We start from the raw sequence: 72,089 nt of genomic DNA, 5'->3' as shown, positions 1-72,089 counted from the left end.
GGAGCTCGAGCCTAAGCTTAACTAGGTAAATCCGAATCCCATTTCAATCAATCATGCTATTTTGATTTTAAATGATTAGCAAGTTGGTGTTTTTTTGTCATAAAAAAAACCACTTGCAACAATCATACATGCTTTTTCAAAAATACAAACTTTTTCAAAATACAAAATACAAACTTTCAAGATTCAAGGATGTTCAAAGTTGCTTGCATTCATCTCTTTGAATTAAAATAACCTTCAAGCATGGAATAATCAAAGATGACACCTTTTAGCATTTAAAGGTTTAATCTTTTGAGATTCAAAACTCCATTTTTCAATATACAAGTTCAAGTCTTCAAGTTTCAACATACAAGTTCAAGTTTTCAAATTTCAATCATTTCAAGTTCAAAGTTTCAATCTTTTCAAGTTCAAACCTTTCAATATTTAAGCTTTCAATTTCAAGTTCAATATGCAAAATCTAGGACATTTGGGTTTAGCAACATCTCCCAAGTTGAGATTTTTGGCTTTGAATTCGTGTCGGGCGCACTTATTTTTAAGGAGCTGCTTGGCGTTCGAATCTCATGTGCCCAAGTACAAATTTCAATATCGCAATTTCAACATCGCACTTTCAATATCGCACTTTCAATATCGCACTTTCAATATCGCACTTTCAATAGCGCAATTTCAATACTGCAATTTCAATTTCGCAATTTCAATTCCGCACCTTTACTTGCCTAGTCCATTTCTAGGCAATGTGGACCTACTCCCTAGTCCTTTTCTAGGTGGTCTTGTATTTACTAATTCCGCACTTTATTTAGTATTGTGATGTTGCTTTATGTGCTTTATCGCTTTCATCACCAACATGCTAAATACAACAAAATACAAAGGTTACATCACGCTTAACGAAGATATTTTTTGACAAACCAGCCTTAGGTTCCTTAAATCAATCTTTAAAGCAAAGTGACCACCGTACAATTAGAAATTCTATTTTGTTCTAATCTTAGGGTTTATTTTCGAAACAATGTTGTGCCTACGTACTTGAATATTTCTAAATCTCGTCGAATAAGCATTTTCGTTCCCGGGCCCGGATCTCACCCATCCGTTTCAAGGATTCAAGGCCTTATCCAAAAATAGAGTCATTGTGCGGTCTTCCCAAACGAGACCTAAAATAAGTTTGGTGGCGACTCCTTCGAGGTGCAAAAACAATTCAACGGTTCTCTAAACGAACCGCCGCGTGCCAAACCCCCCATTGTAGGAAACGGGTAAAAGATCAAAAAAAAAACCCTACAGTTTCTGGCGACTCCACTGGGGATTTTTCTAATTTCAATTTCGAAAATGAGAGCAGATTTCGAGCAACCAGCCACTGATCTGCCGAAGTACTGGATGCCAGCATTGGCGCCAGGCGCAATCCCTGCGCCCAACGCCGCTGCTTGCAACCAGGACAGTGGCTCACAGTGGCTTGTTGCCCACTTTTTCTCAACTTTTCTTGTTGGGAGTTAGTCTGTTTTTGCATCTAGAAGGAAGCTCCCAAGCCTCATGAACGAGTGCCGAAAAAAGGGCTTTACAAATACAAATTCAAGTACGATTTCAATTTCAATTTCTAGGCATTTCATGCATTTTTCGAAAACCATATTGTGCAAAATGAATTTCTACCTTTGCCCAAACGGATGTGTTGTACATTTGGGCTAGCCCCGGGGGCAACGAAATGGTGACTCTCCATACGGTTCGCGACCAAAGTGTGTGACCATTTCCGCGCCTACCGAAACTTGGCATTTGCTTGACATTCCCGATGTAAAGTATGGAGGACGTTTGCCGACACACACTTCCCTTAGGCGGAACGTGAAAGCTTGTCGCCGGATCCATCTCTTAGCCGAGTACCTTTTGACACCCAAAGTCGACCACTTGCATCATACAAAAACTTAGACCGACCTTAGGGTGAGAACTTTACATGTCGCATTCATATTCATGATTAGTGTGACAACGTGCTACTTGTGCATTGTGTGGCCGTCTTTGCACGCGTTAATGGCTAACCTCGAGTTCTAGCTTGCCAAAACCAATTAGCCTCCAACTAGGAAACCAAACCCCTAGGAGCATCATTCAAACCTCATGCATCTAAATCGCCGATTTTAGGGTCTTTAGGAGTGTCACTCCATTTGATTCAAAACCCTTAAACACGCCTCACGCACAAATGCCAAACTCAAAATTCAATCCAACGGCGTCATAATGCCGAATTTTCGAGTCCAAATTCCAAGCTAGAAATTCAAAATCAATCCAACGGCGTCATAATGCCGGATTTTCGAGTCCAAATTCCAAGTTCCAAGTTCAAAATGCAATCCAACGGCGTCATAATGCCGTATTTTCTATTTTCAAAACCTCAAATCTTCAAGTCAAGTCCGAATCCGACGGCTTCATAATGCCGGATTTTCTAGTCCAAATTCCAAGTTTCAAAGTGCAATCCAAATTTTCTAGTTCAAAACCTCAATTTTCAAGTCCAAATCCAACGGCGTCATAATGCCGGATTTCCTAGTCTTCAAGCTTCAAGTTCAAATTCAAACTTTCTAGTCCAAAAACACAACCCAACGGCGCCATAATACCAGATTTTCTAGTCCAAATTTCGAGTTTCAAGTTCCAAGTCAAGACCTAATCCAACGGCGCCTTAATGCCGGATTTTCTAGTCCAAATTTCAAACTTCAAACTTCAAAGTCAAAAACCACAAATCCAACGGCGTCATGCCGAATTTTCTATTTCAAACATTCAAGTCTTCAAGCATCGAAGTCAAGTTGCCAATTCCAAGTCTCAAAACCTCAAAGTTCAAATGCCAAAGTTCATGACCGGCGTAATGCCAACTTTTCAACTCCAATTTTCAATCCTCAAATTCCATGTCAATCTTTCGAATTTCAAGTCCTATGCTCAAAACTTCAAATTCCAAATACATGCCGTCGTAATGTTGACCTCAAGCTCGAAGTTCAAAAGTTCCAAACCTTCAAATTCCAAATTCTACACTCCAAGTCCACGGCGGCATAATGCCGGACTGTCAAGTTCCCAAATTCAATATCCACGGCAACATAATGCCGGATTTTCCAAATACGAAGCTTCATGTTCTACATACAAAATGCATCCCTTTCCATTTCAAAATTCAAACTTCGAGTCAAACTCAAAATTCAATCGGGTTGAAAATCCCCTGAAATAATACAAGTTCAAATCCACGGGTTGAAAATCCCCTGAAATAATACAAGTTCAAATCCACGGGTTGAAAATCCCCTGAAATAATACGAGTTCCAATTCGACGGGTTGAGAATCCCCTGAAATAATACAAGTTCAAATCCACGGGTTGAAAATCCCCTGAAATAATACAAGTTCAAATGCTACGGGTTGAAACTCCCCTAAAATAATACAAGTCCAATCTTCCGACGGGTTGAAAATCACCTGAAATAATACAAATTCCAATGGGTTGAAATTCCCTTCAAATACTCCAATTCCAATAGGTTGAGATTCCCCTAAAATACTGACGGGTTGAAAATCCCCTAAAATAATACAAACCCCATTCCAAATATTTCCAACGGGTTGAAACTCCCCTAAAATAATACAAGTCCAATCTTCCAACGGGTTGAAACTCCCCTAAAAATCATACAAATTCCAATTCTCCTGCGAGTTGAAATTCCCTTCAAATATTCCAGATCCAATGGGTTGAAACTCCCCAAAAATATAGACGGGTTGAAATTCCCTTGAAATAATACAAAGTCAATTCCCCTTTCAATCGGGTTGAAACTCCCTTCAAATACTCCAAGTCCAATGGGTTGAAATCCCCCTAAAATATTGACGGGTTGAAATTCCCTTGAAATAATACAAAATTCAATTTTCTAGTACAAGTCCAATTTCCAAATTCTTGAGCGGGTTGAAATTCCCTTGAAATAATACAAAGTCAATTCCCCTTTCAATCGGGTTGAAACTCCCTTCAAATACTCCAAGTCCAATGGGTTGAAATCCCCCTAAAATATTGACGGGTTGAAATTCCCTTGAAATAATACAAAATTCAATTTCCTAGTACAAGTCCAATTTCCAAATTCTTGAGCGGGTTGAAATTCCCTTCAACTAAGTCCAATTTCCAGTAGGTCAAAATATTCTTTTTCGACATTCCAAGTTACAAGAGCCAACTTTCACAAAAGAATGGAAGCTCCTCTCAAAAATTTCCAACGGGTTGCAAATCCCGAATACAAGTACAAAATCCAAAATACCGAATTTTCAGAGTGGCACTTAGAGTCAAAGTGTAGGTCTCATTCATTACATGCATATTATATCATGTGTCGGGAGTCCAAGTTCTAAAATTATCTGGTGTGTCCTAACAAGGAGTCCAAAGATCCTGTGGGTTCGCCGAAGAGGAGAGAGGTTGAAAAGAACTCTATCAGCCCTAGCCTCACTCATAGCCGACATCAAACGAGCAGTCAGCTCACCCTCTACAAATCAAGCTTCAAATCCCTTTCAAGAATCAATTCAAATGGCAAAATGTTCAAGATTACTGTGGGCGAAGGATCTATGATAAGCGAGTCCGAGTCAGAGGATGAGTCTGGATCTAAGTCTAGCAATGAGTCTAAGTGTCTAGGGCTAGAGTCTTTCATCAATCAAGTGCCTCTAAAGGTCGAGCTTCAAGTCAAAACAGTCGATGTAATGATTGCTGATTTCAATAACACTTCAATTTCTACTTACTCTTCGAGTCCTAATTCAAAATCAAATCCTAATCCACACAACTTTGCTTCACAAGAAACTGACTTTGAATTTCTAAAAGCTATCGAAAATCATGAAAACAGGACGCCCATAATTGAGGAAACAGAAAAAATCAACCTTTCTAACAGCAGTGATTCAAAACTAGTTCAGATTGGTTTAACTCTTTCCCCATCAGAGCGGGACGACCTTATCAAACTACTTTCAGAGTATGTAGACGTCTTCGCATGGTCCTATCATGATATGCCAGGGGTTGATCCAAGCATCGGTCAGCATACAATTCCTCTTATTCCAGGGTAAAATCCCATCAAGCAGAATCTCCGTCGCATGAAACCGGATGTTTCCCTCAAAATTCAAGAAGAAGTCTCTAAGCAGCTAGAGACCGGGTTTATTCAAAAGTCCAATTATCCTGATCATTCAAGGTATTGGGTTCCAAGCAAGTGTCCCAGTTCATTCAAGAAAACAATATATGCAGATACAGTGTTCCTCACAAGTTCATCAGTGATCAGGGAACCCATTTTCAAGGAGAGCGTGAAGATCTATTCACCGAATGCAAGATTCAACATCATCGCTCTTCACCTTATCGCCCACAAACCAATGGGGCAGTCGAAGCAGCCCACAAGAATGTCAAGACCATCATCATGAAAATGACTACCAATTACAAGGACTGGCCCCAGAAGCTGCATTTCGCATTGTGGGGATATCGAACTTCAATTCGCACTTCAACTGGTGCAACTTCGTTCTCATTGGTCTACGGAATGGAAGCAGTACAACCTGTCGAACTGGAGATACCTTCTCTAAGGATAGTCCTAGAAAGCGAAATCCCTGAAGCTGCATGGGTACAAGCAAGATATGACGAGCTAGTCATGCTCGATGAGCGACGGCTTCAAGCCTCTCACCATGTACAAGTCTATCAGCGCCGAGTGGCCAGACATTTCAACAATAAGGTCAGAACCTGAAACATCAAGGAAGGCGAGCTTGTCCTAAAAGCCCTTCGCAAAAGCTTCATGGACCCAAGGGGAAAATTCAAACCCAACTGGGCAGGCCCATACATCGTCAAGAAGATCCTCTCCGGGGGAGCAGTCGAACTAACAGACATCGACGGAACATAATTCAGATCTCTTACCAACCTCGATCAACTCAAGAAGTTCTATGTCTAAGTTCCATGTTCAAATTCAAGAATCCAAATTCAGGTCTTGTAAGGTAGTCAGAACTACGTCAGGCCTGATTCCCTAATGGGACACGTAGGCAACCTCATTTCGAGGCCCGGCCACTTTAATACAAAAAAAATTCAAAATTTCCTCAATTAAGGGCATCCTAAAAATGAAATCAAATTTCAAAACTTAGATTGTTGTTGTTGTCATTCCAAATGTGCCAATTCAAAGCAAAGCATGTTCAAGCGGAATTTAACACAATATCTCTTTATTTGGCCCTAAGGCCTTCAAAGGTAATTCAAATACAAAGTCAGGATCAAGTGAAGCAAAGTTCAAAGGCCTTTTCACTTCCTAAACACATGTTCTAAACACATTTCCAAACACATTCTAAACACAATTCCTTCAAATACAATTTCAAACACATTTAGCCTACAAAGATCTAGGGTCGGGCGACTATGCTCTTGAGTCTTGACACCTTGAGTACTATCCCCTGGCTCCTCCCGCAATCAATCATCAATCTTTCCCTTGCCCAAGCGGCGGGAGAAGGAACTTGCAAGCCTTCCAAGACGGGAGGACAACGAACCTTCTTTGGATTCCGAATGGTCAAGCACCAAATGGGCCACACTCCCGTCACCTTCCTCATAGTCAGTTGATGCAGGACGTCTAGCTCTAGAACCTCGAACTCTAGCTGGTCCGGAGAAAGAAAATGTCCCTCTAGCTTAGGCCACTCATCCATACAATGTACCCCGCAGACAGAGCAACTGGCTCAGGTGGGAACTGGATACTAAAGAATGGTTTGGCGATCCAATACCGCCTCCAAACTTCAAGTCGATTTGCATTCAGCGCAACAGGTTTCGGGTTCTCTTCAGTACAGTCCGGGATCTCCTTTTTCAAGCCATATTGTGTCATCACTCGAGTAGGCGAGTAGAAGACTAGCATTGTGAGGCTTGGCACCCTCAAAGCAGTAGAACCAGGGGCATGTTTCATAGCAGTAATTCCCCACCAAGGAACTACCCTCATACAAGATTCAACCCCAGAGAGTGCGCATCTCCACTCATCCAATGAAAGCCGGCCATACACCATGGGCCGCACAGTGAATCCTTTTTTATTATAGCTCGCCATGTTCTCCGGTGGTGCCACCAACATGAGCCTCTCCATAAGCCAAACCTTGGGGAGTATACAAGAAGCACATTTCAAAATTCAACATTCAAAATTCAAGTACAAGTACAAGTTCAACAATACAAAGAAGGCTCCAGATCCTTACTTGGAGTAATACCGGACTTCCCGACGGCAATAAAGAGGGGTCCGACTTCAGCATATCAAGGCCCATCAATGTTTCGCCAATCACGAGCGGCATTGGGTCCCGACCATTAGCAAACTGCTCTACAATCTCAATTAGGGAGGCATCACCATTGCCAAACCCCTGCTTCGAAAATAGAAAGCGAGTAAATATACAAAAACTCAAGGCTCTCAAGCGGAAAACTTTGGGAACATCAAGCCCAGCAAAGTAGGTGACAAAGAGGGACAAATCCACCCCTCTGCCATATACAACAACACTCAAAAGTGGGGGCTTCAGGCCCAAATACCTTTCAAAGTTCAAGAAAAAGTGTTCTTCAACACTAGGCATGCATGGCTCCAGCATCAAGGGCCACCCCAAAATGGCACTAAATTCCTCAGGGAGGGGACATACCTCATTATTTCCAAAGCGGAAGACATGATGATTCGTGTCCGAAGCCTCCTGAGCAGCAAGAATGAAGTGCAAATCCAATTTTACAAACCGGAAAGAGACGGGCACCCCAAGATGCATGCCATCAAGCTCCCTTTTCTCCAACTTGCCTAGCGAACCAAGCCACGAGTTCAAGGCACTTTCAAAAGACACAACCATATCTTCTTTTCTTTTCGAGAGGAAGCAGTATGCAATGATAGCAGAGAGTGATTGATGCAAGAAATGATCCAACAAGCTCCCTATTTATACAAAAGTCGGCTTGCACGACAGCTCACAGGCGCCAGGCGCCAAGCCAGCGCCAGGCGCAGGGGCCTGCATCTAAGGACGAGGCCACCGTCCTCTCTTATGACTCCGAGTACACACTCTTTAGTGTTTCGGACAGCAGATTACAACCTCCATTATTCAAGATTCCAAAGCCGCAAGCCGCGTAATTTCAAGCAGTCAAGATCAACGCTTCGCGCAGATTTCGGGTCGATTTTTCAAAATTCAAGCATTCTAGTCCTAGATCGGCGTCCTAAGTCGAGTCTGCATATGCATAAGCAAGAGTTGAATATACTTTGACTTGCGCTTTTCCTAACCAAAAAACCTCAGTCAAAGTGGGGGCTTATAGAGGGTATATACACCCGAAAAAAATGGGCAAATTGTTTCCAAATTTTTTTGCAAAATTGTAATGCATGCATATAGCTAAAAAATTTCAAGACACACACTACGCATACAATTTCAAACATACAAAAGCAATTCTTCAAATTTTACAAACCCATTCAAGTTCAAAAGCATACAAACCATACAAACCACACAAAAATTCAAGTTTCAATCCATACAAATACAATACATCTAGCCTATACAAAATCAACCCAGGCAAGCTGGAACTCGCTACCATGCAGGGTCAGTCTGAGTCATCATCAGCAGTGACGTCAACCACAGGTGCCTTGTCCCTATTACGCCTCCTAAGGCGCTCCAGCTCCTGATCCATCTCCGTCCCAGGGGTATTAGGATCCTGCTCCGAGATACGAAGTGTGCCAGTGGAGGGATGAACTCCCTGCTGAGGGGAGGAATACTGATACGGCGGTGGCATCGGCGTATACGGATACGACCCATACATCTGATCTTGGCGCATCCTATCCATCTCCGCGTAGCAAGCCCATGAACCTGCACCCCAAGGCTGAGGACCACTTCCTCTGAAGTAGTAGCCGCAAGGAGGAACAAAGGGCCATGAACCGCTAGCACCTCCGAATGAATGCCTGGGGGGGTCAACATGTACAAAAGGGAAAGCTCCCCACTCAGCACCAGAATGCCTCTGATGAGGACCAGCATTGGACCCCTGTCCCAGCTCAAAGCTTGGTCCCTTCTGTCTCGAGGACGTCTCCGCCTGAGGCTCCCTGTCAACAGAGTCCCTGGAAGCAAAACCCGCCGCCCAGACATGAATTCAGCACGAGCAGTTGAGGCAGGTACAACTGCATTGGTAAAAGGACGCCATACCACCTATAAAGCAGACAACTCAGGCAACAATACAAATACAAATACAAGAAAGAAAAATAGTACAAAAGACTATCCTATCAGCAGGCAAAACTCTTCAAGCTCTGCGAGAAGCCGCCAAGGACGCACGACGCGCACCGCTCCTATCCAAGAGGCAACATACAGGTAAGCCGCATCTCCAGTACGCTCCGGCCCCAAAGTCGGGAAGTGCTTATAGATCCAAATCTTTCAAGGAACAAACAAAACATCAATCAAGTTCAAGATACAAGGGTACAAATACAAAGTACAAAGTACAAGGAGTCTCGAATACCTCCAGCACGCTCCACAGAGCAGCCATGCACGGGACCACTTCCTCTGAAGTAGTAGCCGGAAGGAGGAACAAGGGGCCATGAACCGCTAGCACCTCCGAATGAATGCCTGGTGGGGTCAACGTGTATAAAAGGGAAAACTCCCCACTCAGTATCAGAATGCCTCTGATGAGGACCAGCATTGGACCCCTGTCCCAGCTCAAAGCTTGGTCCCTCCTGTCTCGAGGACGTCTCCGCCTGAGGCTCCCTGTCAACAGAGTCCTTACGGTCTTGACGGCGCCCCTATACAAGATACAATTTCAAGAATCAATTTCCCAAGTTGGAATTTCCATTATACAAGTTTCAAAATCAAGTGAGGTACCTCTCTGTTCTGGCCAGAAAGCTTCTGGGTCAACTTGGCGCACTGCCTCTTCCAAGAATCAAGCAAGAGCATCCAGCGACGCACTCTCGCCCGAGGCGCCTGCATACAAAATTCAAGATCAATTTCCAAATACAAGTTACAAACAGTTTCTAAAATGCAACAGTACTTACAGGGGCGTAATGCTCAGGTACAACATCATATGATTTTCGGTGCGGAGGAGAACCCCAAGGAATGGTCTCCACCACCTCTTCCCCGTCCGAGTTCTCATAGCGGAGGATCCTATCAGGATGAGGAATGTCCTCAGGATCAACCCCCTCCTCTTACATACAATCATACAATCATGCAATCAATACAAGAATACAAGAATACAAGAATGCAAGAATACAAGAATACAAGGTTCAAAAGCTCACCGGCAGTACGAAGCGTACTGGTGGAGCCAGCCTCCTCAGGAAGTCGTCATAGCTCCCCTTCCTGTGTACAAACTCCCTCCAAGAGCGGCAAACAGCCTCGCCCCTAGCCTCCGCATATAGCCGGGCCAACTCTTCATCCAACGCCAGCATGGACTCCGGCGGATCCTTGGGGACAAGTCTATCCCCTGAACTGTGGTGAAGGGGCACTCGCTCCCCTAGATATCACATATGGCGGTACAACCCTGGAAGCAAAACCCGCCGCCCAGACATGAATTCAGCACGAGCAGTTGAGGCAGGTACAACTGCATTGGTAAAAGGACGCCATACCACCTATAAAGCAGACAACTCAGGCAACAATACAAATACAAATACAAGAAAGAAAAATAGTACAAAAGAGTACCCTATCAGCAGGCAAAACTCTCCAAGCTCTGCGAGAAGCCGCCAAGGACGCACCGACGCGCACCGCTCCTATCCAAGAGGCAGCATACGGGTAAGCCGCATCTCTAGTACGCTCCGGCCCCAAAGTCGGGAAGTGCTCATAGATCCAAATCTTTCAAGGAACAAACAAAACATCAATCAAGTTCAAGATACAAGCGTACAAATACAAAGTACAAAGTACAAGGAGTCTCGAATACCTCCAGCACGCTCCACAGAGCAGCCATGCACGGGACACTCCCCAGTGCAGTCCGGGAGGCCCGCCCCATTTCATACAAGAGGTGGCTATAGGCCAAACCACCCCAGTTATAACTCGGAACAGCTCTCAAGTCCCCCAGAGCGGACAATAAGCTAATATGCACCTGACTGTTCCTACTCGGGGCAATCACTCTGCTAACCAAAACAAGGAGGAAGAGCCTAACCCTCTCCTCCGCGGACACACCCTCACCACAGATAGCCTCCACAAGCACCGTCACAGAAGCGTGAGAGTCTTCCTCTTACAAATCAACAACAGGGCCGAGCAAGTCCCTGGCAACGGCCGAGCGCCAAGTCAGCTCAGAGTCAAAGGTCACATTCCTCTCAGTAAAAGGAAGACTTGTAATCATAGAAAACTCAAGAGGGGTAATAGTAATCTCCCCCTATGCCATGTGGAAAGTGTTGGTGGTATCCCACCACAGCTCCAACAAAGCCCACAAACGGTTTTTATTCCCCGTTCTCCTCGAGGAACCTCCCATGGTGCGCCAGAAATCTGGCCAGGCCCATCTGCGACCAAATCCCCATAGCCTCCTCATCGGCACGGAGAGCCTTAAAGGCCCTCTAAACCTCCGCCAAGGACTAGTAAGTACGGAACGACTTTCCGTCAGCCTACAGGTGAACGAGTTAGCTCATACAAATACAAAGTACAAATTCGAAACACAGTACAAGACTCACCATGCCAGCGCGAGGCCGCTGAGACAAGTGCCAATCCGGCCGAAACACCAGGTCGGAAGGGGTCGAACCAGCACCAGGGAAAGCGGGCGCATCCCGGGGAACCATACCCCCACCTGGTGCATTTATTGCAGCCGCTTCATCATCCGAAGAATCTTCCTCAGCAACTCGAACCGCAGACGACTCAGCGAGCTTTCTCCGAGTGTGACGAGGCATACTAAATCAAGTAGCATACAAAGAGTCAAAATTCTAAACTGGGGGCTATCCTATACTAGCTTAAACAAAGTAAAAAAAAAAAAATTTCAAAAAAAAATCCCTAGTGGACCTCTAGTTCAAGGTACGAGTTCTACACCAACGCCTAGGCTACCCACGCCGAAGCAGGTATTCAAAGTTCTACACCAACGCCTAGCCTATCCACGCCGAAGTAGGTATTCAAGTTCTACATCAAAGCCTAGGCTATCCGTGCCGAAGCAGATACAAGTTCAAAGATTCAAAAGTACAAGTTCCAACAGTTCAAGTTCAAGTGGCTATCAAACAGTTTTCTACAAGATTCAAGAAACTTAAGCATACAAGCATCATTTCAAAGTACGAGAAAATCAAACTACATGCAATCCTAGAGTTATTTCATAAGTAAAAACATGAAAAACTTACATGGACAAGGCAAGAACAAGACCAAGGGGAGAAGCTAGTCGACCTTTGAGAGAAAAGAAGAAAAAATTTCAAGTGAATGTGCCTCAAAATGGCACGGCAAGGGGGCACTTATATAGTGCAACCCAGCGCCAGGCACCGCACCAGCGCCCAGCGCTGACCTGCTGCATGCGCAGGTCTGCAGCGCGCGCGGTCTCTCGTGCTGATTGCACGCCCTTTGCTGCTACGGTCTTCCGCACCAGGCATCAAACGTCGCATCGAACCATCCATCGAAAATACGGGTATACACCTGTATCTCCAAGTACAAACAGATGAATATTTCAAGAATACAAAGTCCAAAAAATACAACGACTCAGGCGCCCAATTCCCAACGGATCCAAGCTCCGGGAAAGTTCAAATTTTAAGGGCCAGTAAAAAGCTCTTATCCCCAGCAAAGCACATCCCAACGGATTAACTCCGGGCGTCAAAGTTCAAAATTCAAGATTCAAAAATTCAAATTTTCGATGCCAAGCTCCGTCCTGAACTGAAGGCGGAAAAGTACAAGTACAAATCGGAGTCATCACAAACCGCACCGAGGTAGACTCTATCCTTTTTCTAACGCCTGTTTTGTGCAGGTACCGGCGTACAAAGAGTGTTCTCGATTGTAGAACATCTTGACCATTCTCCATCCCTTTCGAAATACTTTAACTTGCGCTTTCCTAACCGAACGCTCGGTCAAAATGGGGGCTTCTATAGACACCTAATTTGTGTCTCCCCTTTGGGATGATGACGAAACCATTATCCTTGTTAGGCGATTGGAGTAACTCCAGGCGGAAATCCCAATTGCTAAGAATACCTCCGAAATCCAAAGTCCAAAATCCAATCCCCGAGGCCGTTCCCCTCTCGGAACTCGGTACAAAATACAACTTCCAAAATCCAATTTCAAAATTCAAGTTCAATCTCAACTAGTGGACCATCCTATTGGTCTTACTAGGCCATTTCCACTCAAAATCATATAAGGCAAGACAAATCCGGGTGCCGACCCAAAAAACCGAGCATGCCGGGCCCCACCCCGTAAAACCGGAATTGAAAAACCCGAGAAAGGTTTGTTTTTAGACCCAAATTCAAGCCTTAACCTCCAAGCAAACACTACGTGCCAAACATCATACTATTCGTACGAAGGTACACCCATTCAAGACAAATAAAGGACGGCATCTTTCCGTCCTTTTTGGCGGCATTCAGCCCACGTCAGCAGCGCCCAACGCTGGCCTGGCGCCAGGCGCTGGCGTGTGCTGGCGTTTTGCACCATTTCCCTCCTATAAATACCCCTCATTTCCTTCGAAAAAGGGAGAGCACAACAGATATAACGTCGTAATTTCGACATCACTCCTCACAATACAAACTTCTAAGCTCTTCAAAACACAAACAAAAAGTCCTAAATTCAAGAGCAATTGGGAGCTCGAGCCTAAGCTTAACTAGGTAAATCCGAATCCCATTTTAATTAATCATGCTATTTTGATTTCAAATGATTAGCAAGTTGGTGTTTTTTTGTCATAAAAAACACCACTTGCAACAATCATACAAGTTTTTTCAAAAATACAAACTTTTACAAAATACTAATTACAAACTTTCAAGATTCAAGGATGTTCAAAGTTGCTTGCATTCATCTCTTTGAACTATAATCACCTTCAAATATGGAGTAATCAAAGATGACACCTTTTAGCATTTAAAGGTTTAATCTTTTGAGATTCAAAACTCCATTTTTCAATATACAAGTTCAAGTCTTCAAATTTCAACATACAAGTTCAAGTTTTCAAATTTCAATCATTTCAAGTTCAAAGTTTCAATATTTTCAAGTTCAAACCTTTCAATATTCAAGCTTTCAATTTCAAGTTCAATATGCAAAATCTAGGACATTTGGGTTCAGCAACCTCTCCGAAGTTGAGATTTTTGGCTTTGAATTCGTGTCGGGCGCACTTATTTTTAAGGAGCCGCTTGGCGTTAGAATCTCATGTTCCCAAGAACAAATTTCAATATCGCAATTTCAATATCGCACTTTCAATATCGCACTTTCAATATCGCACTTTCAATACTGCAATTTCAATACCGCAATTTCAATACCGCAATTTTAATTTCGCAATTTCAATTCCGCACCTTTACTTGCCTAGTCCATTTCTAGGCAATGTGGATCTACTCCCTAGTCCTTTTCTAGGGGGTCTTGTATTTACTAATTCCGCACTTTATTTAGTATTGTGATGTTGCTTTATGTGTTTTATCGCTTTCATCACCAACATGCTAAATACAACAAAATACAAAGGTTACATCACGCTTAACGAAGATATTTTTGGACAAACCGGCCCTAGGTTCCTTAAATCAATCTTTAAAGCAAAGTGACCACCGTACAATTTGAAATTCTATTTTGTTCTAATTTGCAAACCCACATAGTCTAATCTTAGGGTTTATTTTCGAAACAATGTTGTGCCAACGTAATTGAATATTTCTAAAGCTCGCCGAATAAGCATTTTCGTTCCCGAGCCCGGATCTCACCCATCCGTTTCAAGGATTCAAGGCCTTATCAAAAAATAGAGTCATTGTGCGATCTTCCCAAACGAGACCTAAAATAAGTTTGGTGGCGACTCCTTCGAGGTGCAAAAATAATTCAACGGTTCTCTAAACGAACCGCCGCGTGCCAAACCCCCCATTGTAGGAAACGGGAAAAAGATAAAAAAAAACCCCCTACAATGTCAAAATAATTTAATTAGGGTTTTGAGTATCTTCAACTTTGGTTGCTAAACCTTACTTGAGGCCCAAGTAAAGATAATATAAATAAACTAAGGGTGCAAGGGACATTAAACCCTAAAGTAATTTTCTCCTCTCTATTCATTCACTCCCTCCCTCCCCTTTAACGCACAGAACAACAAGGGCAGCAGCAGCAACCGGACGTTGCCGCCCCTCCTTGCCGCCTTCGCCGCCGCATCGCCACCACAACACCAATCCGTTGTCGCGCGTGTGAGTGTGCGTGCGCGCGGGCGCACCCACATGTTCTCTTCTCTCCTACCCTCTTTGTTTTCGGTTGGTTTTATAAAAAAAATAAAATCAAGATTTGTTAATTTTATTAATTTCATATTATTGATGTTAATTAAATTTAATTTGTAGATTTCATGCACAAAATTTCGATTTATAAATTAATTGGGTTGTGCATGTTTTAAACCCTAAAACATGGATTTTTAATGTTTTAATTGCATGAAATGCCTAGGGTTTTTCTCATGGTGGCTAATTAAGATTAAAATTGGTTTATTAGGGTTTTAATGGCTTTTAAATTATTAAATAGTTGCTGGAAATTTATTAAGGGATGAATAATAATTATTTATTTGTTTACTTTAGGAGGAAGCTTTCATTGAGTGATTATTTGAGCAAAGTGGCACCTTTGAGAACCTACTCATGGTACATATATGTTTATATTATGATTATGTGTGTATTATCATGCATATGTAATATTTTAATCATGTAGCATCATGTCATATGTGAATGTGGGGGTTACTTGATTCAAGAGAAGTTTGTGATTCATATTTTACTATGCAGTCATTATTTTATTATACAAGCATGTAGTATGAATTGTACAGGAGTCTCATTCATGCTAAAGTCAAGAAAAGTTATGTATTGCATGTGTGTCTTAGTACCCATATGTGTGTCAAGAAAAGTTATTTAATGCATGTGTGTTAAGGTACTCATGTAAAGTAGAGAAGTTTGATGTTACATGTGTGTCTTTGTACCCTTGTGATATGACAAGATACTTTGTGGCGGTCAAGGTCTTGGCTACTTAGTAAGTAATTGTCTAGCAGTAGTAGTTATTTATTGGATAAGCACTAAAAGCTCTTGGATCGTATATCTAGAGTGAACATATATGGGAGGTCATAGGCGCATCCATTTGGACATCCGTTGTGGTACATGACGTTGTTCCATTTATTATTATTTAAGGCGTTGAAATTCCATCATAGAATTGTGACATAGTTTGATAGCATTGGAATCTCTCGTGCTACCGTCCCTTTGTAGACATAGTAAAAGTAAAACCCGGTTAGTTGTATTTCTATTTAATATATGTACTTAGCTTTACTGATTCGTGTTTTCTTTATATCTTGGTCATGGCTTGTGCCTTAATGACCATATGATGATCCATAATTTACAATTGTGATTATGGTGAGCAGTTCACAGGTGTTCTAAGTGAAGAGGCATTCCAATTATTAATTTTCATTCGGGATTATGCTTCGAACGCTTTTTATTTTCAGTATTATATTTCAAGTATTTAAAAAATTTAAAGGTTGTTAATTAATGATTTGTGGGACTTAAATGGTTCCAAGTTGTATAGACTTTAATTATATATTAGACTTTGCAAAGCATGTTAAGGAGTAGTAGTTATGTTACATTGCAAAATTATGATAATAGCCGTAACCATTTTCATGGTGGCGATAATGCCTTTGTAATTCATTTTATTTATTAAATAAAATAGTTTTAAAAAGAAAGAAATTATTGGGGTATTACAAATTCCAACAGCACGAGAGACCATGGATGACTTGGGTGCCAAGGTAGCTTGCCAAGCAAGTTACTTTGGCCACAAGTTATTCTACACGACCGAATGGTTGTGATTAGGGCTCTAATGTCTGTTTCCTAAATCTACCTAAATGCTACTTTCCTAAATCTAATGGAATTAGGTTTCATGGATTTCTAGAATATTCCAATGCATTATAAATATAGGCCTTGGCCATATTATTTAGTGTATATTAATTGTATGATTCAAGAGTGAATTATATACCTTGCTGTTAGTTTAGATGAACAACACAAGAGGGGGGGGGGGTGAATTAGTGTTTGTAGATGTTGGATGTACTTTTTCGCGGAATTAAAAATATTAAGAGATTGCAAGAGAGATTTTAGCGTGGAAACTTCTCTACCCTAACAGAGAGGAAAAACCACGGCCCCTTGGGCACTTAAACCCTTTTACTAGTTAGGCAAAACACAGTTCCCTAAACACAGTTCCTTAGGAACAGTCCCTCAACTGTTCCTTCTCACTGATCTCTCTACAGATCTTCTCTCTGATCTCTCTAGAGATCTTCTCTCTCAACTCTTCAGCCTGACTCAAGCTGATTCTCTCAAGGTTCACTCAATCCCCTTCCCAACTCTCTAGTATAAAAGATAGAATAACAAATAGAATCTGAAATTCTGCTGGAACAAGAACTACGTATGTGGAACAGGAACTGACGGTACTGACGTGGGTTATAATGTAGATTTAACTTAAGCAATTAACACCACTAAGTCAGACAATTTTCCTAGACTTATGAATGCAATATATATAGTGATGCATGTTACCTATTGACCCTAGAAGATATATTTTATGTTTATCTTTTATTTAGGAATCCTAGACCTAATAGAACTCTATCATGATAGACTTTTTGAAGGAAATAGTGCCCTTGGTCCAAGTATGCATATAATGTTAAGTCTAATAAATGCGGTTCAGTATTAATTAACAAGTTAATAATTCAGTGAGATCAAGTGAGCTGAATGCCTAGCTAGAGGCCGCTTCAGTTCAAGTGGAATTAATGATATTAATCCACATCTTACTCTTGACTGGACCCGTAGGGTCACACAAATAGTACGTAAACGGATCAAGTATTTAATGGCATTAAATACTCCATCTATGGATATTCGGAATCGACGGATCTTGGTTTCAGTGGGAGCTGAGATCGTCACAAGCAAGAAATGAATACTCCGGAAACGATGATATTGCCGGAAACGGAAATATGGATCGTATCGGAAATATAAATATTATCCAAGTCGTAGTTGCCGGAAACGGAAACATGGTATGTATCGGAAAATATTACCGCAATCGGAAATATTGCCGGAAACGGAAATATTGTCAGAATCGGAAATATTAACGGAATCGGAAAATAATTCCGGAAACGGAAATATTAAATATTTGTTCGAAACGAAAATTAATTCCGGAATCGGAAATATTAAATATTGTTCGTATCGGAAATGAATTCCGGAACCGGGAATTTAATCGGAAGCGCATCGTACGAATTAGCATCGGACGAGGCTTGCTAGAGGAAGGCCCAGCAAGAAACCAGGCCCACGCCAAGCAAGCCGAGCGCCCAATACGAAGGCCACAAGCCTCGCCAGGCCCAGCGCAAGGCCAGGCCAAGCAAGGCTGCTGGCGCGCGCGCTGAGCGTGCTCGTGGGCTGCGAGGCAGCGCTCATGCGTGTGGGCCGCAAGGCCTGCGCAGTGCGTGCTTCCCTCGTGGTCGTGCGACGCTCGTGTTCGTAACGAATCCTAATCCTATCGGAATTCGTGCATTGATTAAATCCTAATCCTAAAAGATTAAATTTATTATTTAGAGTTCTAATAGGATTCTAATTAATAAATCCATATCCTAGTAGGATTATAATTCCTTTCCATAAACTCTATAAATAGGTGCCTAGGATCACATATTTACATCGAGATTTGAAGTATTCAAAACGTAAGATTTTCAAGCAAAAATCTGCCAAACACTTGCAACCCAAATAGCCGAAATTCCTAGTAACCTTAAGGGCGATTCTAGTTGGCAAGCTTAAGGCGGATCCAGACGTGCTGTGGACTATCTACGGAGGGACGACACTTGGAGTCCTAAAGACTTGTTCTTGTTCGGTTCGAGCGCAGCTAGGGAGGGCACGCTACAAAGTGTATGCATCTGAATTATGCTAAATGATTATGTGTAAATAATATGTTTCCTGGCTTTATGGTTTTTTCGCATGATTTATGTTTATTCATATGTATCATAACCTAACAATGGTATCAGAGCCTCTTATTTTTTTCATAATCTAAATTGCATAAACATGGTTAAATATTACAAATTTGCAAGGAATTAAAAGGAGTGATTAATTTTCGTAATTGTTAATTAATTGCAAATTGCGTTTATCTAATTATATGTACGCAGTTTTTCGGCAGAATGTTCGTTACTCAACCAAATCGAGTGATTTTTGTGTCAATTCCGCATGTAAAAGGCATTCTAAAATTTTGACAAAATTATTTTTTTTTGCCGAAACCCAGAATTCCCAAATTCGAAGCCTAACTATGACTTTTCGGAGGTTTTAGTTTTTCGAACGCAAAAGTTTGTAAATTTAAGATGTTAAATTAAATATTTGCGATTCTAGTTGATAAATCTTGAATCTTTGATTGACCTACTGTATATGTTTAACAAGTTTGAATGCCTAGCCTTGTTAATTATACAACCTAATTTGTAATTATGATTAATTTGTTGAAATTCGAATAATTTAGAATTGATTTGATTTTTATAGTTAATTATTAATTTAATTAGGTACCAATGATTAAAAACCACCATAAAAATTGTTAATTGGTGTTAAATTTTAAATTTTTATGACCTAGATTTGAATCCATGTTAATCGGAAGTTAATTGATTAATAAATTTTCGATATTTTGCCCTAAAATTATGAAATTAATATGATTTATTAATTTGTCATTAATTTTGGAAATAAAAGTTTTAATTTTTATGCAATTCGCTCATAAAACTTGCACGCACAAAGTAATGGACGCTACGTGTTACCCTTAAGGGGTGTTGTATAGTGCGGGCATGCGACAACGAGCAAGGGAGCTTGTCGCCCATGCGGTACGAATGCAGCGAGCAAGGCGAGTGGCACGCAAGCACAAGGTAGTAGCCCTGCCTTGCGTCGAGTGCTGTGATGATGCATGGGCGGATGGGCGAAGAAGCAAGGCGAGCGAGTAATGGCAGGCGCGCGCGCGCGGGCAGCGAGGGGTGCCTCGCAGCAACGAGCGCTGCCTCGCCCAGCCTCGCCAAGCAGCTGCTGCGCTACGAAGCCAGCGAGCGATGCTGCGCGCAAGCGTGGCTTGGCTTGCTGCGTTTGCGCGTGGCTGCTCCTCGTGCCTTGCTGTCCAATCACTCGTGAGGGGCGATGCTGCCTCGTGGACTCGACGGGGCATGGGCGCGAGCCCATGGCCTCGTCTTGACCCGATTGACGCGCTTTGAATTTAATTTTAATTTTCAGTTCGGAAACGATTTTAATTAATTTTAAAAATTCGTAACTTAAATTGTTTCTTGGATTTTAATTTTGAATATTATAATTATAATAAATTTTATTTATACCAATTATTTTACTAAAATTAAATCTTGAATTAATTTAAATTCGTTTAATTCAACTGAAATAAATTAAATTAATGGATTCGATTATAAATTTATAAGAGCTTTAAATTTTAATTAAATTTGTATGTTTCCGGTTAGACTAGAAATACATTTTTATGTTTAAAATTAGTAAAGCATATGAATTCATTGGTTTAAGTGGGAGCATTTTAGTCATAAACTCTTGATTAGGTCTACAAATCCGTTAAGTTTAAACAACGTGATTAGAATTAATAAGGACTGAATAATTGGTAGATTGTTGGTGCCCTTGATTAATTGCTGCAAATATTTATGTGATGCATAACGTGTTTTACAACCAGCTATGTGGGTCATTCATGATAATGAATGGGTGATTGGTATATATTGTATATGTACTGTTTTGCAGGTTATGAAGTGACTAGTATGGCCCAAATAGGATAGAAAATTTGGTCTGCGTACCATTAATTTGAATGTAATTGGTCTAAAGCACCAAGTTTGTTTTTCAATTAAAATATGGTCTGCGTACCATCAAATAGTTGTAATTAGTTTAATTATAGGTTATCCTATTTGAAGAAAATGGCGCTTCCCATGGAGATTTTCAAGACGGACTTTGAAGTTGAAGCTTCAAGATGAAGTCGGGCCATACTAGATCACATTTATCTCGTGCATGCTTTAAGTTATTTATTGCTTTTAAATATGTCTTAAATATGCATGAGATCGAAGCTTGATTACGTTGCATGATTAAGGATTTTAGTTCACTTAAAATCTAACCAACATAGTAAGAGTCTTAAGTTCCAAATTTAAAAATTGAGTTAAAAGGTGCCATGCCAAAATAAACACTTACTTGGATATCCTTTACATCAATCTAGTAATAATTTTCGCTCAGCGAGGTGTTACTTATTGGTCCTAAAGGGGTAAGGTACACAAATAATTGTGAGTACATGTTAGTTTTGGTGAAACTCAACGATATAAGTAAGGAGTCCTTTTATGTCGTGGCAAAATCGATAGGTTTAACTAATAAGTTCTTAGACGTACCTATCAACCAAGAGTAGTTTCTAGACTATTAGCAAAAGGCTTTTGCTTACCTAAAATATTTTAGAATTAAGTCAAAATACATAATGTGCTTAATTCTTTAATGATTTTAGGGTCTTGGAATCATTTTATTCACACCTGCCGGAACAATAAATTCGAATAAAATGCCAATAACTTGTTCAAATTGCATGATTGCTTTAATTTTCAAGTTATTATTCATTATAAATGTTTAGACATTGCATGCTTCAATGTATGTTTTAATTATTGTTTATAATTAAATATATTTTACTGCAATAAATCCTTTTAGAAGGGTAACAGTAAATTTCCTCGATTGGTAGTGAATCCAAGAACGATTCACGGAAATGAGAGAAAATGAGCAATTTAAAATGTACGTTTCTTTTAGCGACTTTTATGGTTGTTTTCGAATATCAAAGTCGAATGGAAAACCCATTGGTGCTTGTGAATTCAAAATACAATGTAGTTTTGAGATCATAAAGCATTGAGTTTAAACGCTCAGCTTTACCAATGGTTAACAACCTAATATCTTTGTCCATTTAATTCTCGAATGAATCTAGTCCTTAGACATTCGAATAGATCGAGGCTTAGAGAACTTTAGAAGCTTCTGGTAAGATCATCTAGTTGAAACAGAATATTCAACATAAATGGTAAGAACTTTGTTGAAGTTACATTGGACATGTCTAAACAAAGTATAAAAGTCAACACTAAAGAATTCAATTCTTTAGACTATAAGAAATGGTACAAGAAATAGGAAAACAAAGGAACAAATGAAAGGAATTTACAATTCCGTTTCTACCTAGCTATAAGTTAATGTTTAAAGAGCAGTGACCTAGCAATCAAACTTCCTTGGTATCATATACTCCTTGAGGTTCTTACTTCGGTAATAGCTCAAACAATGGAAGCTAGGATACACTAACGACCTACAAGTGGGACATGAAGCATGGCAATGCTACAATAGTTGTAGGGTCATCTAGTTTGTTTTTGTAATCCCCCGTAATTTTATACATTTTGTTTATATATTTTAACGTATATTTAATATATATATTTAAATATAATTTACGGATTTTAGAAATGAATATGTAATTGGAATGTAATTATTTTATTTCATTTGGAATACTTTTAATCAAAATACATTTTCGGATTTTACGTCAAAACGAATTCGAATTACGAAATCACGCTCGATTGAAATTAGAAATTTGGATTCTAACAACTTAAATCCTACTCCTAGCCCAATTGGGAAAAGCCCAAACCAAAAATAAAAACAAAACCCAAACCAATACTCCCTCTCTCTTTTCAAATTCACGTGCAAACAAGGCAAACCAAAACCCCTCCATCCTCCTTCAACCTCACGCACAACACCAGCAACTCCTCTCCTCTCCCTTGTCAGCCGCCGCACCACGCTCACTGCCGGACCACCACCTGCACCGACGACCACTGTCGACCCTCGTGGTAACTCCTTCTTCCTCTCTCTTCTTTCGGTTGTCTTGCCCTGCTCCTCCTCTCCTGTTTTCCTCCTTATCCTTACTTGTTTCTCTTTTTGTTCACGTGCGGCAGTCACCGCCGCCACGTTGCCGCCCAGCCTGCGTAGCTGCGCCGCCGCGTTCCTGGCCCACACCGACCAATGTCTTCCTTCTTTTTTGTATTTCGTTTTCTTTTTTTTTTCTGTTTTCGTTCATGGCTCATTCTTTTTTTGTTTGTGCCGGCAGCCACCTCGGGTCGCAGCCACCTCGCCTAGCCGCGCAACCCTGTCCGTCGGCAAGCACTCCCCTCTCCCTCTTGAATTGGTTATTTCTTAAACCCTAAGTAACTAATTATTTTAATTAATTATAATTGTTAATTTAAATTATGTTCTTGATAATAAATTTATAATTTTTATGGTTTGAACATGATTTTCAGATTTGGGTTGAGATTATAAACGAATTCATATTCAGTTTTGATTAATTAAAAATAAGTTAGGGCTTAATCATGTTTTATTAATTCGAATTATGTTTTCATGAATTAAAGTTATGGTTTTTGATTAAATTATAAATTTCAGATTATGCAAATTATATAATAAAGTTATTAATTTTCAGATTATCAAATTACTTTGAAATATTAATTTTGATGGTTTAAAGTATGAAATTCAAGGTTTTTATGATTATTAATCATGGTAGGTTGAGTATGGATTATTGAATTTGTTGTTTTGAAATACTAGGAACGTAGACTGACCTTGGTGAAGCTTTTAAATGAATTTATATTGCTGAAAATTTAAAGTACGATGTTTGCAAAAAGTTTTCAACGAATTTCAATCACTAATTCAATAAATATGATGCTAGGAAATCAAATGTTTATGTTTTGATATTGGGGAAAGTTCTAAATATGTTTAGGATGCATTTAGAATGCTTTATTATGGTTGTCAATGATTAGAAATTGATTGGGATTACTTGTTGGTTGTTTTAGGCGGAGAATTCTCTTTAGGCGACTTTTGAAAGTGTTAAAGTGGCCTTGATAATTCTCTACGTTTTATATTAAAAGGTTATTTTAGAAAAGAGAGAATAGTCGGGGTGTTACAGTTTTAAGTCCTTTCAAAGGCTGGAACTTAATGGCTATTTTGTTCCATAATCATGGTACCTAAATTTCTGCTTCAAACACAGAAAGACTCACATTCAGAAGAACGAAAACAATGCTTGTTTGTTTGTTTATTTGAATGAAATGGTCATTTACGGTTTGAGGCAATATGCTTGATTAAAAACAAACAACTCTTTAACAATAAAAACTTTACTAGGTTCAAATCAACCCCTTGATTTGAGTTCCACTAATCTTTGGCATTGTTGCTTTGACCATATCAACAAGTTAAAATTCATAAGCTCTATTTCGATAGAATTTTGAAAGTTGGTTGATTTCTAGATCAATTCAAGACAAGCCAGTCTTACTTGTTGAATGTAACAAAAGATATGAACTGTTGTTAGAATACCTAGACAATAGAGTTCAAAGCTAAAGAAAGATTTTATGACTTTATTATTTCACATAGATTTGAGTGAATATAAGTTTATTTACTCAAAGTGATATAAATTTGAATCGGTTTGGCTAGTTCAAAGATTCAGAAGTATAAAATCCACATGGCAAGAAATCATAAAGATCTAGGTTAGATCATGTTGTTGATTACTTATACCAAGAATGATCATCGATGATTGTGCGTTGTAATTTCACGATCTAGCTCCATAAGATATGGCATATCTAAGTTGGAATGATCCAAGTCAATTAATACTTGATTCGATCAAATGATGAATCATAATGAATTTTCCTATAATTTCTAAAACAAAATGCTCAACTACCACCAAACTAAAACCAAATTCGTCAAAGCTATTGAAAAGTAATTTCAGAATATCTTTTCATAATATATCTAAAGAGTTCCTAAACTCAGTGGGAGCTTAGTGTTTGTTATTCAACAAACTAAGGCCCAAGTATAGATATATGTTTCATTGTGATTTATTCAAATGAGACACAAGGGTATTGTTTCTACCACGAATTTTTGAGAACATAATGTTTGTTTGCTCGAAATAATGTCCTTTTGGAGATTCGTTTCCAAAATGACAAGTGGGAGAAAATAGACCTTGAAAGTCTTCGAGGCGAACAACAAACATAAACGGACATTCCGGAGGCTTTTCGAAGTGCTTCAGAAAATCCGAACTTATTCTTTAAGGACTTTAGAAGTGGCTTTAAAGAATAGACATCTCTTAGAAGACTTTACAAGTGCTTCAAGGAGAACAGAATATTCAAAGGACTCTCAAAATGCCTGTTGATATTCTATTGTTTGATGTTCTATACCCAAGTAGGCATAGAGTTCAAGTCACTGAAACTATGAGATTCTTCTATTAAATAGTGAAGAAACATGGAGTTCAGGTCACTATGCAATTCTTCTATTAGATAGTGAAGAAACCTACAACTTACAGTCAAACTATTATCATGTAGATTAATGAGTTTGTGACTTGTAAGAAAGCTATGACGAAACCCAGATTCCCTAAAATGGTTAGAGGCCATATATAGACTCAAATGTTTTAAATGGTTAGAGGCCATAAAACATACTCAATGTTTTGATGAAAAAATTGAAATTTTGTTGATTTGCAAGAATAGTTTCACACCTATTGGTTGCAAGTTTGTTTTAAGGAATAAAAACCATCAAACATGAAATTGTGTTCACACACAAAGCTAGATTAGTTGCTAAAGGTTACAAGAAAATTCACGGTGTGGATTGTGTTGATACCTCATGAAAAATCGTAATGCTTAAGTTTATAAATCAAGCAATGATTACACATTGGTACATATGGCAATTGGATGACAAAACGTAATCCTCAATCAAATGTTGGAAGAAACTATGTACATGGCATGTCATAGGATTTGTGGATCCAAATAATGCTTGAAATGAATGCTAGCTTATGAAATCTGAGTACAGATTTAAGCAAGCAATTGGGAATTGGAATTGTATTTTAGTGAAGCTAATAAGTATTTTAGTTTCATAAAATATACATGATTCTTATAGATATATAAGAAGTTTAGTGGGAGTACATAAAAACTTAATTGGTCCTATGTGTATCACACACATATCTCTCTATTGTGAAATAACATTCAAATGCTAAATAACTTAGGTTTGAAATTATTCATCAATGATGGACCAAGGAGAAACTTAGTACATACTGGGTATTAAGATCTATTTACAAAGATCTTATGATATTGTTTTGGATTAAGTAATGGCATTTACTAAATCAAACACGAAAGACTCCATTGGAGATATTCGACCCATATGAATAAATCTAAGTAAAGGATGTTTGAACTATGTATAAGCATTTACTAAATTAAACATCAATGAGTCTAAATGAGATTCTTAACCTGTATTATATGTCAAAGAATTTAGCTGGAATTAGTATCTACTGAAACTAGATGAGCTAAAGTTACATGAATAGAATTCAATTGGGAATTATTCTGCGAAAGAATTTATCATGTATGATATATTATGAGGATCGCCAAAAACGTATTGTATGACTTTGGGCATGACGAACATATACCAATCTCTATTGATCTAAGTGAAGATCAACTAGATTAAGATCAAGAATACTTATGGTACTTGAAAAGGTACATAGGAATAGTTCTTGATTCAAGGAAATAAAGATATGCTAAATATTGATGCTACACGCATAAACACTGGCAAAGGATCAAGCAAGATTCCTTTGGAGTTAACCATTGGCAAGGACGAGCTATAGAGCATCGTGTTTTGAAATGGCAACATGGATTGGAGACCATGATTTGTTGCGTGAGAAATTAAAATATTAATTTCTATGTGCTGAGATACAGATGGAAAGTCTTCCATATATCTATGAACTGTTTGGATAAGTAAATCCAAACAAAGCATCACTAGCAACCTATACAGTTGAAGTAAAAGTACTTATTGCCTAAGAAAGCAATAAAACAGGGTTGTTTATGTTAAAGAGTTCTTCACTGAACTTGGGAAGATCACATGTCTGTTGACTTAATGGTTCTTCATTGCAAAATGCGTAGAACCACTAATGTAGCAAGAAAGACTAGATCACAAAATAAACATACTCAAAAGATCTTATCATCATATCTCGAAGAACATTCGAGGAAAAGGATATTAAGATTGGCAAAGCATGATAAGTAAACCTATGCAACAAGTGAGAAAAAACACTCACATTGTGGCACTGGAAATCAAGCATAGCTTTGAATTCCACTAATTGTTTTAAAGATGGGTTCGAGGCCCATGGTTGTAAAACATTTGGGTTGAACATTTATCATATATGAAATGTATTTTCATATTCCATTTTATCTTGGTTTAGTATTAAATGATGAGTCCCTTCAATTTGACGAAATATTCAAGATAGACCGTCAGGACCAATCCTGTGACTAAGAAATGTCTATCAAGTGAACTTGAATGTTAAAAGTCAAAAATGGTCCCTGGTCGGAGTTTTCTATAAAATCGGACGCATAGAAAATGTTAGACGACTAGAATGCAAGATGACTAGTAGTTCTGTTTCTTGAACTATGTGGACATGACAATGTCATAATCATTTGCATAGATACTTACTTTGGGAAGACTAGTATCGGACAGACCTATGAAACTTTACTGTAAGAGATGAAAATCTGTCATAAGTAAATTTCATTAAAATGATTAGACATAAAATCCTCAATACCTGAGTGATTTGAGATTACTTGTTTGAGAACTGGTTACTTTGACGTTGACCAACCGTCGCACCGTAAAAGGAGGCTATAAATGCAACGCTCAGGTAATCACCTATCAAACGAAGTCTAATCTCAAGATCACAAGATTGGGATTGTCCTCCCATAAATCGGGATGAGATGCTTAAAAGTTGTACAAGGCCACTCGGAGAGCTAGAAACTGTAAAATGCATGGCCGTGCTCGGATGAATCATAAGCTATGATTATCTGTTTATTTGATCAGTTGAACTCTAAAACCGAGAAACACCTCTGGACATAATAAGGATGACAACTCTTACCTTATGTTCAAGAGCAAGCATCGAGCGACAAAGGAATTAGGTAATGCACACTTGTCCCTAAGGACAAGTGGGAGACTGAAGGAAATAGTGCCCTTGGTCCAAGTATGCATATAATGTTAATAAATGTGGTTTAGTATTAATTAACAAGTTAATAATTCAGTGAGATCAAGTGAGCTGAATGCCTAGCTAGAGGCCGCTTCAGTTCAAGTGGAATTAATGATATTAATCCACCGCTTACTCTTGACTGAACCCGTAGGGTCACACAAATAGTACGTAAACGGATCAAGTATTTAATGGCATTAAATACTCCATCTATGGATATTCGGAATCGACGGATCTTGGTTTCAGTGGGAGCTGAGATCGTCATAAGCAAGAAATGAATACTCCGGAAACGATGATATTGCCGGAAACGGAAATATGGATCGTATCGGAAATATAAATATTATCCAAGTCGTAGATGTTGCCGGAAACGGAAACATGGTACGTATCGGAAAATATTATTGGAAATGGAAATATTACCGGAATCGGAAATATTGCCGGAAACAGGAATATTGTCAGAATCGGAAATATTAACGGAATCGGAAAATAATTCCGGAAAAGGAAATATTAAATATTTGTTCGAAACGGAAATTAATTCCGGAATCGAAAATATTAAATATTGTTCGTATCGGAAATGAATTCCGGAACCGGGAATTTAGTCGGAAGCGCATCGTACGAATTAGCATCGGACGAGGCTTGCTAGACGACGGCCCAACACGAAGCCATGCCCACGCCTAGCAAGCCGAGCGCCCAACACGAAGGCCACAAGCCTCGCCAGGCCCAGCGCAAGGCCAGGCCCAGCGCTGAGCGTGCTCGTGGGCTGCGAGGCAGCGCTCATGCGTGTGGGCCGCAAGGCCTGCGCAGTGCGTGCTTCCCTCGTGGTCGTGCGATGCTCGTGTTCGTAATGAATCCTAATCCTATCGGAATTCGTGCATTGATTAAATCCTAATCCTAAAAGATTAAATTTATTATTTAGATTTCTAATAGGATTCTAATTAATAAATCCATATCCTAGTAGGATTATAATTCCTTTCCATAAACTCTATAAATCGGTGCCTAGGGTCACATATTTACATCGAGATTTGAAGTATTCAAAAGGTAAGATTTTCAATCAAAAATCAGCCAAACACTTGCAACCCAAATAGCCGAAATTCCTAGTAACCTTAAGGGCGATTCTAGTTGGTCAAGCTTAAGGCGGATCCGGACGTGCTGTGGACTTTCTACGGAGGGACGACACTTGGAGTCCTAAAGACTTGTTCTTGTTCGGTTCGGGCGCAGCTAGGGAGGGCACGCTACAAAGTGTATGCATCTGAATTATGCTAAATGATTATGTGTAAATAATATGTTTCCTGGCTTTATGGTTTATCCGCATGATTTATGTTTATTCTTCGTTACTCATCCAAATCGAGTGATTTTTGTGTCAATTCCGCATGTAAAAGGCATTCTAGAATTTTGACAAAAATTTTTCGGCCGAACCCAGAATTTCCAAATTCGAAGCCTAACTATGACTTTTCGGAGGTTTTAGTTTTTCGAACGCAAAAGTTTGTAAATTTAAGATGTTAAATTGAATATTTGCGATTCTTGTTGATAAATCTTGAGTTTTTGATTGGCCTATAGTATATGTTTAACAATTATGAATGCCTAGACTTGTTAATGATACAACCTAATTTGTAATTATGATTAATTTGTTGAAATTCGAATAATTTAGAATTGGTTTAATTTTCATGATTAATTAATAATTTAATTAGGTACCAATGATTAAAAACCACCATAAAAATTGTTAATTTGTGTTAAATTTTAAATTTTTTATGACCTAGATTTGAATCCATGTTAATCAAAAATTAATTGATTAATAAATTTTCGATTTTTTGCCCTAAAATTATGAAATTAATATGATTTTTTAATTTCTCATTAATTTTGGAAATAAAAGTTTTAATTTTTTTGCAATTCGCTCATAAAATTTGCTCGCACAAAGCAATGGACGCTACGTGTTACCCTTAAGGGGTGTTGTATAGTGCGGGCATGCGACGACGAGCAAGGGAGATCGTCTCCCATGCGGTACGATGCAACGAGCAAGGGCCATGGCACACGAGCACAAGGCAGCACGCTGCCCTGTGTCGAGTGCTGTGCGCATGTGGGCGAGTGGGCAAGGGCGAAGGGCAAGGCGCAAGCCAGTGGCAGACGCGTTTGGGCAGCAAGCGTGCTGCGCCACAGCGCGCGCGCCACGCCCAGCAAGCAAGCAGACGCAAGGCGACGAGCAAGCGGGCGCGAGCAGCGTGGCCTGCAGTGCTGCATTGCGTGTGGTTGCTTGCGTGTTGTTGTACGAACAATCAAGGGGCGCCAAGCCTCGTGCACTCGATGGGGCTTGGGGCACAAGCCCAAGTGCCTCGTCGTGTCTCGTTTGAGTCGTTTCAAATTTAATTTTGAATTTTCAGTTCGGAAATAATTTTAATTAATTTTAAAATTAATAATTTAAATTGTTTTCTCGGATTATAATTTTGAATATTATAAATATTATAAATTTTATTTATACTAATTATTTTACTAAAATTACACCTTGAATTAATTTAAATTCGTTTAATTGAACTGAAATAAATTAAATTAATGGATTCGATTATAAATTTTATATGAGCTTTAAATTTTAATTAAATTTGTATGTTTCCGGTTAGACTAGAAATACATTTTTATGTTTAAAATTAGTAAAGCATATGAATTTATTGGTTTAAGTGGGAGCCTTTTAGTCATAAACTCTTGATTAGGTCTTAAAATCTTTTAAGGTTAAACAACTTGATTAGAATTAATAAGGACTGAATAATTGGTAGATTATTGGTGCCCTTGATTAATTGCTGCAAATATTTATGTGAAGCACTAACCAGCTATGTGGGCCATTCATGATAATGAATGGATGAATGGTATATATTGTATATGTACTGTTTTGCAGGTTATGGAGTGACTAGTATGGCCCAAATAGGATAGAAAATATGGTCTGCGTACCATTAATTTTAATGTAATTGGTCTAATGCACCAAATTTGTTTTTCAATTTAAATATGGTATGCGTACCATCAAATAGTTGTAATTAGTTTAATTATTGCTTATCCTATTTGAAGAAAATGGCGCCTCCCACGGTGAAATTCAAGACGGAGTTTTCAATCCATTTTCATGACGGACTTTGAAGTTGAAGCTTCATGATGAAGTCGGACCATACTAGATCACATTTATCTTATGCATGCTTTAAGTTATTTATTGCTTTAAATATGTCTTAATTATGCATGAGATTGTGGCTTGATTATGTTGCATGAGATTGTGGCTTGATTGTGGCTTAATTATGCATGGGCTGTGCGCTTGTCGTGGGCCGCAAGGCCTGCGCGGGTGCACGGCTTGTATGATGCGTGTGCGGGAAATCCTAATCCTATTAGGATTCGTGCGAAGATTAAAATCCTAATCCTATTAGATTTGCTTTATTATTTAGAGTCCTAATAAAGTTCTAATTAACAAATCCACATCCTAGTAGGATTATTTGTATACACGATTCAAGTATTCAAAGTGATTTTTGAGAGCAAAAATTCAGTCATATAATTGCCTACATTAGCCGAAAATTCTAAGTACCTTAAGGGCGATTCTAGTTGGTCAAGCTTAAGGCGGATCCGGACGTGCTGTGGACTATCTACGGAGGGACGACATTTGGAGTCCTAAAGACTTGTTCTTGTTCGGTTCGGGCGCAGCTAGGGAAGGCACGCAACAAAGTGTATGCATCTAAACTATGCTAAATGATTATGGGTAAATAATATGCTTTCCTGGCTTTATGGTCTTTCCGCATGATTTTTGAATTGTCATATGTATCATAACCTAACATAAATACATAATGTGCTTAATTCTTCAATGGGTTTTAGGATCTTGAAATCATTTTATTCACACCTGCCGGAACACATAACTTGAATAAAATGCTTAATGAACATTGAATTATGCATCTATGCTAGAATTTAAGTTTATTAAGAGAAACTGTGAATGATTATTTATTTGTTTATTCTTTTTCAATTGTAGTTTTAATAATGGCAAACAACAATTCATTCAACATTCGATCAATTCTCGAAAAGGAGAAGTTGAGCGGGAAAAACTTCCTTGACTGGCAAAGGAACTTGCAAATAGTTCTTATGCAGGAAGAAAAGGAGTATGTCCTGGAAGAGGCGATGCCCGAAGCCGCAGGTGACGGGGTCACTCAGGCAGCCCTCAATCGATGGATTGATGCCAACAAGTATGTGAAATGTCTAATGCTCGCAACCATGAGTGCATATCTGCAGAAAACGTTCATCAACTCAGATGCTTTCACGATCATCAGTGAGTTAAAGAACATGTTCCAAGATCTGGCTCGAGTCGAAAGATTCGAGACTCATAGGCAAATTCTTGAGACCAAGCTTAAGAAAAGAGAGCCCGTAAGTCCACATGTTCTCAATGATTGGACTCATTGAGAATATGAGTCGGCTGGATCAGCAATTCTCTCAGGAAATGGTTGTAGACACCATCCTCCATTCTCTTCATAACGGGTATGATCAGTTCAAACTGAACTACAGTATGAATAGTCTGGACAAAACGCTCACTGAGCTTCATGGTATGCTGAAGACCGCTGAAAAGACGCTCAAAAGTGATAAGCAAGATGTGCTTATTGAAGGAAATAATGCCCTTGGTCCAAATATGCATTCTATGTTAAGTCTAATAAATGCGGTTCAGTATTAATTAACAAGTTAATAATTCAGTGAGATCAAGTGAGCTGAATGCCTAGCTAGAGGCCGCTTCAGTTCAAGTGGAATTAATGATATTAATCCACAGCTTACTCTTGACTGAACCCGTAGGGTCACACAAATAGTACGAAAACGGATCAAGTATTTAATGGCATTAAATACTCCATCTATGGATATTCGGAATCGACGGATCTTGGTTTCAGTGGGAGCTGAGATCGTCACAGGCAAGAAAAGAATGCTCCGGAAACGATGATATTACCGGAAACGGAAATATGGATCGTATCGGAAATGTAAATATTATCCAAGTGGTAGATGTTGCCGGAAACGGAAACATGGTACGTATCGGAAAATATTATCGGAAATGGAAATATTGCCGGAATCGGAAATATTGCCGGAAACGGAAATATTGTCAGAATCGGAAATATTATCGGAATCGGAAAATAATTCCGGAAACGGAAATATTAAATATTTGTTCGAAACGGAAATTAATTCCGGAATCGGAAATATTAAATATTGTTCGTATCGGAAATAAATTCCGGAATCGGGAATTTAATCGGAAGCGCGTCGTACGAATTAGCATCGGACGAGACTTGCTAGACGAAGGCCCAGCACGAAGCCAGGCCTACGCTCAGCAAGCCCAAGCGCCCAAAAACACGCTGCCAAGCCACGCCCGGTCCAGCGCAAGGCCAGGCCCAGTAATGGCCTTGGCGCGCGCGCGGGGCTGCGACGAGTGGGCTGGCGCTGTGCGTGGGCCGCAAGGCCTGCGTGCGGTGCTAGCGTATCACTCGAAGTGTGTTACTCGAATCCTAAGGCTACCGGGATTTGTCATATGATTAAATCTAATCCTAAAAGATTTAGTTTGTTTAATTAGAGTCCTAGTAGGATTATAATTAAATAAATAAGTATCCTAATAGGATTCCAAATCCTTTTCCATAACTCTATAAATAGGTGCCTAAGGTCACATATTTACATAGAGTATTCAAGTATTCAAAGTGATTTTTTGAGAGCAAAAATTCAGTCATACAATTGCCTAATAAGTGCCGAAAATTCTAAGTACCTTAAGGGCGATCCTAGTTGGTCAAGCTTAAGGCGGATCCGGACGTGCTGTGGACTATCTACGGAGGGACGACACTTGGAGTCCTAAAGACTTGTTCTTGTTCGGTTCGGGCGCAGCTAGGGAAGGCACGCAACAAAGAGTATGCATCTAAACTATGCTAAATGATTATGTGTAAATAATATGCTTTCCTGGCTTTATGGTTTTTCCGCATGATTTATGAATTGTCATATGTATCATAACCTAACAGTGGTATCAAGAGCCTCTTATTATTTTCATAATCTAAATTGCATGAACATGGTTAAATATTACAAATTTGCAAGAATTAAAATGGGTGATTAATTTTCGTAATTGTTAATTAATTGCAAATTGCGTTTATTTAATTATAGGTACGCAGTTTTTCGGCCGTTTCTTCGTTACTCATCCAAATCGAGTGATTTTTGTGTCAATTCCGCATGTAAAAGGCATTCTAAAATTTTGACAAAAAAATATTTTTCGGTCGAACCCAGAATTCTCAAATTCGAAGCCTAACTATGACTTTTCGAAGGTTTTAGTTTTTCGAATGCAAAATTTCGTAAATTTAAGATGTTAAATTAAATATTTGCGATTCTTGTTGATAAATCTTGAATTTTTTATTGACCTACTGTATATGTTTAACAAGTTTGAATGCCTAGCCTTGTTAATTATGCAATCTAATTTGTAATTATGATTAATTTGTTGAAAATTGGAATAATTTAGAATTAATTTGATTTTCATAATTAGTTATAATTTAATTAGATACCTATGATTAAAAACCACCATAAAAATTGTAAATTTATGTTAAATATTAAATTTTTATGACCTAGACTTCAATCCATGTTAATCGGAAATCAATTGAATAATAAATTTTCGATTTTTCGCCCTAAAATTATGAAATTAATATTATTTATTAATTTGTCATTAATTTTGAATATATATTTTAAATTGTTATGCGATTCGCTCATATAACTTGCACGCACAAAGCAATGGACGCTACGTGTTACCCTTAAGGGGTGTTGTATAGTGCGGGCATGTGACGACAAGCAAGGGAGCTCGTCGCCCATGCGGTACGAATGCAATGAGCAAGGCCATGGTGCACGAGCACAAGGCAGCAGCCCCGCCTTGTCTCGTGGGCTGTGTGCAATGGGCGAATGAGCGAGGGAGAGAGCAAGGCACGAGCAGTCGCGTGTGGGCAGCAAGCGAGCTGCGCCACAGCGCGCACTGCCTCGCGCAAGCATGCGGAGCCTCGCGCGCAGCGAGCGTAAGCTCGCGTGCCACGAGTGCTGAGCCAAGCATCGATCGCTCGCGGGCAGCGAGCGCTGTTGCGACGTGCGACGAGCGCGGCGCCCAGCGATGGCGTGCGAGTGCTTGTTGCGACGTGCGACGAGCGCTGCGCCCAGCGATGGCGTGCGAGTGCTTGTTGCGACGTGCGACGAGCGCTGCGCCCAGCGATGGCGTGCGAGTGCGTGTTGCGACGTGCGACGAGCGCTGCGCCCAGCGATGGGCTGCGGCAGCATGCTCGTGCGTCGAGCGCTGGCGCGCGCAGCAAGCACCAGCTCGCGTGATGCCTTGCGATGGTGAGCAGCAGCAATGCGAGGCAGCGCATGGGCTGCGCGCACATGGCCAGCGATGGCTGTGTGCGTGTGGCCCATGGGCGTGCATTGCGTGGGATTGTTGCGTTGCGATTAGATCGTTTTGAAATTTTAATTTGAAATTTTCAGTTTACGTAATTTTAATTAATTTTAAAATTAATAATTTAAATTATTTTCTTGGATTTTAATTTTGTATATTGTAATTATAATAAATTTTATTTATTCTAATTATTTTACTAAAATTAAAATCATGAAATAATTTAAATACGACTGAAATTAAATTAAACTTTTTGGATTCAATTATAAATTTATATATATGAGCTTTAAATTTTAATTAAATTTGTATGTTTCCGGTTAGACTAGAAATACATTTTTATGTTTAAAATTAGTAAAGCATATGAATTTATTGGTTTAAGTGGGAGCCCTTTTTAGTCATATACTCTTGATTAGGTCTACAAATCCTTAAGGTTAAAACAACTTGATTAGAATTAATAAGGACTGAATAATTTGTAGATTATTGGTGCCCTTGATTAATTGCTGCAAATGTTTATGTGATGCATAATGTGTTTTACTAACCAGCTATGTGGGCCATTCATGATAATGAATGGGTGAATGGTATATATATTGTATATGTACTGTTTTGCAGGTTATGAAGTGACTATTATGGCCTAAATAGGATAGAAAATATGGTCTGCGTACCATTAATTTGAATGTAATTGGTCTAAAGTACCAAAGTTGTTTTTTCAATTCAAATATGGTCTGCGTACCATCAAATAGTTGTAATTAGTTTTAATTATAGTTTATTCTATTTGAAGAAAATGGTGCCTCCCACGGAGATTTTCAAGACGGACTTTGAAGTTAAAGCTTCAAGATGAAGTCGGGCCATACTAGATCACATTTATCTTATGCATGTTTTAAGTTATTTATTGCTTTTAAATATGTCTTAAAATGCATGAGATCAAAAGCTTGATTATGTTGCATGATTAAGGATTTTAGTTCACTTAAAATCTAACCAACATAGTAAGAGCCTTAAGTTCCAAACTTAAAAATTGAGTTAAAAGGTGCCATGCCAAAATATACACTTGCTTGGATATCCTTTACAGCAATCTAGTAATAGTTTTCGCTCAGCGAGGTGTTACTTATTGGTCCTAAAGGGGCAAGGTACACAAATAATTGTGAGTACATGTTAGTTTTGGTGAAACTCAACGATATAAGTAAGGAGTCCTTTTATGTTGTGGCAAAATCGATAGGTTTACCTAACAAGTTCTTAGACGTACCTATCAACCAAGAATAGTTTCTAGACTATTAGCAAAAGGCTTTTGCTTACCTAAAATGTTTTAGGATTAAGTCGACAAACTGTGCTTAGTTCTTCAATGATTTTAGGATCTTGGAATAATTTTATTCACACCTGCCGGAACACATAACTTGAATAAAATGCTTAATGAACATTAAATTATGCATGTATGCTAGAATTTAAGTTTATTAAGAGAAACTGTGAATGGTTATTTATTTGTTTATTCTTTTCAATTGTAGTTTTAAATATGGCAAACAACAATTCAGTCAACATTCGATCAATTCTCGAAAAGGAGAAGTTGAACGGGAAAAACTTCCTTGACTGGCAAAGGAACTTGCAAATAGTTCTTATGCAGGAAGGAAAGGAGTATGTCCTAGAAGAGGCGATGCCAGAAGCCACAGGCGACGGGGTCACTCAGGCAGCCCTCAACCGTTGGATTGATGCCAACAAGGATGTGAAATGTCTAATGCTCGCCACCATGAGTGCAGATCTTCAGAAAACGTTCATCAACTCAGATGCTTTCACAAATCATCAGTAAATTGAAGAACATGTTCCAAGATCTGGCTCGAGTCGAAAGATTCGAGACTCATAGGCAAATTCTTGAGACCAAGCTTAAGAAAGGCGAGCCCGTAAGTCCACATGTTCTCAAAATGATTGGACTCATTGAGAATATGAGTCGGCTGGATCAGCAATTTTCTCAGGAAATGGCTATAGACACCATCCTCCATTCTCTTCATAGCGGGTATGATCAGTTCAAACTGAACTACAGTATGAATAGTCTGGACAAAACGCTCACTGGGCTTCACGGTATGCTGAAAACCGCTGAAAAGACGCTCAAAAGTGATAAGCAGGATGTGCTTATGGTGCGTGGGGGCAAGTTCAAGAAATCTGGAAAGAAGAGGAATGCTAAGAAAGGTGGCAACAAGGCCAGCCCAACTAAGCAAACTGGCACCAAATCTGTAAAGAGGAAAGGCCAATCAACCCACTTCTGAATCCGAATGCTTCTATTGCAAGAAGAAGGGGCATTGGAAGAGAGATTGCTTGAAGCTAAAGGAAGATCAGAAGAACGGAACAGTCGTTCCATCTTCAGGTATTTTCGTTATAGACTGTATACTTGCTAATTCAACTTCTTGGGTATTAGATACAGGTTGTGGCTCACACTTATGTTCCAATCCACAGGGACTAAGAAGAAGTAGAAAGTTAAGCAAGGGTGAAGTCGACCTACGAGTGGGAAATGGAGCACGGATTGCTGCATTAGCTGTAGGAACTTACTATTTGTCGTTGCCCTCCGGGCTAGTTTTGGAACTGGAAGAATGTTTCCATGTTCCAAGTCTTACTAAAAACATCATTTCAGTTTCTTGCTTAGATGGTAAGGGATTTCCTTTTTAATAAAAGACAATACTTGTTCGTTTTATTTTAAAGAGATGTTTTATGGATCTGCTAGATTAGTCAATGGACTTTATTTACTAGATCACGACAAACAAGTATATAACATAAATACCAAAAAGGAAAAAAAGGATGATTCAGATCTCACCTATCTGTGGAATTGTCGATTAGGCCATATAAACTTGAAACGCTTAGAAAGACTTCAAAAGGAAGGAATTCTAGAACCATTTGACTTAGAGGATTATGGTAAATGCGAATCATGTTTACTTGGCAAAATGACAAAGCAACCTTTCTCTAAAGTTGGAGAAAGAGCAAATGAACTATTGGGTTTAATCCATACAGATGTATGTAGACCAATGAGTACAAATGCTAGAGGTGGTTTCAGCTACTTTATCACTTTCACTGATGACTTCAGTAGATATGGTTATGTCTACCTAATGAAGCATAAGTCTGAATCCTTTGACAAATTCAAGGAATTTCAGAGTGAAGTAGAGAATCAATTAGGCAAGAAGATTAAGGCACTGCGGTCTGATAGAGGCGGTGAATATCTGAGCTATGAATTTGATGACCATCTGAAAGAATGTGGAATTCTATCAGAATTGACTCCTCCTGGAACACCTCAATGGAACGGTGTGTCGGAACGGAGGAACAGAACCTTGCTGGACATGGTCAGGTCAATGATGGGTCAGGCCAAACTTCCATTAGAATTTTGGGGACATGCACTAAATACAGCTGCACTCACTATAAATAGAGCTCCGTCTAAAGATGTCGAAAAGACTCCATATGAATTATGGTTTGAAAAGCCTCCAAATGTGTCTTTTCTGAAGATTTGGGGATGTGAAGTATACGTCAAACGATTAATTTCAGACAAACTTCATCCAAAATCTGACAAATGTATCCTTGTGGGCTATCCAAAGGAAACAAAGGGGTATTACTTCTACAATACATCTGAGAACAAGGTGTTTGTTGCTCGAGATGGTGTCTTTTTGGAGAAAGATCACATTTCCAAAATGACAAGTGGGAGAAAAGTGGACCTCGAAGAAATTCGAGTCGAACAACAAACTCTAGAGAATGCTCAAGATGCCATTCAGGATGAAACTCAGAGATCTTTAGAAGAATCTGGTGAGAATCATGGTCAATCTAGAAATGTTACCCCGCGTAGATCGCAAAGATATAGATCTCAACCGGAAAGGTACTTAGGTATTTTGACGAACGAGAGCTATGACGTTCTATTACTTGAAAGTGATGAACCTGCGACTTACAAACAAGCTATGACGAACCCTAGCTCCAAGCAATGGCAAGAAGCCATGCAATCTGAATTAGACTCCATGTCTGAAAACCAAGTATGGGATTTGGTCGATTTGCCAGATGGTTACCAAGCCATTGGAAGCAAATGGGTTTTCAAACTGAAAAAGGACAAGGATGGGAAACTTGAAGTTTTCAAAGCTAGATTGGTTGTAAAAGGTTACAGCGGTGTGGATTACGATGAAACCTTTTCACCAGTTGCAATGCTAAAGTCTATTCGGATAATGTTAGCAATCGCTGCATATTACGATTACGAAATATGGCAGATGGATGTCAAAACTGCTTTCTTAAACGGCGTTTTAACAGAAACTGTGTTTATGACACAACCTGAAGGTTTTGAGGATCCAAAGAATGCTAAAAAGGTATGCAAGCTAAAGAAGTCAATCTACGGATTGAAGCAGGCATCCAGGAGCTGGAATATACGTTTTGATGAAGCAGTCAGTGACTTTGGTTTCATCAAGAACGCAGACGAATCTTGTGTATACAAGAAGGTCAGTGGGAGCAAAATTGCTTTCCTAGTATTATATGTCGACGACATATTACTTATCGGAAATGACATTCCTATGTTGAACTCTGTCAAGATTTGGCTTGGGAAATATTTTTCGATGAAAGATCTAGGAAAAGCACAGTACATATTGGGCATCAAGATTTACAGAGATAGATCTAAAAGGATGATTGGACTTAGTCAAAGCACTTATATCAATAAGGTGCTTGATAGGTTCAAGATGGCGGACTCCAAGCGAGGCTACCTACCCATGTCTCATGGAATAACTCTAAGCAAGACTCAGTGCTCAAAAACACTTGATGAGCGTAGACGAATGAATGGGATTCCCTGGCGCAACCTTGGCTGGTGCGTTTGTGGCGCGCTGGCTTGCTGGGCGATGGCCCGGCTTCGTGCTGGGCCTTCGTCTGGCAGGCCTCGTCCGATGCTAATTCGTACGATACACTTCCGATTAATTTCCCGATTCCGGAATTCATTTCCGATACGAACAATATTCAATATTTCCGATTCCGGAATCAATTTCCGTTTCGAACAAATATTTAATATTTCCGTTTCCGGAATTATTTTCCGATTCCGATAATATTTCCGATTCTGACAATATTTCCGTTTCCGGCAATATTTCCGATTCCGGCAATATTTCCATTTCCTATAATATTTTCCGATACGTACCATGTTTCCGTTTCCGGCAACATCTACGACTTGGATAATATTTATATTTCCGATACGATCCATATTTCCGTTTCCGGCAATATCATCGTTTCCGGAGTATTCATTTCTTGCCTGTGACGATCTCAGCTCCCACTGAAACCAAGATCCGCCGATTCCGAATATCCATAGATGGAGTATTTAATGCCATTAAATACTTGATCCGTTTACGTACTATTTGTGTGACCCTACGGGTTCAGTCAAGAGTAAGCTGTGGATTAATATCATTAATTCCACTTGAACTGAAGCGGCCTCTAGCTAGGCATTCAGCTCACTTGATCTCACTGAATTATTAACTTGTTAATTAATACTGAACCGCATTTATTAGACTTAACATAGAATGCATACTTGGACCAAGGGCATTATTTCCTTCAGTCTCCCACTTGTCCTTAGGGACAAGTGTGCATTTCCTAATTCCTTTGTCGCTCGATGCTTGCTCTTGAACATAAGGTAAGAGTTGTCATCCTTATTATGTCCAGAGGTGTTCCTCGGTTTCAGAGTTCAACTGATCAAATAAACAGATAATCATAGCCTATGATTCATCCGAGCACGGCCATGCATTTCACAGTTTCTAGCTCTCCGAGTGGCCTTGTACAACTTTTAAGCATCTCATCCCGATTTATAGGAGGACAATCCCAATCTTGCGATCTTGAGATTAGACTTTGTTTGATAGGTGATTACCTGAGCGTTGCCTTTATAGCCTCCTTTTACGGTGCGACGGTTGGTCAACGTCAAAGCAACCAGTTCTCAAACAAGTAATCTCAAATCACTCAGGTATTGAGGATTTAGTGTCTAATAATTTTAATGAAATTTACTTATGACAGATTTTCATCTCTTACAGTAAAGTTTCATAGGTCTTGTCCGATACTAGTCTTCCCAAAGTAAGTATCTATGCAAATGATTATGACATTGCCATGTCCACATAGTTCAAGAAACAGAACTACTAGTCATCTTGCATTCTAGTCGTCTAACGTTTTCTATGCGTCCAATTTTATAGAAAACTCCGACTAGGGACCATTTTCAACCTTTGACATTCAAGTTCACTTGATAGACATTTCTTAGTCACAGGACTGGTCCTGACAGTCTATCTTGAATATATCGTCAAATTGAAGGGACTCATCATTTAATACTAAACCAAGATTAAATGGAATATGAAAATTCATTTCATATATGATAAATGTTCAACCCCAATGTTTTACCACCATGGGCCTCAAACCCATCTTCTAAAACAGTTCATGGAATTCAAAGCTATGCTTGATTTCCAGTGCTACAATGTGAGTGTTGTTTCTCACTTGTTGCATAGGTTTAGTTATCATGCTTTGCCAATCTTAATATCCTTTTCATCGAATGTTCTTCGAGATAGATGATAAGATCTTTTGAGTATGTTTATTTTGTGATCTAGTCTTTTCTTGCTTCAAGAGTGGTTCTACGCATTTTTTTTCAATGAAGAACCATGTGATCTACCCAAGTTCAGTGAAGAACTCTTTAACATAAACAACCATGTTTTATTGCTTCTTAGGCAATAAGTACTTTTACTTCAACTTTATAGGTTGCTAGTGATGCTTTGTTTGGAATTACTTATCCAAGCAGTTCACAGATATGTGGAATACTTTCCAGCTGTATCTTAGAACATAGAAATTAATATTTTAATATCCCAAGCAACAACTCATGGTCTCCAATCCATGTTGCCATTTCAAAACACGATGCTCTATAGCTCGTCCTTGTCAATGGTTAACTTCAAAGGAATCTTGCTTGATCCTTTGCCAGTGTTTATGCGTGTAGCATCAATATTTAGCATATCTTTATTTCCTTGAATAAGGAACTATTCCTATGTACCTTTTCAAGTACCATAAGTTTTTCTTGATCTCAATCTAGTTGATCTTCACTTAGATCAATAGAGATTGGTATATGTTCGTTATGCCTAAAGCCATACGATTCTTTTTTGGCGATCCTCATATTATATCATACATGATAAACTCTTTTGCAGAATAATTCCCAATTGAATTCTATTCATGTAAGTTTAGCTCATCTAGTTTCAGTAGATACTAAATCTAGCTAAATTCTTTGACATATAATATAGGTTAAGAATCTTACTTAAATCCTTTGATGTTTAACTTAGTAAACGCTTATACATAGTTCAGACATCTTTTACTTAGATTTATTCACATGGGTCGAATATCTCCAATGGAGTATTTCGTGTTTGATTTAGTAAATGCCATTACTTAAAGCAAAAAAATATTATAAGATCTTTGTAAATAGATCTTAATACCCAGTATGTACTAAGTTTCGCCATGGTCCATCATTGATGAATAATTTCAAATCTAAGTCATTAGCATTTGAATGTTATTTCACAATAGAGAGATATGTGTGATACACATAGGACCAATTAAGTTTTACGTACTCCCACTAAACTTCTTATATATCTATAAGAATCATGTACATTTTATGAAACTAAAATGCTTATTAGCTTCACTAAAATACAGTTCCAATTCCCAATTGCTTGCTTAAATATGTACTTAGATTTTATAAACTAGCTTTTCTTTTCAAGCATTTATTTGGATCTACAAATCCTATGACATAGCATGTACATAGTTTCTTCCAACATTTGACTGAGGAAGATGTTTTATCATCCAATTGCCATATGTACCAATATGCAATCATTGCTTGAATTATAGACTTAAGCATTACGATTTTGCATGAGGTTTCAACACAATCCACATCGTGAATTTGCTTGTAACCTTTAGCAACTAATCTAGCTTTGTGTGTGAACACAATTTCATGTTTGATGGTTTTTATCCTTAAAACAAACTTTGCAACCAATAGGTGTGAAACTATTCTTGCAAATCAACAAAATTTCAATTTTGTCATCAAAACATTGAGTATGTTTTATGGCCTCTAACCATTTAAAACATTTGAGTCTATATATGGCCTCTAACCATTTTAGGGAATCTGGGTTTCGTCATAGCTTTCTTACAAGTCACAAACTCATTAATCTACATGATAATAGTTTGACTGCAAGTTGTAGGTTTCTTCACTATCTAATAGAAGAATTGCATAGTTTCAGTGACCTGAACTCCATGTTTCTTCACTATCTAATAGAAGAATCTCATAGTTTCAGTGACTTGAACTCTATGCCTACAAGGGTATAGAACATCAAAAAACAGAATGTCAATAGCCACTTAAAAGTCCTTTGAATATTCTGTTCTCCTTGAAGCACTTGTAAAGTCTTCTAAGAGATGTCTATTCTTTAAAGCCACTTCTAAAGTCCTTAAAGAATACGTGTTCGGATTTTCTAAAGAACTTCGAAAAGCCTCTTGAATGTCCGTTTATGTTTGTTGTTCGCCTCGAAGACTTTCGAGGTCTATTTTCTCCCACTTGTCATTTTGGAAACGAATCTCCAAAAGGACATTATTTCGAGCAAACAAACATTATGTTCTCAAAAATTCGTGGTAGAAACAATACCCTTGTGTTTCATTTGAATAAATCACAATGAAACATATATCTATACTTGGGCCTTAGTTTGTTGAATAACAAACACTAAGCTCCCACTGAGTTTAGGAACTCTCTAGATGTATTTTACGAAAAGTTATTCTGAAATTACTTTTCAATAGCTTTGACGAATTTGGTTTAGTTTGGTGGTAGTTGAGCATTTTGTTTTAGAAATTATAGGAAAAGTCTTTATGATTCATCATTAATCGAATCAAGTACTAATTGACTTCGATTATTCCAACTAAGATATGCCATATCTTATGGACCTAGATTGTGAAATTACAACACACAATCATTGATGATCATATTTGGTCTCAAGTAATCATCAACATGATCTAACCTAGATCTTTATGATTTCTTGCCAAGTGGATTTTATACTTCTGAATCTTTGAACTATTCAAACAGATTCAAACTTATATCACTTTGAGTAAATAAACCTATATTCACTCAAATCCATGTGAAATAATAAAGTCATAAAATCTTTCTTTAGCTTTGAACTCTATTGTCTAGGCGTTCTAACAATAGTTCATATCTTTTGTTACTTTCAACAAGTAAGACTAGTTGTCTTAAATCGATCTAGAAATCAATGAACTTTCAAAAGTCCATCAAAATAGAGCTTTTGAATGTTAACTTGTTGATATGGTCTAAGCAACAATGCCAAAGATTAGCGGAACTCAAATCAAGGGGTTGATTTGAACCTAGTAAAGTTTTTATTGTTAAAGAGTTGTTTGTTTTAATCAAGCATATTGACTCAACCCGTAATTGACCATTTCACTCAAATAAACAAACAAACATTGTTTTTGTTTTTCTTGAATGTGAGTCTTTCTGTGTTTGAAAAACAGAAATTTAGGTATGCTGATTATGGAACAAAATAGCCATTAAGTTCCAGCCTTTGAAAGGACTTAAAACAAACTAGATGACCCTACAACTAATGTAGCATTGCCATGCTTCATTTCCCACTTGTAGGCCATTAGTGTAGCCTAGCTTCCATTGTTTGAGTTATTACCGAAGTAAGAACCTCAAGCGGTATATGATTCCAAGGAAGTTTGATTGCTAGGTCACTTTTCTTTAAACATAAACTTACAGGTAGAAACGGAATTGTAAATTCCTTTCATCCGTTCCTTTGTTTTCCTATTTCTTGTACCCTTTCTTATAGCCTTAAGAATTGAATTCTCTAGTGTTGACTTTTATATTTTGTTAGACATGTCCAATGTCACTCCAACAAGGTTCTTTCCATTTAATTTATGTTGAATATTCTGTTTCAACTAGATGATCTTACCAGAAGCTTCTAAAGTTCTCTAAGCATTGATCTATTCGAATGTCTAGGGACTAGACTCATTCGAGAATTAAATGGACAAAGATATTAGGTTGTTAACCATTGGTAAAGCTGAGCGTTTAAGCTCAATGCTTTATGATCTCAAAACTACAGTGTATTTTGAATTCACAAGCACCAATTGGTTTGCCATTCGATTTTGATATTCGAAAACAACCATAAAGGTCGCTAAAAGAAACGTACATTTTAAATTGCTCATTTTCTCTCATTTCCGTGAATCGTTCTTGGATTCACTACCAATCAAAGAAATTTACTGTTACCTTTCTAAAAGGATTTACCGCAGTGCGAGATATTTAATTATAAACAATAATTAAAACATACATTGAAGCATGCAAAGTCTAAACATTTATCATGAATAATAACTTGAAAATTAAAGCAATCATGCAATTAAAACAAGTTATTAGCATTTTATTCGAATTTATTGTTCCGGCAGGTGCGAATAAAATGATTCCAAGATCCTAAAATAATTGAAGAACTAAGCACAGTTTGTCGACTTAATCCTAAAACATCTTAGATAAGCAAAAGCCTTTTGCTAATAGTCTAGAAACTATTCTTGGTTGATAGGTACGTCTAAGAACTTGTTAGGTAAACCTATCGATTTTGCCACAACATAAAAGGACTCCTTACTTATATCGTTGAGTTTCACCAAAACTAACATGTACTCACAATTATTTGTGTACCTTGCCCCTTTAGGACCAATAAGTAACACCTCGCTGAGCGAAAACTATTACTAGATTGATGTAAAGGATATCCAAGCAAGTGTATATTTTGGCATGGCACCTTTTAACTCAATTTTTAAGTTTGGAACTTAAGGCTCTTACTATGTTGGTTAGATTTTAAGTGAACTAAAATCCTTAATCATGCAACATAATCAAGCTTTTGATCTCATGCATTTTAAGACATATTTAAAAGCAATAAATAACTTAAAATATGCATAAGATAAATGTGATCTAGTATGGCCCGACTTCATCTTGAAGCTTTAACTCACTAGTAGAAAAAACCCTTGTTGCAGCGGGCTTTTAGACCCCTGTTGCAGCGTACATCGTATGCTGCAACTGGGGGACCTGCAACAAGTATTGACTTGTTGCAGCGTACAATGTACGCTGCGAAAAGTACTTTTTTGCAGCGTACATTTGCATGTACGCTGCAACAAGTGTGTAAAATTAGGCAAAAATCAAGACTTGTTGCAGCGTACAAAATGATGTACCGCTGCAACAGACTGGTTTGTTGCAGCGGGCTTTTATTTGTACGCTGCAACAAACCAGTCTGTTGCAGCGTACAAATAAAAGCCCGCTGCAACAAACCAGTCTGTTGCAGCGTACAAATAAAAGCCCGCTGCAACAAACCAGTCTGTTGCAGCGTACATCATTTTGTACGCTGCAACAAGTCTTGATTTTTGCCTAATTTTACACACTTGTTGCAGCGAACAAGTATATGCCCCCTGCAACAAAGCTGTGCTTTTGGCGGGAAAATTTTAGTTTTATTTATCTATACCTAGGGTGTCTTACACCAAATATAGGAACCTGTCAACAACAATAAATAAAATATCGCAACCTGTAGATCAACAAATATAAAAAATAATAACTGGTGTTTTGTATACATATATATATATCCCAAAACCAAAGTGCACGTACTACATTCAAATATACGTTCCAATTTCAATGTACGCATACATTTTAATGTAAACGATTGTTCTATAACAACTAAACCACCTCGATCAAGCGCGCTCAAGCCAATAGTAAATACTTGCGGGTAAAACACTTAGCCCGTTGCTCACGAACCACATCAATTTCCTCACTAGTATAGGCGCATTCCTCGGAGTGTAGACCTTTACAAAAACAGAAATTTCAACTAAGCATTAGATTAAATTCAAATTAAATATCACACTTTAACATTCAAGCAACTAATAACAATGTCCTAATAGCTATTACAAATAGTGCTTTGAAGTGGTATAGTTAAGAAGAAAAACCTTTATTTAGCAGTGCGTCATTTCAGAAACATAGATGATTTGTTCAACTCCGAAATAAAGCAGTACTTGAGCAGCATCACAAACAAGCTTCTCCTTGCCCCTCTTACAATCATCAAAACATCAGTTCTTCTCCAGGCACAGGAAAAGTGCTAGGCACAGAAACGAATGCTTGCCTTCCATGCTGCATAGAAGTTAATACATTTGGTGATCTACATACATGGAGCGAATATGTTATTCAAACAACCATTAAGAGGGTGATCCCTCTCTCCCTGTCACTTCTTAGGTATAAGGGATATTCATATATGTGGATCTCAACAGCTTCACAAAACATTTGACAGCAAACCTGTTTATAAGATTGAAATTTGGGTCCTATTTTCTGAACAAAATAAGTTACAGACTTACAGGTTGTTATAACTCTTTATAAATACTTAATTCTTGAATTGTCATGTTCCCACAACTCCACCCTAACTAGTGATAAATCCAAACTAATGAGCCACAGAAAACATATACAGATACCTATCACCTATACCCAAGCTAGTTAACATTGTTAAAAACTACTATAAAGTACACAATGTCTATCGAAGCTTCTAATCCTCGCAACGATCACTTGTCAACTAATGATGCAATGTTGGGAAATCAAAAGCTTTGTGGAAGAAGTGACTCAAATAAAGCAAATAGAAGTGGTTCGAGTAAGAATTGGATGATGAGTTGGACCAAATCTACATGTGTGTGTGTGTGTGTGGGAGTGGGGGGGGGGGTGGGGTGGGCGGGGAGGGGGGGGGGGGTGAGACCCTGATGGCATTATGACTGGGGTGTAGTTTTCTGGGTCAGTTTTCCCTGCCCAGCAAGAGCATACAAGTTTAGTTTACTGATACAAAACCCTTTCTTCAAACAAAATAAACATACAATGGAATACCTTTACGAAAAGTGCTTGCCTACCATACGTCTATAAAACAATTGCCTAGCTCCTAGTATTTAAAAGTGAATCCAAAAGCACAAAATAACCAAGGCCTGAAGTAAACTCAACCAAGTCCAAACCTTTCAGTAGTATCCAATTTGGATCTTAAATCAGCTATTTCAGCCTCAGCAACAGAGAGACGCCGTTGGCAAGCCGCCTCAGCTTCATTAGCAGCTTTTATCCTCAGCTTCAACTAGTTTAGTGATTTGATTCTAGAAGAGGTAGACTGTGGACAGATACAAGAAGATAGAATAGATCACATAGTAAGTAGAGGCACGGGAAGATATGTCAGACTACATTTACACAAACAAAGAGTTGGAGAAGTGAATTTATCACAACAGAACTAGAGTACAGAGGAATATCAAATCAACAGTTGTCTGATTTTTTTTAACTTTAACAGGAAAAAAAACAGTGGAACGGTTTTATCCATGAAATTCCTTTTAACATAAAAGTTTGTGGCATGAGCCTTAGATGTGCGTAAATAGATTGAAATTAGTATGTCCACCCTCCTCTCATCTCAAACAAAACCCATAAAGGCAAGAGTCCGCAAGACAAATTCTGGGCTTGGCTTGTAACTGAGTCCCTGGCCATCACTCTGGTTCTTCTCTAACTTACACTGAACACCAATTATACTTTTTCCAAAAAAGACTTGCTCCATCATCTGCATCTCTTACATAGTCAAGCGAATTTTTCAATCTCAAAACTGGACTCATTTCAGCTTTTAGTTACAGGGGATGAGGGTCTAAAACTCAAGTCTCTCAAAGGAAAAAACCCGTCAATTTATCAGAGAATATAGGAGACAGCAGCACAAGTATCTAAACCAAAAAGAAAGTGATTGCTAGATACCAGGAAACGTTGTATTCATCTGGGTCTCTACGGTACGCACAATACCAAGCTGCTCAACGTAGTTTCCTAGGACTATCAATGCTCTAGTGGAAGTAATTATAATTTTATAATTCCGGTCACCAATACACCATTGTAACATACTACTAGAAAGACCTATCCTAGAGGTAGCTTCTCGGCATATATTGCATAAGTACTACATAGGAGAGTTGGAAGTGTGGAACCACTGATCAGAGAGTGATTTGAACCCCTCTCGAACATGAAACTGCAGTTCATCTAATACAGTATATAAATAATCAATATCCAGTTTGCAGTGAATCAGTGATCACTACAAGACCTTGAAAAACTGAAAATAATAATACTAGCCAGACTATGGGACTAGTATTATGAAAGCTGAAACTTTGGAAAGGCATAAATACGACAATACCTCAAACGCTAAATCAAAGTGCAGCTAGCTGAAAGGTGGTTCAGATGTTTATGCTAAGACATGTGTTTGGGACGGATAAAAATTAGGAATTGAAAAGACTTTTCGCTCAATCAACAACCCTCGATGTTGTCAGTTACGCTTAAGTTAGGAATGCATATTCACTCAAAGTTAAGAATAAAAGTTGCGTTGGATTGCTTGGCCACTATTTTCAAGCTTCGGTCTACCCCTTAACAACAATATGCTAACATCCACATCTATAACCCACTGCACGAAATCATTTGTATTCATATAATTACTTGAAAGTGGAATAGAACTATTAGATGACCATAAAGAATTCTGCAAGGAATAAAAAATGACAGATAATAGTAAGCCTGGCCTAGCTGAAACATATCAATTTTTGTTTTAACGTATCAAAGTATGGCTGATTTCAAAATATAAACTTGATCAATTGAATTCCCCCGAAGTAAAGCAGAATCCTAACATTTACCCTTATCCTTATATCAGTCAGTCCATGAACAATAACATATACTAGTATTAAAGAACACTTCAATGTGCAGGACCAAGAAGAAAATAAATGCAAACTAAAGATAACAAAGTTTTATCAAAAACTACCTTAAATTTGGCAGGTTCAACTAGTTGAAAAACAACAGTATCTCCTTCCAATTTCAGAACTATGGCAAACCTTTTCCACCCACCACTGAGTCCACGATATTGAGGCAGATAATTGGCTTCGTATTGTTCTCCAGTATCTGTCTCGAGTATTATAACAGTACGGTTTTTTACTGGTATATGCGCCCTTCAAAAGGGTGGAGGAAGTCTCTGTGACTCCACCAAATGAACCAAGTAAGAAAACACCTCAAAATAAGCATATTAATTTCATCAGAATAATATATAGTTTGTCACATTTGGCTAATGAAAAGGCCTAAAACATGAAACATGAAATTACTTAAATTGGATTGCTTTAGATTCAAAAAAGGACTGACATTCAAGAATGGAGGGAGTAGTTTTTCACATTTGCCTAATGAAAGAGCCTAAAACATGATTTGAGGTACTAACCAAGATGAAACCACCATAAACATTCGATTTTACATCACTTTTACGGTAGTCGGATGTTCAACATTTATCTTTGAGTGAATTTTTCTAGCATGAACATAATTATATTTCCTTAATCAGGGATTATTACAATATTTTTCTCATCAAGAAAATCAAATTAATTGATATATCTCTGTTTAAATTACATACGAAGATCAAGATTCAAGAATTTGCAAAATTTCATCATTTAAAACAAAAGAAATCATAACCCACCCGAGATAAACGTATGTATTTTCTCCTAATCTTGTCAGCCAACAATTTCTTTGGCTTTCTCTGCAAAAATGAAAAATGAACAAACCCTAATTTTGAAAACGAAAATAAAAAGGGACAGGGGAGAAAGTTACTTGCCGCAGCGAGGATTGACGGAGAACAGGGTTCGCGAACCGGCCGAGCAAAGAAGCTTAGTTTTCCGAGCAGGGAATCACTTCGCCGGTTGTTTTTTCGAGCAGGGAATACCTTTTGCGGGGGTTTTTCGAGCAGGGAACCACCGGTGAGAGGTGAGGAAATTAAATAGACTCTTGCTAGAGTACCACCGGCGACGGGCGAGACCACGCGGCGACGACCACTGGTGAGAACCACCGGCGAGAGGCAGGGTAAGCCGAGAGAAGAAGAAGGGAGTAATGAGAGTGGGATATTCGCTGCGAAATTGGTCATGAGGTTTGAGGTAGAAATGTTTGGTCTGAGTTAAAGTTGCAGCGAAAAAAATTACAAATATGTTATTGCAGGGGGCTTTTACCATGTACGCTGCAAAATAAAAGGTCTATTGCAGGGGGCTTTTACTATGTACGCTGCAAAAATCTCTTTTGCAGGGGGCAATTAATTTGTACGCTGCAACAACCCTTTAAAGGGTTTGACCCGCGTTGACCGACTGGTTGTTGAAGCGTATTAATACTTGTACGCTGCAACAAGGGGGTTGCAACAGGGGTTTTTTCTACTAGTGACTTCAAAGTCCGTCTTGAAAATCTCCGTGGGAGGCACCATTTTCTTCAAATAGGATAAGCTATAATTAAAACTAATTACAACTATTTGATGGTACGCAGACCATATTTGAATTGAAAAACAACTCTGGTACTTTAGACCAATTACATTCAAATTAATGGTACGCAGACCATATTTTCTATCCTATTTGGGACATACTAGTCACTTCATAACCTGCAAAACAGTACATATACAATATATACCATTCACCCATTCATTATCATGAATGGCCCACATAGCTGGTTAGTAAAACACATTATGCATCACATAAACATTTGCAGCAATTAATCAAGGGCACCAATAATCTACAAATTATTCAGTCCTTATTAATTCTAATCAAGTTGTTTTAACCTTAAGGATTTGTAGACCTAATCAAGAGTTTATGACTAAAAAGGGCTCCCACTTAAACCAATAAATTCATATGCTTTACTAATTTTAAACATAAAAATGTATTTCTAGTCTAACCGGAAACATACAAATTTAATTAAAATTTAAAGCTCATATAAATTTATAATTGAATCCACAAAGTTTAATTTAATTTCAGTCGTATTTAAATTAATTCATGATTTTAATTTTAGTAAAATAATTAGAATAAATAAAATTTATTATAATTACAATATTCAAAATTAAAATCCAAGAAAATAATTTAAATTATTAATTTTAAAATTAATTAAAATTACGTAAACTGAAAATTTCAAACTAAAATTTCAAAACGATCTAATCGCAACGCAACAACCCCACGCAACGTACGCCCATGGGCCACACGCACACAGCCATCGCTGGCCATTTGCGCGTAGCCCATGCGCTGCGTCGCATCGCTGCTGCTGCTCTCCTTCGCAAGGTATCACGCGATCTGGTGCTCGCTGCGCGCGCGCCAGCGCTCGATGCACGCGAGCCATCGCTCGCTGCGTTCGCTCGCCAGCGCTCGCTTCTTGCGAGCCAGCGCTCGCTGCACGCGCTCACTCCATGCGAGCCAACGCTCGCTGCGCGCGCTCGCCAGCGCTCGCTTCATGGGAGCCATCGCTCGCTGCGCGAGGCATCGACGCTGGGCGTAGCACTCGTGGCACGCGAGCTTGCGCTCGCTTCGCGCGAGGCTCCGCACGCTTGCGCGAGGCAGTGTGCGCTGTGGCGCAGCTCGCTTGCTGCCCACACGCGACTACTGTGCCTTGCTTTCGCCCTCGCCCATTCGTCCATTGCTCACAGCCCACGACACAAGGCAGGGCTGCTGCCTTGTGCTCGTGCACCATGGCCTTGCTCATTGTATTCGTGCCGCATGGGCGACGAGCTCCCTTGTTCGTCGTCACATGCCCGCACTATACAACACCCCTTAAGGCTAACACGTAGCGTCCATTGCTTTGTGCGTGTAAGTTATATGAGCGAATCGCATAAAATTTAAAAATTTATATTTAAAATTAATGACAAATTAATAAATAATATTAATTTCATAATTTTAGGGCGAAAAATCGAAAATTTATTATTCAATTGATTTCCGATTAACATGGATTCAAGTCTAGGTCATAAAAATTTAAAATTTTGCATAAATTTACAATTTTTATGGTGGTTTTAATCATAGCTATCTAATTAAATCATAATTAATTATGAAAATCAAATTAATTCTAAATTATTCTAATTTTCAACAAATTAATCATAATTACAAATTAGATTGCATAATTAACAAGGCTAGGCATTCAAACTTGTTAAACATATACAATAGGTCAAACAAAAATTCAAGATTTATCAACAAGAATCGCAAATATTTAATTTAACATCTTAAATTTACGAAATTTTGCATTCGAAAAACTAAAACCTCCGAAAAGTCATAGTTAGGCTTCGAATTTGAGAATTCTGGGTTCGGCAGAAAAATGTAATTTTTGTCAAAATTTTAGAATGCCTTTTACATGCGGAATTGACACAAAAATCACTCGATTTGGATGAGTAACGAAGAAACTGCCGAAAAACTGCGTACGTATAATTAAATAAACGCAATTTGCAATTAATTAACAATTACGAAAATTAATCACCCCTTTTAATTCTTGCAAATTTGTAATATTTAACCATGTTCATGCAATTTAGATTATGAAAATAATAAGAGGCTCGTGATACCACTGTTAGGTTATGATACATATGACAATTCATAAATCATGCGGAAAAACCATAAAGCCAGGAAAACATATTATTTACACATAATCATTTAGCATAGTTTAGATGCATACTCTTTGTTGCGTGCCCTCCCTAGTTGCGCCCGAACCGAACAAGAACAAGTCTTTAGGACTCCAAGTGTCGTCCCTCCGTAGATAGTCCACAGCACGTCCGGATCCGCCTTAAGATTGACCAACTAGAATCGCCCTTAAGGTACTCTGAATTTTCGGCACTTTATACGCAACTGTATGACTGAATTTTGCTCTCAAAAACTCACTTTGAATACTTGAATGCTCGATATAAATATGTGACCCTAGGCACCTATTTATAGAGTTATGGAAAAGGATTCGGAATCCTATTAGGATACTAATTTATTTAATTATAATCCTACTAGGACTCTAATTAAATAAACTAAATCTTTTAGGATTAGATTTAATCATATGACAAATCCCGGTAGCTTCAGGATTCGAGTAGCACACAAACACACACGCACGCACAGCAGCCCACGAGGGGCGCCATGCGCGCGCACGCAGCCCACGAGCTCGCAGCCCACTGCCGCAAGCCCACACGCTGCCGTAGCCTTGGCGCGCGCTGGGCCTGCCTTGCGGTGGGCCTGGCGCAGCCTTGGCTGGTGCGTTTGTGGCGCGCTGGCTTGCTGGGCGATGGCCCGGCTTCGTGCTGGGCCTTCGTCTGGCAGGCCTCGTCCGATGCTAATTCGTACGATACGCTAATTCGTACGACGCGCTTCCGATTAAATTCCCGATTCCGGAATTTATTTCCGATACGAACAATATTTATTATTTCCGATTCCGGAATTCATTTCCGATACGAACAATATTCAATATTTCCGATTCCGGAATCAATTTCCGTTTCGATCAAATATTTAATATTTCCGTTTCCGGAATTATTTTCCGATTCCGATAATATTTCCGATTCTGACAATATTTCCGTTTCCGGCAATATTTCCGATTCCGGCAATATTTCCATTTCCGATAATATTTTCCGATACGTACCATGTTTCCGTTTCCGGCAACATCTATGACTTGGATAATATTTATTTTCCCATACGATCCATATTTCCGTTTCCGGCAATATGATCGTTTCCGGAGTATTCATTTCTTGCCTGTGACGATCTCAGCTCCCACTGAAACCAAGATCCGTCGATTCCGAATATCCATAGATGGAGTATTTAATGCCATTAAATACTTGATCCGTTTACGTACTATTTGTGTGCCCCACGGGTTCAGTCAAGAATAAGCTGTGGATTAATATCCTTAATTCCACTTGAACTGAAGCGGCCTCTAGCTAGGCATTCAGCTCACTTGATCTCACTGAATTATTAACTTGTTAATTAATACTGAACCGCATTTATTAGACTTAACATAGAATGCATACTTGGACCAAGGGCATTATTTCCTTCAGTCTTCTGCCTCAACGGGGGTGCAGTAAGCTGGAAAAGTGCTAAGCAAAGCACCATTCGGATTCTATAACTGAAGCGGAGTACATTGCTGCACATGAAGCAGCAAAGGAAGCTATATGGCTAAGGAAGTTCTTAATTGAACTTGGTGTAGTCCCCTCCATTAAAGGACCAATAGCCCTGTATTGTGATAATAACGGAGCTATTGCACAGGCAAAGGAGCCTAGATACCACCAGAGAGTCAAGCATGTACTTCGTAGATTTCACCTTCTACGAGAGTTCGTTGAAAGAAAAGAAGTCGAGATAAACAAGATTGGAACTGATGACAACATATCAGATCCATTAACTAAACCTCTGCCGCAGGCGAAGCACAACTCGCACACTGCAGCTATGGGAATCAAGCATATTGGAGAATGGCTTTGATATCCCTGTTTAATGTTTTAAAGTTTTAGAGTTTAAATCTTTGTAAAACATTATTGGTTAATCATTAACAATAAATGAAGAGAATTCATTTTTCCATTTAATTTGTGGTTTATTAAATGACGAGTCCCTTCAATTTGACGATGTATTCAAGATAGACTGTCTGGACCAGTCCTGTGACTAAGAAATGTCTATCAAGTGAACTTGAATGTCAAAGGTTGAAAATGGTCCCTAGTTGGAGTTTTCTATAAAATTGGCGCATAGAAAACTTTAGACGACTAGAATGCAAGATGACTAGTAGTTCTGTTTCTTGAACTATGTGGACATGGCAATGTCATAATCATTTGCATAGATACTTACTTTGGGAAGACTAGTATCGGACAAGACCTATGAAACTTTACTGTAAGAGATGAAAATCTGTCATAAGTAAATTTCATTAAAATTATTAGACACTAAATCCTCAATACCTGAGTGATTTGAGATTACTTGTTTGAGAACTGGTTGCTTTGACGTTGACCAACCGTCGCACCGTAAAAGGAGGCTATAAAGGCAACGCTCTGGTAATGACCTATCAAACGAAGTCTAATCTCAAGATTGCAAGATTGGGATTGTCCTCCCATAAATCGGGATGAGATGCTTAAAAGTTGTACGTATCGGAAAATATTATCGGAAATGAAAATATTGCCGGAATCGGAAATATTGCCGGAAACGGAAATATTGTCAGAATCGGAAATATTATCGGAATCGGAAAATAATTCCGGAAACGGAAATATTAAATATTTGTTCGAAACGGAAATTAATTCCGGAATCGGAAATAATAAATATTGTTCGTATCGGAAATAAATTCCGGAATCGGGAATTTAATCGGAAGCGCGTCGTACGAATTAGCATCGGACGAGACTTGCTAGACGAAGGCCCAGCACGAAGCCAGGCCTACGCTCAGCAAGCCCAAGCGCCCAAAAACACGCTGCCAAGCCACGCCCGGTCCAGCGCAAGGCCAGGCCCAGCAATGGCCTTGGCGCGCGCGCGGGGCTGCGACGAGTGGGCTAGCGCTGTGCGTGGGCCGCAAGGCCTGCGTGCGGTGCTAGCGTATCACTCGAAGTGTGTTACTCGAATCCTAAGGCTACCGGGATTTTTCATATGATTAAATCTAATCCTAAAAGATTTAGTTTGTTTAATTAGAGTCCTAGTAGGATTATAATTAAATAAATTAGTATCCTAATAGGATTCCAAATCCTTTTCCATAACTCTATAAATAGGTGCCTAGGGTCACATATTTACATAGAGTATTCAAGTATTCAAAATGATTTTTTGAGAGCAAAAATTCAGTCATACAATTGCCTAATAAGTGCCGAAAATTCTAAGTACCTTAAGGTCGATCCTGGTTGGTCAAGCTTAAGGCGGATCCGGACATGCTGTGGACTATCTACGGAGGGACGACACTTGGAGTCCTAAAGACTTGTTCTTGTTCGGTTCGGGCGCAGCTAGGGAAGGCACGCAACAAAGAGTATGCATCTAAACTATGCTAAATGATTATGTGTAAATAATATGCTTTCCTAGCTTTATGGTTTTTCCGCATGATTTATGAATTGTCATATGTATCATAACCTAACACTTATGGTGCGTGGGGGCAAGTTCAAGAAATCTGGAAAGAAGAGGAATGCTAAGAAAGGTGGCAAGAAAGCCAGCCCAACTAAGAAAACTGGTGCCAAGTCTGAAAAGAGGAAGGTCAGTCAACCCACTTCTGAATCCGAATGCTTCTACTGCAAGAAGAAGGGGCATTCGAAGAGAGATTGCTTGAAGCTAAAGGAAGATCAGAAGAACGGAACAGTCGTTCCATCTTCAGGTATTTTCGTTATAGACTGTATACTTTCTAATTCAACTTCTTGGGTATTAGATACAGGTTGTGGCTCACACTTATGTTAAGCAAGGGTGAAGTCAACCTACGAGTGGAAAATGGAGCACGGATTGCTGCATTAGCTGTAGGAACTTATTATTTGTCGTTGCCCTCTGGGCTAGTTTTGGAACTGGAAGAGTGTTTCCATGTTCCAAGTCTTACTAAAAACATCATTTCTGTTTCTTGCTTAGATGCTAAGGGATTTTCCTTTATAATAAAAGACAATAGTTGTTCGTTTTATTTTAAAGAGATGTTTTATGGATATGCTAGATTAGTCAATGGACTTTATTTATTAGATCACGACAAACAAGTTTATAACATAAATACCAAGAAGGCCAAAAAGGATGATTCAGATCTCACCTATCTGTGGCATTGTCGATTAGGCCATATTAACTTGAAACGTATGGAAAGACTTCAAAAGGAAGGACTTCTAGAACCATTTGACTTAGAGGATTATGGTAAGTGCGAATCATGTTTACTTGGCAAAATGACAAAACAAACTTTCTCTAAAGTTGGAGAACGAGCAACTGAACTATTGGGTTTAATCCATACAGATGTATGTGGACCAATGTGTACAAATGCTAGAGGTTGTTTCAGCTACTTTATCACTTTCACTGATGACATCAGTAGATATGGTTATGTCTACCTAATGAAGCATAAGTCTGAATCCTTTGACAAATTCAAGGAATTTCAGAGTGAAGTAGAGAATCAATTAGGCAAGAAGAATAAAGCATTGCGGTCTGATAGAGGCGGTGAATATCTGAGCTATGAATTTGATGACCATCTGAAAGAATGTGGAATTCAATCAGAATTGACTTCTCCTGGAACACCACAATGGAACGGTGTGTCCGAACGGAGGAACAGAACCTTGCTAGACATGGTTAGGTCAATGATGGGTCAGGCTGAACTTCCAATAGAATTTTGGGGACATGCACTAAATACAGCTGCACTCACTATAAATAGAGCTCCGTCTAAAGCTGTTGAAAAGACTCCATATGAGTTATGGTTTGGAAAGCCTCCAAATGTGTCTTTTCTTAAGATTTGGGGATGTGAAGTATACGTCAAGCGATTAATTTCAGACAAACCTCATCCAAAATCTGACAAATGTATCCTTGTTTGCTATCCAAAGGAAACAAAGGGGTATTACTTCTACAATACATCTGAGAACAAGGTGTTTGTTGCTCGAGATGGTATCTTTTTGGAAAAGAATAACATTTCCAAAATAACAAGTGGGAGAAAAGTAGACCTCGAAGAAATTCGAGTCGAACAACAAACTCTAGAGAATGCTCAAGATGACATTCAAGATGAAAGTCAGAGATCTTTAGAAGTATCTGGTGAGAATCATGGTCAATCTAGAGATGTAACCCCGCGTAGATCGCAGAGATATAGATCTCAACCGGAAAGGTACTTAGGTATTTCCTAATATTATTAATGCCAAAATTTACACTTGAATGAACCCGTCGGGTCACACAATTAATATGTGAACATTTCAAGTATTTAGGTAAATATATTATTTAGTAAATACTCTAATAGATGGATACTCGAAAATGATGGATGTTGGTTTCAGTGGGAGCTAAAAAAATAATCAATAGGAAAAATCGAGAATATGTTGTCAGAAACGAAGATGTTGTCGGAAACCGAAACATTATTCCAATAAAAAATATTTTTGGAAATCAAAAATATTACCTGAAACGGCATTATTGTTCGAATAAAAAATATAAGCGAAATCGGAAACACGAAGCTTATGAGCCCAAAGCACAGGCCAAGGGCCGCGTGCATCACAATCCATGGACGAGGTAAGCCCACGAGCTCGCCGCAAGGCAAGCCCATGGGCGTGCCATGAGCAGCGCTAGCACGAAGCCTGCCCAGGGTTAGCGCAAGGCCTGTGTCGCGCGAGCAAGCAACGGAGCAAGCAACGCATCGCCAACCCATACGACACGCAAGACAAGCCAGCGCAACGCGCACAGTAGTGCAACGCGCTTGGGTCAACCTGTAATGCACCGTATTTTTATTATTTTATAAATTTAGTTTTAATATATTTATAATAATTTAATAAAATATTTTAAAAGTATTTATATGATTATTAAATCATAGAAATAATAAAAAGAGAAGTTAAGTGCATTTAATATTTATTAAATTTATTAAATGTATTTTATAAAAGAAAAGATTATAAATATTTCCCTAATAGGAAATAGTTTTAATTAAAGAGGATGAAGGGAATAAAATATGATAGGATGTCGGTAGACACCTAATTTGTGTCTCCCCTTTGGGATGATGACGAAACCATTATCCTTGTTAGGCGATTGGAGTAACTCCAGGCGGAAATCCCAATTGCTAATAATACCTCCGAAATACAAAGTCAAAAATCCAATCCCCGAGGCCGTTCCCCTCCCGGAACTAGGTACAAAATACAACTTCCAAAATTCAATTTCAAAATCCAAGTTCAATCTCAACTAGTGGACCATCCCATTGGTCTTACTAGGCCTTTTCCACTCAAAATCATATAAGGCAAGTCAAATTCGGGCGCCGACCCACAAAACCGAGAATGCCGGGCCCCGCCCCGTAAAACTGGAATTCAAAAACCCGAGAAAGGTTTGTTTTTAGACGCAAATTCAAGCCTTAACCTCCAAGCAAGCACTACGTGCCAAAAATCGTACTATTCGTACGAAGGTACACCAATACAAGACAAATCAAGGATGGCATCTTTCCGTCTTTTTTGGCGGCATTCAGCCCACGTCAGCAGCGCCTAGCGCTGGCCTGGCGCCAGGCGCTGGCGTGTGCTAGCGTTTTACACCATTTCCCTCCTATAAATACCCCTCATATCCTTAGAAAAAGGGAGAGCACAACAGATACAAACTTCGACATTACTACTCACAATACAAACTTCAAAACTCTTCAAAACACACGCAAAAAGTCCTAAATTCAAGAGCAACTGGGAGCTCGAGCCTAAGCTTAACTAGGTAAATCCGAATCCCATTTCAATTAATCATGCTATTTTGATTTCAAATGATTAGAAAGTTGGTGTTTTTTTGTCATAAAAAACACCACTTGCAACAATCATACATGCTTTTTCAAAAATACAAACTTTTTCAAAATACGATTTGGATAATATTTATATTTCCGATACGATCCATATTTCCGTTTCCGGCAATATCATCGTTTCCGGAGTATTCATTTCTTGCTTGTGACGATCTCAGCTCCCACTGAAACCGAGATCCGTCGATTCCAAATATCCATAGATAGAGTATTTATTGCCATTAAATACTTGATCCGTTTACGTACTATTTGTGTGACCCTACGGGTTCAGTCAAGAGTAAGCTGTGGATTAATATCATTAATTCCACTTGAACTGAAGCGGCCTCTAGCTAGGCATTCAGCTCACTTGATCTCACTGAATTATTAACTTGTTAATTAATACTGAACCGCATTTATTAGACTTAACATTGAATGCATACTTGGACCAAGGGCATTATTTCCTTCAGTCTCCCACTTGTCCTTAGGGACAAGTGTGCATTTCGTAATTCCTTTGTCGCTCGATGCTTGCTCTTGAACATAAGGTAAGAGTTGCCATCCTTATTATGTCCAGAGATGTTTCTCGGTTTCAGAGTTCAACTGATCAAATAAACAGATAATCATAGCCTATGATTCATCCGAGCACGGCCATACATTTCACAGTTTCTAGCTCTCCGAGTGGCCTTGTACAACTTTTAAGCATCTCATCCCGATTTATGGGAGGACAATCCCAATCTTGAGATTAGACTTCGTTTGATAGGTGATTACCTGAGCGTTGCCTTTATAGCCTCCTTTTACGGTGCGACGGTTGGTCAACGTCAAAGCAACCAGTTCTCAAACAAGTAATCTCAAATCACTCAGGTATTGAGGATTTAGTGTCTAATAATTTTAATGAAATTTACTTATGACAGATTTTCATCTCTTACAGTAAAGTTTCATAGGTCTTGTCCGATACTAGTATTCCCAAAGTAAGTATCTATGCAAATGATTATGACATTGCCATGTCCACATAGTCCAAGAAACAGAACTACTAGTCATCTTGCATTCTAATCGTCTAACGTTTTCTATGCGTCCAATTTTATAGAAAACTCCGACTAGGGACCATTTTCAACCTTTGACATTCAAGTTCACTTGATAGACATTTCTTAGTCACAGGACTGGTCCTGACAATCTATCTTGAATATATCGTCAAATTGAAGGGACTCATCATTTAATAAACCACAAATTAAATGGAAAAATGAATTCTCTTCATTTATTGTGAATGATTAACCAATACTGTTTTACAAAGATTTAAACTCTAAAACTTTAAAACATTAAACAAGGATATCAAAGCCATTCTCCAATATGCTTGATTCCCATAGCTGCAGTGTGCGAGTTGTGTTTCTCCTGCGCCAGAGGTTTAGTCAATGGATCTGATATGTTGTCATCAGTTCCAATCTTGCTTATCTCGACTTCTTTTCTTTCAACGAACTCTCGTAGAAGGTGAAATCTACGAAGTACATGCTTGACTCTCTAGTGATGTCCAGGCTCCTTCGCCTGTGCAATAGCTCCGTTATTATCACAATACAGGGCTATTGGTCCTTTAATGGAGGGGACTACACCAAGTTCACCTATGAACTTCCTTAGCCATATAGCTTCCTTTGCTGCTTCATGTGCAGCAATGTACTCCGCTTCAGTTGTAGAATCCGCAATGGTGCTTTGCTTAGCACTTTTCCAGCTTACTGCTCCTCCGTTGAGGGAGAAGACAAACCCAGACTGTGATCTGAAATCATCTTTGTCGGTTTGGAAACTTGCGTCCGTATAGCCTTTAACAATTAATTCATCATCTCCACCATAGACCAGGAAGTCATCTTTGTGCCTTTTCAGGTACTTCAGAATATTCTTGGCAGCAGTCCAATGCGCCTCTCCTGGGTCTGACTGGTATCTGCTCGTAGCACTGAGTGCATACGCAACATCCGGGCGTGTACATATCATAGCATACATTATTGAACCAATCAATGATGCATATGGAATCCCATTCATTCGTCTACGCTCATCAAGTGTTTTTGGGCACTGATTCTTGCTTAGAGTCATTCCATGAGACATGGGTAGGTAGCCTCGCTTGGAGTCCGCCATCTTGAACCTATCAAGCACCTTATTGATATAAGTGCTTTGACTAAGTCCAATCATTTTTTTAGATCTATCTCTGTAAATCTTGATGCCCAATATGTACCGTGTTTCTCCTAGATCTTTCATCGAAAAACATTTCCCAAGCCAAATCTTAACAGAGTTCAACATAGGAATGTCATTTCCGATAAGTAATATGTCATCGACATACAATACTAGGAAAGCAATTTTGCTCCCACTGACCTTCTTGTATACACAAGATTCGTCTGCGTTCTTGATGAAACCAAAGTCACTGACTGCTTCATCAAAACGTATATTCCAGCTCCTGGATGCCTACTTCAATCCGTAGATTGACTTCTTTAGCTTGCATAACTTTTTAGCATTCTTTGGATCCTCAAAACCTTCAGGCTGTGTCATAAACACAGTTTCTGTTAAAACGCCGTTTAAGAAAGCAGTTTTGACATCCATCTGCCATATTTCGTAATCGTAATATGCAGCGATTGCTAACATTATACGAATAGATTTTAGCATTGCAACTGGTGAAAAGGTTTCATCGTAATCCACACCATGGACTTGCCTGTAACCTTTTGCAACCAATCTAGCTTTGAAAACTTCAAGTTTCCCATCCTTGTCTTTTTTCAGTTTGAAAACCCATTTGCTTCCAATGGCTTGGTAGCCATCTGGCAAATCGACCAAATCCCATACTTAGTTTTCAGACATGGAGTCTAATTCAGATTGCATGCCTTCTTGCCATTGCTTGGAGCTAGGGCTCGTCATAGCTTGTTTGTAAGTCGCAGGTTCATCACTTTCAAGTAATAGAACGTCATAGCTCTCGTTCGTCAAAATACCTAAGTACCTTTCTGGTTGAGATCTATATCTTTGCGATCTACGCGGGGTAACATTTCTAGATTGACCATGATTCTCACCAGATTCTTCTAAGATCTCTGAGTTTCATCCTGAATGTCATCTTGAGCATTCTCTAGAGTTTGTTGTTCGACTCGAATTTCTTCGAGGTCTACTTTTCTCCCACTTGTCATTTTGGAAATGTGATCTTTGTCCAAAAAGACACCATCTCGAGCAACAAACACCTTGTTCTCAGATGTATTGTAGAAGTAATACCCCTTTGTTTCCTTTGGATAGCCCACAAGGATACATTTGTCAGATTTTGGATGAAGTTTGTCTGAAATTAATCGTTTGACGTATACTTCACATCCCCAAATCTTAAGAAAAGACACTTTTGGAGGCTTTCCAAACCATAATTCATATGGAGTCTTTTCGACAGCTTTAGACGGAGCTCTATTTATAGTGAGTGCAGCTGTATTTAGTGCATGTCCCCAAAATTCTAATGGAAGTTCGGCCTGACCCATAATTGACCTGACCATGTCTAGCAAGGTTCTGTTCCTCCGTTCCGACACACCGTTCCATTGTGGTGTTCCTGGAGGAGTCAATTCTGATAGAATTCCACATTCTTTCAGATGGTCATCAAATTCATAGCTCAGATATTCACCGCCTCTGTCAGACCGCAGTGCCTTAATCTTCTTGCCTAATTGGTTCTCTACTTCACTCTGAAATTCCTTGAATTTGTCAAAGGATTCAGACTTATGCTTCATTAGGTAGACATAACCATATCTACTGAAGTCATCAGTGAAAGTGATAAAGTAGCTGAAACCACCTCTAGCATTTGTACTCATTGGTCCACATACATCTGTATGGATTAAACCCAATAGTTCATTTGCTCTTTCTCCAACTTTAGAGAAAGGTTGCTTTGTCATTTTGCCAAGTAAACATGATTCGCATTTACCATAATCCTCTAAGTCAAATGGTTCTAGAATTCCTTCCTTTTGAAGTCTTTCTAAGCGTTTCAAGTTTATATGGACTATCTACGAAGGGACGACATTTGGAGTCCTAAAGACTTGTTCTTGTTCGGTTCGGGCGCAGCTAGGGAAGGCACGCAACAAAGTGTATGCATCTAAACTATGCTAAATGATTATGTGTAAATAATATGCTTTCCTGGCTTTATGGTCTTTCCGCATGATTTATGAATTGTCATATGTATCATAACCTAACAGTGGTATCACGAGCCTCTTATTATTTTCATAATCTAAATTGCATGAACATGGTTAAATATTACAAATTTGCAAGAATTAAAAGGGGTGATTAATTTTCGTAATTGTTAATTAATTGCAAATTGCGTTTATTTAATTATACGTACGCAGTTTTTCGGCAGTTTCTTCGTTACTCATCCAAATCGAGTGATTTTTGTGTCAATTCCGCATGAAAAAGGCATTCTAAAATTTTGACAAAACTAATATTTTTCGGCCGAACCCAGAATTCTCAAATTCGAAGCATAACTATGACTTTTTGGAGGTTTTAGTTTTTCGAATGCAAAATTTCGTAAATTTAAGATGTTAAATTAAATATTTGCGATTCTTGTTGATAAATCTTGAATTTTTGATTGACCTACTGTATATGTTTAACAAGTTTGAATGCCTAGCCTTGTTAATTATGAAATCTAATTTGTAATTATGATTAATTTGTTGAAAATTGGAATAATTTAGAATTAATTTGATTTTCATAATTAGTTATAATTTAATTAGAAACCTATGATTAAAAACCACCATAAAAATTGTAAATTTATGTTAAATTTTAAACTTTTATACCTAGACTTGAATCCATGTTAATCGGAAATCAATTAAATAATAAATTTCCGATTTTTCGCCCTAAAATTATGAAATTAATATTATTTATTAATTTGTCATTGATTTTGAATATAAATTTTTAATTTTATGCGACTCGCTCATATAACTTGCACGCACAAAGCAATGGACGCTACGTGTTACCCTTAAGGGGTGTTGTATAGTGCGGGCATGCGACGACGAGCAAGGGAGCTCGTCGCCCATGCGGTATGAATGCAGCGAGCAAGGGCATGGTGCACGAGCACAAGGCAGCAGCCCTGCCTTGTGTCGTGGGCTATGAGCAATGGGCGTGTGGGCAGGGGCGAGAGCAAGGCACGAGCAGTCGCGTGTGGGCAGCAAGCGTGCTGCGCCACAGCGCGCACTGCCTCGCGCGAGCATGCGGAGCCTCGCGCGCAGCTATGTGGGCCATTCATGATAATGAATGGGTGAATGGTATATATTGTATATGTACTGTTTTGCAGGTTATGAAGTGACTAGTATGGCCCAAATAGGATAGAAAATATGGTCTGCGTACCATTAATTTGAATGTAATTGGTCTAAAGTACCAAAGTTGTTTTTCAATTCAAATATGGTCTGCGTACCATCAAATAGTTGTAATTAGTTTTAATTATAGCTTATCCTATTTGAAGAAAATGGTGCCTCCCACGGAGATTTTCAAGACGGACTTTGAAGTTAAAGCTTCAAAATGAAGTCGGGCCATACTAGATCTCATTTATCTTATGCATGTTTTAAGTTATTTATTGCTTTTAAATATGTCTTAAAATGCATGAGATCAAAAGCTTGATTATGTTGCATGATTAAGGATTTTAGTTCACTTAAAATCTAACCAACATAGTAAGAGCCTTAAGTTCCAAACTTAAAAATTGACTTAAAAGGTGCCATGCCAAAATATACACTTGCTTGGATATCCTTTACATCAATCTAGTAATAGTTTTCGCTCAGCGAGGTGTTACTTATTGGTCCTAAAGGGGCAAGGTACACAAATAATTGTGAGTATATGTTAGTTTTGGTGAAACTCAACGATATAAGTAAGGAGTCCTTTTATGTCGTGGCAAAATCGATAGGTTTACCTAATAAGTTCTTAGACGTACCTATCAACCAAGAATAGTTTCTAGACTATTAGCAAAAGGCTTTTGCTTACCTAAGATGTTTTAGGATTAAGTCGACAAACTGTGCTTAGTTCTTCAATGATTTTAGGATCTTGGAATCATTTTATTCACACCTGCCGGAACACATAAATTGAATAAAATGCTTAATGAACATTGAATTATGCATATATGCTAGAATTTATGTTTATTAAGAGAAACTGTGAATGGTTATTTATTTGTTTATTCCTTTCAATTGTAGTTTTAACTATGGCAAACAACAATTCATTCAACATTCGATCAATTCTCGAAAAGGAGAAGTTGAGCGGGAAAAAACTTCCTTGACTGGCAAAGGAACTTGCAAATAGTTCTTATGCAGGAAGAAAAGGAGTATTTCCTAGAAGAGGCGATGCCCGAAGCCGCAGGCGACGGGGTCACTCAGGCAGCCCTCAATCGTTGGATTGATGCCAACAAGGATGTGAAATGTCCAATGCTCGCCACCATGAGTGCAGATCTGCAGAAAACGTTCATCAACTCAGATGCTTTCACAATCATCAGTGAGTTGTAGAACATGTTCCAAGATCTGGCTCGAGTCGAAAGATTCGAGACTCATAGGCAAATTCTTGAGACCAAGCTTAAGAAAGGCGAGCCCGTAAGTCCACATGTTCTCAAAATGATTGGACTCATTGAGAATATGAGTCGGCTGGATCAGCAATATTCTCAGGAAATGGCTATAGACACCATCCTCCATTCTCTTCATAGCGGGTATGATCAGTTCAAACTGAACTACAGTATGAATAGTCTGGACAAAACGCTCACTGAGCTTCACGGTATGCTGAAAACCGCTGAAAAGACACTCAAAAGTGATAAGCAGGATGTGCTTATGGTGCGTGGGGGCAAGTTCAAGAAATCTGGAAAGAAGAGGAATGCTAAGAAAGGTGGCAACAAGGCCAGCCCAACTAAGCAAACTGGCGCCAAACCTGTAAAAAGGAAGGTCAGTCAAACCACTTCTGAATCCGAATGCTTCTACTGCAAGAAGAAGGGGCATTGGAAGAGAGATTGCTTGAAGCTAAAGGAAGATCAGAAGAATGAAATAGTCGTTCCATCTTCAGGTATTTTCGTTATAGACTGTATACTTGCTAATTCAACTTCTTGGGTATTAGATACAGGTTGTGGCTCACACTTATGTTCCAATCCACAGGGACTAAGAAGAAGTAGAAAGTTAAGCAAGGGTGAAGTCGACCTACGAGTGGGAAATGGAGCACGGATTGCTGCATTAGCTGTAGGAACTTATTATTTGTCGTTGCCCTCCGGGCTAGTTTTGGAACTGGAAGAATGTTTTCATGTTCCAAGTCTTACTAAAAACATCATTTCGGTTTCTTGCTTAGATGCTAATGGATTTTCCTTTTTAATAAAAGACAATAGTTGTTCGTTTTATTTTAAAGAGATGTTTTATGGGTCTGCTAGATTAGTCAATAGAATTTATTTATTAGATCACGACAAACAAGTATATAACATAAATACCAAAAAGGCCAAAAAGGATGATTCAGATCTCACCTATCTGTGGCATTGTCGATTAGGCCATAAAAACTTGAAACGCTTAGAAAGACTTCAAAAGGAAGGAATTCTAGAACCATTTGACTTAGAGGATTATGGTAAATGCGAATCATGTTTATTTGGCAAAATGACAAAGCAACCTTTCTCTAAAGTTGGAGAAAGAGCAAATGAACTATTGGGTTTAATCCATACAGATGTATGTGGACCAATGAGTACAAATGCTAGAGGTGGTTTCAGCTACTTTATCACTTTCACTGATGACTTCAGTAGATATGGTTATGTCTACCTAATGAAGCATAAGTCTGAATCCTTTGACAAATTCAAGGAATTTCAGAGTGAAGTAGAGAATCAATTAGGCAAGAAGATTAAGGCACTGCGGTCTGACAGAGGCGGTGAATATCTGAGCTATGAATTTGATGACCATCTGAAAGAATGTGGAATTCTATCAGAATTGACTCCTCCTGGAACACCACAATGGAACGGTGTGTCGGAACGGAGGAACAGAACCTTGCTAGACATGGTCAGGTCAATGATGGGTCAGGCCAAACTTCCATTAGAATTTTGGGGACATGCACTAAATACAGCCGCACTCACTATAAATAGAGCTCCGTCTAAAGCTGTCGAAAAGACTCCATATGAATTATGATTTGGAAAGCCTCCAAATGTGTCTTTTCTTAAGATTTGGGGATGTGAAGTATACGTCAAACGATTAATTTCAGAAAAACTTCATCCAAACGATTAATTCTTCAATGGGTTTTAGGATCTTGAAATCATTTTATTCACACCTGCCGGAACACATAACTTGAATAAAATGCTTAATGAACATTGAATTATGCATCTATGCTAGAATTTAAGTTTATTAAGAGAAATTGTGAATGATTATTTATTTGTTTATTCTTTTTCAATTGTAGTTTTAATAATGGCAAACAACAATTCATTCAACATTCGATCAATTCTCGAAAAGGAGAAGTTGAGCGGGAAAAACTTCCTTGACTGGCAAAGGAACTTGCAAATAGTTCTTATGCAGGAAGAAAAAGAGTATGTCCTGGAAGAGGCGATGCCCGAAGCCGCAGGCGACGGGGTCACTCAGGCAGCCCTCAATCGTTGGATAGATGCCAACAAGGATGTGAAATGTCTAATTCTCGCAACCATGAGTGCAGATCTGCAGAAAACTTTCATCAACTCAGATGCTTTCACGATCATCAGTGAGTTAAAAAACATGTTCCAAGATCTGGCTCGAGTCGAAAGATTCGAGACTCATAGGCAAATTCTTGAGACCAAGCTTAAGAAAGGCGAGCCCGTAAGTCCACATGTTCTCAATGATTGGACTCATTGAGAATATGAGTCGGCTGGATCAGCAATTCTCTCAGGAAATGGTTGTAGACACCATCCTCCATTCTCTTCATAACGGGTACGATCAGTTCAAACTAAACTACAGTATGAATAGTCTGGACAAAACGCTCACTGGGCTTCACGGTATGCTGAAGACCGCTGAAAAGACGCTCAAAAGTGATAAGCAAGATGTGCTTATGGTGCGTGGGGGCAAGTTCAAGAAACCTGAAAAGAAGAGGAATGCTAAGAAAGGTGGCAAGAAAGCCAGCCCAACTTGGCAAACTGGCGCCAAGTCTGAAAAGAGGAAGGTCAGTCAACCCACTTCTGAATCCGAATGCTTCTACTGCAAGAAGAAGGGGCATTAGAAGAGAGATTGCTTGAAGCTAAAGGAAGATCAGAAGAACGGAACAGTCGTTCCATCTTCAGGTATTTTCGTTATAGAATGTATACTTGCTAATTCAACTTCTTGGGTATTAGATACAGGTTGTGGCTCACACTTATGTTCTAATCCACAGGGACTAAGAAGAAGTAGAAAGTTAAGCAAGGGTGAAGTCAACCTACGAGTGGGAAATGGAGCAAGGATTGCTGCATTAGCTGTAGGAACTTATTATTTGTCGTTGCCCTCTGGGCTAGTTTTGGAACTGGAAGAGTGTTTCCATGTTCCAAGTCTTACTAAAAACATCATTTCTGTTTCTTGCTTAGATGCTAAGGGATTTTCCTTTTTAATAAAAGACAATAGTTGTTCGTTTTATTTTAAAGAGATGTTTTATGGATCTGCTAGATTAGTCAATGGACTATATTTATTAGATCACGACAAACAAGTTTATAACATAAATACCAAGAAGGCCAAAAAGGATGATTCAGATCTCACCTATTTGTGGCATTGTCGATTAGGCCATATTAACTTGAAACGTATGGAAAGACTTCAAAAGGAAGGTATTCTAGAACCATTTGACTTAGAGGATTATGGTAAGTGCGAATCATGTTTACTTGGCAAAATGACAAAACAAACTTTCTCTAAAGTTGGAGAAAGAGCAACTGAACTATTGGGTTTAATCCATACAGATGTATGTGGACCAATGAGTACAAATGCTAGAGGTGGTTTCAGCTACTTTATCACTTTCACTGATGACATCAGTAGATATGGTTATGTCTACCTAATGAAGCATAAGTCTGAATCCTTTGACAAATTCAAGGAATTTCAAAGTGAAGTAGAGAATCAATTAGGCAAGAAGAATAAAGCATTGCGGTCTGATAGAGGCGGTGAATATCTGAGCTATGAATTTGATGACCATCTGAAAGAATGTAGAATTCAATCAGAATTGACTTCTCCTGGAACACCACAATGGAACGGTGTGTTCGAACGGAGGAACAGAACCTTGCTAGACATGGTTAGGTCAATGATGGGTCAGGCCGAACTTCCAATAGAATTTTGGGGACATGCACTAAATACAGCTGCACTCACTATAAATAGAGCTCCGTCTAAAGCTGTTGAAAAGACTCCATATGAGTTATGGTTTGGAAAGCCTCCAAATGTGTCTTTTCTTAAGATTTGGGGATGTGAAGTATACGTCAAGCGATTAATTTCAGACAAACTTCATCCAAAATCTGACAAATGTATCCTTGTTTGCTATCCAAAGGAAACAAAGGGGTATTACTTCTACAATACATCTGAGAACAAGGTGTTTGTTGCTCGAGATGGTATCTTTTTGGAAAAGAATCACATTTCCAAAATAACAAGTGGGAGAAAAGTAGACCTCGAAGAAATTCGAGTCGAACAACAAACTCTAGAGAATGCTCAAGATGACATTCAAGATGAAACTCAGAGATCTTTAGAAGTATCTGGTGAGAATCATGGTCAATCTAGAGATGTAACCCCGCGTAGATCGCAGAGATATAGATCTCAACCGGAAAGGTACTTAGGTATTTCCTAATATTATTAATGCCAAAATTTACTCATGAATGAACCCGTCGGGTCACACAATTAATATGTGAACATATCAAGTATTTAGGTAAATATATTATTTAGTAAATACTCTAATAGATGGATACTCGAAAATGATGGATGTTGGTTTCAGTGGGAGCTAAAAAAATAATCAATAGGAAAAATCGAGAATATGTAGTCAGAAACGAAGATGCTGTCGGAAACCGAAACATTATTCCAATAAAAAATATTTTTGGAAATCAAAAATATTACCTGAAACGGCATTATTGTTCGAATAAAAAATATTAGCGAAATCGGAAACTCGAAGCTTATGAGCCCAAAGCACAGGCCAAGGGTCGCGTGCATCACAATCCATGGACGAGGTAAGCCCACGAGCTCGCCGCAAGGCAAGCCCATGGGCGTGCCATGAGCAGCGCTAGCACGAAGCCTACCCAGGGTTAGCGCTAGGCCTGTGTCGCGCGAGCAAGCAACGGAGCAAGCAACGCATCGCCAACCCATACGACACGCAAGACAAGCTAGCGCAACGCGCACAGTAGTGCAACGCGCTTGGGTCAACCTGTAATGCCCCGTATTTTTATTATTTTATAAATTTAGTTTTAATATATTTATAATAATTTAATAAAGTATTTTAGAAGTATTTATATGATTATTAAATCATAGAAATAATAAAAAGAGAAGTTAAGTGCATTTAATATTTATTAAATTTATTAAATGTATTTTATAAAAGAAAAGATTATAAATATTTCCCTAATAGGAAATAGTTTTAATTAAAGAGGATGAAGGGATTAAAATATGATAGGATGTCGGTAGACACCTAATTTGTGTCTCCCCTTTGGGATGATGACGAAACCATTATCCTTGTTAGGCGATTGGAGTAACTCCAGGCGGAAATCCCAATTGCTAATAATACCTACGAAATCCAAAG

General features: G+C 38.7%; 1 long non-coding RNA gene across 2 annotated transcripts; it reads right to left on the bottom strand.

Moving 5' to 3' along the window:
• Nucleotides 1-46,852: 46,852 nt before the first annotated feature.
• LOC130464327 (uncharacterized) lies at nt 46,853-51,386 on the bottom strand. 2 transcript variants are annotated; one of them, XR_008924702.1, is made up of 6 exons: nt 50,925-51,386; nt 50,794-50,853; nt 50,101-50,307; nt 48,299-48,444; nt 47,261-47,441; nt 46,853-47,119 (listed from the first exon to the last, which is right to left on the bottom strand). It is a non-coding gene; the product is annotated as an uncharacterized lncRNA (long non-coding RNA). The 2 variants fall into 2 exon arrangements; XR_008924701.1 differs by having other exon boundaries at nt 50,794-51,385.
• Nucleotides 51,387-72,089: the final 20,703 nt, after the last annotated feature.

Source organism: Spinacia oleracea, chromosome 6 (genome assembly GCF_020520425.1).
Source record: "Spinacia oleracea cultivar Varoflay chromosome 6, BTI_SOV_V1, whole genome shotgun sequence".
Taxonomy (NCBI): Eukaryota; Viridiplantae; Streptophyta; class Magnoliopsida; order Caryophyllales; family Amaranthaceae; genus Spinacia; species Spinacia oleracea.
Note: the sequence above shows the minus strand (reverse complement) of the source record. Positions and strands in the feature narration are given on the sequence as shown.